The sequence below is a fragment of the Leptodactylus fuscus genome, chromosome 11 (genome assembly GCF_031893055.1).
Source record: "Leptodactylus fuscus isolate aLepFus1 chromosome 11, aLepFus1.hap2, whole genome shotgun sequence".
Lineage (NCBI taxonomy): Eukaryota > Metazoa > Chordata > Amphibia > Anura > Leptodactylidae > Leptodactylus > Leptodactylus fuscus.
Genome location: NC_134275.1, coordinates 63,278,596 through 63,350,684, shown reverse-complemented (window position 1 = coordinate 63,350,684; position 72,089 = coordinate 63,278,596). Strand labels below are relative to the sequence as shown.

At 44.3% G+C, this 72,089-nt stretch overlaps 1 protein-coding gene across 1 annotated transcript; it reads right to left on the bottom strand.

Annotated features, from left to right (window-relative positions):
* Positions 1-57,433: 57,433 nt before the first annotated feature.
* Positions 57,434-67,481, bottom strand: LOC142184641 (protein FAM162B-like). The gene is made up of 4 exons (XM_075259654.1): positions 67,242-67,481; positions 64,981-65,086; positions 63,437-63,545; positions 57,434-58,351 (listed from the first exon to the last, which is right to left on the bottom strand). The coding sequence occupies exons 1-4, from the start codon at positions 67,384-67,386 to the stop codon at positions 58,247-58,249; spliced, it is 465 nt and encodes a 154-aa protein (XP_075115755.1). The 5' UTR covers positions 67,387-67,481; the 3' UTR covers positions 57,434-58,246.
* Positions 67,482-72,089: the final 4,608 nt, after the last annotated feature.

The window sequence follows — 72,089 nt, the reverse complement described above, 5'->3', positions numbered from 1 at the left end:
CATAAGTATGGATACACCCAGGTGGGTCATAAGAATGGATACATCCAGATATGGATACACCCAAGATCTCTGGATCTCATTCCCTTGGACTTCTATCTCTGGAGACATTTGAAGGATATTGTGTACTCTGTGAAGATCCAGGATGTGGGGCCCCTGAAACATCCTTTAGGGGGTTACTGTCGTCACTCCATGTGACAAACGTGTCAATAACTCAATAACGTATAAAGCTACGTTAAATAATGAGCACACCTTTCTTTTCTTGTGCAATTCTCCATGTCTTTGATGTGTCACATGACCCCCTTTCCATTGAAAAAAGTAAAGTTGAATCCAAAATGGTGGCTTTGCAGATGGCTGCCATGGGCCATGGGCCTCAAAAGCCACAAAACGAATTGAAACAAAGTACAAGTTAAGAAGAGGAATCACTCTGTCAACCCAACCCATACTCGTATCCAACCTTACTAGCCTGAAACTATACATATTATACAGTATATCAACCGATCCACAATAAATAATGATCCCATTATAACCTATTCAGTGTTAATTAACAAAATTAAAAAAAATACATAAAATTTTTGTATAATTTATCCTTAATAAAATGAGCAAAGAAAGTCATTATCACATAAACATAATATACTAAACACATCTATGGTCACCTGATCATTTAGGATAAAATCTTGTTATAGGGTTAATAATGAAGTGTCCATATTTAATCATTAAGATGGTTCCTACAGGTTGTACAAACTTGGAGCAAAATAATTGTGATCCGCTAAAATGCAAAAAGGGCATTTGCAAAATTGTAACGTTCTAGTAAGGAATCGGTAAAGTGGTGCGATCATTTGCATAAGCATTAGGGCTACGGTAGTCTGAATCTAACATATAAATGCGGTCAAGGATCAAAGATTTTACATAAGTTAGGACAAGACGCAAGCAGCGGAACTGTCTGCATAATCCACTTTATGCCTTGACTTGATGGGTTTATGTATCGCTGTTTAATTACTCAGACCCAAGTGATTACATCCGAAATATTTATGTGCGGCATAGTCGTCTAATCCCTTATTAACAGCTGGCTCGCCATCATAGCAAACAGGGAGGAGCGGCTGCGCAACCCCGCTCTATACTAATAGAAACCAAGCATCACAAATCTTACTGCAACCCTTGATTCATAACCAGGCAAGGGAAAATGGCGCCAAATAATTCATAATATGAAAGGGTTATCTTTTACTTAGCCCCTAAAGAGTTTATACAGTCCTATGAAAAAGTTTGGGCACCCCTATTAATCTTAATCATTTTTGTTCTAAATATTTTGGTGTTTGCAACAGCCATTTCAGTTTGATATATCTAATAACTGATGGACACAGTAATATTTCAGGATTGAAATGAGGTTTATTGTACTAACAGAAAATGCGCAATATGCATTAAACCAAAATTTGATCGGTGCGAAAGTATGGGCACCCTTATCATTTTATTGATTTGAATTCCCCTAACTACTTTTTACTGACTTACTGAAGCACAAAATTGGTTTTGTAACCTCAGTGAGCTTTGAACTTCATAGCCAGATGTATCCAATCATAAGAAAAGGTATTTAAGGTGGCCAATTGCAAGTTGATCTCCTATTTGAATCTCCTCTGAAGAGTGGCATCATGGGCTACTCAAAACAACTCTCAAATGATCTGAAAACAAAGATTGTTCAACATAGTTGTTCAGGGGAAGGATACAAAATGTTGTCTCAGAGATTTAACCTGTCAGTTTCCACTGTGAGGAACATAGTAAGGAAATGGAAGAGCACAGGGACAGTTCTTGTTAAGCCCAGAAGTGGCAGGCCAAGAAAAATATCAGAAAGGCAGAGAAGAAGAATGGTGAGAACAGTCAAGGACAATCCACAGACCACCTCCAAAGAGCTGCAGCATCATCTTGCTGCAGATGGTGTCACTGTGCATCGGTCAACTATACAGCGCACTTTGCACAAATAGAAGCTGTATGGGAGAGTGATGAGAAAGAAGCCGTTTCTGCACGTACGCCACAAATAGAGTTGCCTGAGGTATGAAAAAGCACATTTGGACAAGGCAGCTTCATTTTGGAAACAAAAATTGAGTTGTTTGGTTATAAAAAAAAGGCGTTATGCATGGCGTCCAAAAAGAAACAGCATTCCAAGAAAAACACTTGCTACCCACTGTAAAATTTGGTGGAGGTTCCATCATGCTTTGGGGCTGTGTGGCCAATGCCGGCATCGGGAATCTTGTTAAAGTTGAGGGTCGCATGGATTCCACTCAGTATCAGCAGATTCTTGAGAATAATGTTCAAGAATCAGTGACGAAGTTGAAGTTACGCCGGGGATGGATATTTCAGCAAGACAATGATCCAAAACACCGCTCCAATCCTCAGGCATTCATGCAGAGGAACAATTACAATGTTCTGGAATGGCCATCCCAGTCCCCAGACCTGAATATCATTGAACATCTGTGGGATGATTTGAAGCGGGCTGTCCATGCTCGGCGACCATCTAACTTAACTGAACTTGAATTGTTTGTCCAAAATACCTTTATCCAGGATCCAGGAACTGATTAAAAGCTACAGGAAGCGACTAGAGGCTGTTATCTTTGCAAAAGGAGGATGTACTAAATATTAATGTCACTTTTCTGTTGAGGTGCCCATACTTTTGCACCGGTCAAATTTTGGTTTAATGCATATTGCGCATTTTCTGTTAGTACAATAAACCTCATTTCAATCCTGAAATATTACTGTGTCCATCAGTTATTAGATATATCAAACTGAAATGGCTGTTGCAAATACCAAAATATTTAGAACTAAAAATGATTAAGATTAATAGGGGTGCCCAAACTTTTTCATAGGACTGTATGTGAAGCCCATCTTGCAATACATAGAGTATATGTAAGCACCCAGTTTTACTGACTTATATGGTATACTGTACGTTATAACACAATTTCATTGACCCAATAAATACTAGGTTGTTGGGATTTTGACCTTCAGGACCCGCAGCTATGATGAGGACAACGGTCCTTTGGGTCTTTAGTGAATGAAGCATCAGGTCACCCATAGATTCTAGGACTCCATTCTTATCTATAATGGTTTGGTATTTTGACTCACCTCCCTTGGGTCTCCACTTATTATACTCGGGTTTGGGGAGACCAAGAGTAAAATAGTGTTTTATGGGTGTTGAATTCCCAAAATTTGGGTTTGGTTGAACCTAAAATTTTCGGAAAATTTGGGTTGAATGCAGTTCTAACTGAATTGGTTTGCTCACCCCTAGTTCTGGTATATGAGTTGTTGGACCCCGCAGACCTAGCCTAGTCTTACACTTGTCTTCATCTGTAAATTCTTCCATATTCTGTATTACATCGTCCTATTTTACATGATGTCATTATTTATTTTTACTTCCATCGTCCAATGCAATTTCATTGTAATTTTATTTTGGCTACAAATTCTTCCCATCATCTAATGCGGGTCAGTTAATCACATTTTCCTTTGGCTAGAAGTTGCTTTATCTTTATCGTTAATTTTTAATAGAGTTTTTAATTTGCTGTTTGCTTTTAATAGGATCTGTCACTACATAGAAAAATGTCTGTGCGATCCCCTAATAGTGCTAGGCTGCCTCCAAGTGCCCATGTAACATTGGCAATGTGACCGTCTCACAGACTAGCTGAGAAGGATGATATGACCAAGACTACGTGTCTCAGGCAATGTCTCTAGTACACTCCAAAGCCAACAGATAAAATAAATGTTATCTTATTTCACCTGACTGTATGGTGGGAAGTCACTCACCGCTTCCCTAATTTTCTGGGGGCAGAGCTAGATGGTGAGTGGAGGCCAAAATAGGCTCGGGATGTCTCGAACCAACAAGCTTACAATAACTCATGCTAGAAACCTGGCATACGTTATACCTGAAATCTATGAGGACAAGGGTCCCTTGTGTCTCTAATGAATGAAGCACCAGGTCACCCATGGATTCTAGTACTCCTTTCCTATCCATAGGATTACCAAAAATACCCACATCCTTCTTCCAGGAGTCTGAGAAGTGAATAGAGTGACGGCTTACATGTGCAACCTGTCTCTCTGTTTGCACGGGGCACATGGATTCCCCATTTTGAGGACCATGGGTATCCCAATAGTTTGACCCTTACCAATTAGATAGTTATCCCCTATCCACATGACTTGTATTAAAAGCAAGTAGTTTCTCCTTCTTCCTCTCCTAATGTGTCCCTCTAGTACTTACCTACTCATACGTTATTACTGTGCTGTTTAACCTCTTCAGGACTGACTTATTTTCCATAGTTCAGGACCGGCCACATTTTTGGGTTTTTCCATACATACAGTTTTGAGGGCTATAACTTATTGAAAAAATCTTACCCATGGTGCTAAGTCTAGAGCACGGTCAAGGGGGATGGTATATGACACAGATACTGTGATGTTCTTGTAATCTCAGTGTCAGCCATTGACTTCTCAGGCTACACAGAAGGAAAACAGTGTATCAGTCTATTACAAAACTAGAATTTTCCCAATATTTTCCATTCAGGTGAACCCGAAATTTTTGTAGTTTCCCACTCATGAAATGCTATAATACTTCAGGTATACTTACTTGGACTAGGACTTGTTGGGTGCACAATTCCAAGGAAGACTGGACGGACACCTCCAAATATAGTAGCTGTATGTGATGGATGGATGATGGATAGATGGATGGATGGATGGATGGATGGATGGATGGATAGATGGATGGATGATGGGTGGATGGATGATGGGTGGATGGATGGATGGATGGATGGATAGATAGATGGATGGATAGATGGATGGTTAGATGGATGGATGGATGGATAGATAGATAGATAGATAGATAGATAGATAGATAGATAGATAGATAGATAGATAGATAGATAGATGGATGGATGGATGGATGGATGGATAGATGGATGGATGGATGGATGGATGGATGGATAGATGGATGGATGGATGATGAATAGATGGATGGATGGATGGATGGACAGCACTACAGATAATTTCAAAATTGAGCTTGCTTATTTAATTATTACAAAAATGATATAATTCATAATAGCTTTGGAGAATACATCAACAAACAGTAGGAAAAGTCATAGATGAATAGGTGCAACTTTCAGGCAACACCTTTACCCTTCATCAGGCTGTAGAATGAAGCAAAAAATAATAATCACCCATAATAAATGACATACAAAATAATAGATCAATGACATATGGTGTCAAAGATAAGGCATAGTCACATTAGAGTATAGACATGGTATAAAAGAAATAGAAGAGAGGCATAGAACAGCGGAAGTCAAGACTTAAGGAGGGGGGGAGGAAAGAGAGGAGAAGGTAGAAAGGGGAGAGAGGGAAGGGGAAGAGGAGGGGAGAAGAAATGGATGGAGGAAAGGAAAGAAGGGAGAGGGTGGAGAGGGAAGTGATGAGGGGGATGGAAGGAAGGAGAAAGGGCGGGTTGGGCATTGGTATAAGGGTGGGTACTGGGGTACAATTATACCAAAATGTAGTAATAGATAGAACTTCAAGTGGGCAACATATATGAAGCCAGACCTTAAACATTACAGTATTGCACAACATTTAAACTCAGCAAGGGGCAACACGGTGGTTTAGTGTTTAGCCTTGCAGCGCTGGCGTCCTGGGTTCAAATCCCGCCCAGAACAACTCCTGCAAGAAGTTTGTATGTTCTTCCTGTGCTTGAGTGGATTTCCTCCCATTCTACAAAGACATACTGATGGCGGAGGGGGAGTACATTGTGATCGCTATATGGGGCTCAGAATCCACATTTTAAAAAAAATAAAAATTTAAAGACACCATAGAATTCCTATGATGTACTGTACATTATAGATATCTACATATACAGTAGAATGTTGCATACAGTAATAGACGGCAATCAATATGCAAGCAGAATAATTAGATCTCATTAAGCTTGAATAAATCATTACCGTCATATAATTAAATGTACGCCGCGCATATCTATAAGTAAGCAAGGTAACAAGCAGTATATAGCTATTCACATACAAGGACAATTCCATATACACCTAATGTCATAAAGGCGATCTCAGCTAGTTAGTGCAATAGAGGATAGTCAGACTAGTAGTAAGAACCTCGCTGAGGTTATGGACATCATTCAGGAGACCAGAAGAAGATGAGGACCTACACTGGACACCACAATGGAGCCCAACTTTGGCGAGCACTAGTTGAATTGGAACGTATATCCGTTTCCATCTTAATTTTAGATGTTGGAAATTTGCCATTGCCTTTAAATGTGCTAGAAACAAGAGGAACGATCTTGTACCTAGAAGAGTTTTACAAGAAAAACCTGAACATTTAATGACCTTTTGAGATAAACCTTAATCCGGTAGTTATTCCAAGCGCATAAGCAAAGTGAAATGAAAGCTCTTCCTCGCTTTGAACTCTCGCTCGCGCCTTTTTGGCCTCACAATAATGGATGGAACATTTTTTTCTTCCCCTCCTTTGACTTTATTTTTGATCCGGACAGACGGGGTAGGTCAATTGTATTCTATCGGTTCTGTCTGCCGCTTTCACCTGACGGATTTCACAAAGTCTTTATGCCGCCGCCGCCCGGTTCACGGTTATATGTCAAAACTACTAAGCTTAAGCAGCTGTTAAACCCTTATGATGGATTTATATGGAATGGAAATGAGGGAAGTTAATTAGGCTCCACTTCTCAGATTTAGTAAAATAAAGTACGCCGGGCTCTTTCATGTGTCACGTACACCTTGAAAGGATAACTGGTATCTTGGATGATTGTTAGTCATTTGCCGTCAACTCTTTAATGAGTAAAGCCATACCAACCTGAATACGTTCATACACTCGCTATACTGGTCTGTTATTAAAAAATCTTACACGTAGGAGTCGACATGAAATGTTCTGTACATTGACAAGTCATTGACTCTATACTAATTTTACTCTGCGCTATTGTTAGCAGTATTGCCGGCATATTTTATATCACGGATAGGTTTTAGAATCAACACACTTAATAGGATTTTTCCATTTTATACAGCAGCGATAGGAAGTGAAAGGTTACACAGATTGCAATATACTTTGAGTCTTGTTCCATAGCCTATTGAAATTCTTTACAATTTACACATTAACAGTACACTGCTTCAGTGGCGTAACTAGGAATGGCGAGGCCCCGTAGCGAACTTTTGACATGCACGCCCTCCGACCGACACCGACGCCGAAGACCTCGATCGACCCCCTCCTACGCATTCCTGCGCATTCTATTATGCTCCATAGTGGCCCCCTGCACACAGTATTATCCCCCATAGTGGCCCCTGCACACAGTATTATCCCCCATAGTGGCCCCTTTACACACTATTATCCCCCATAGTGGCCCCTGCACACAGTATTATGCCCCATAGTGGCCCCTGCACACAGTATTATCCCCCATAGTGGCCCCTGCACACAGTATGATACCCCATAGTGGCCCCCGCACACAGTATTATCCCCCATAGTGGCTCTTGCACACAGTATTATCCCCCATAGTGGCCCCTGCACACAGTATTATGCCCCATAGTGGCCCCTGCACACAGTATTATCCCCCATAGTGGCCCCTGCACACAGTATGATACCCCATAGTGGCCCCCGCACACAGTATTATTCCCCATAGTGGCACCTTTACACAGTATTATCCCCCATAGTTACCCCTGCACACAGTATTATGCCCCATAGTGGCCCCTGCACACAGTATTATCCCCCATAGTTACCCCTGCACACAGTATTATGCCCCATAGTGGCCCCGGCACACAGTATTATACCCCATAGTGGCCCCTGCACACAGTATTATGTCCCATAGTGCCCCTGCACACAGTATTATGCCCCATAGTGGCCCCTGCACACAGTATTATATCCCACTGTGGACACCCATGAACAATTATTATACTATGGGGTCTTTTCAGACCCCAGAGTATAATAATCGGAGACCCGGGGGAATAAAAACATAAAAAATTATTGTTTCTTACCTGTCCCCCGGCTCCTACGCTGTCTTCTCCACTGCCGTCCTTCTTCAATGACGTCAGACGTCACATGACCCGGGACGCAGGTCGGGTTCATGTGACGTCAGAGACGTCAGAAAGGACGTCAGGAAGGAGGCCTGGCAGGATCGTGGAGAGGTAAGTAACAGTGTTTTTTATGTTTCTTACCTCTCCCAGTACCCCAATCATTATACTTGGGGGGTCTGAAAAGACCCCCGAGTATAATGATAGCAGCGGTAGCGGCTGTCACCGGGCCCCTAATGTTCCGAGCCCTGTGGCAGCTGCCTCTGCTGCTATGGCGGTAGTTACGCCACTGCACTACATGAAACACTACAGTTCAGGTGGGCTTGTGCACATATACAGCAGCCAAACTGAACAAGCAGAGCTGCAATTACGGATGATTATAATAGGCAAAGATGTGTGAACCCCCTAACATTTGTTTCATCTTTTCTTCAGATGAAGGGAACCCTAGGCTCGGTTTGGTCAGAGCTTATTGGGATAGAATCGCAAGGAAAATTATAAGAGGTCAAGGGATGTTGACAAAAAAAATAAAAAAACTTCTATACTCACCTTCTGTTATCTCGTTTAGGCCCCCTTGCATTGTCTGGTGCATTGAGTCTTTCTCCTTGAGGCATCTGGCGCTCTTCTCTGACATCATGATGCTTAGCGTGCCCATGTCATCACTGAGGTCCAATCACAGGCCTTATGGTGACCCCAAAATTCATGTCATCACAGAAGAGTGCCAGTCGTGACCAAGGATGCAGAGATTTTTTGTTTTTTTACACTTCTCCTGGGCCTCCGCCTATTATACTGTGAGGTCTGAATAGACACCAGAGTGTAATAATTCACCAGTGGTGGCCATTTGAGTCCATCCGAGGCAAATGACCAATTGCTTGGTTTAGTTAAAAACTGAACAATTTGGAATATTCATAACTAGCTGGTACCCGCGACTTCGTCTGCGGTGATTGTAGCAGTGGGTATATACAGGCGCGGGTAAGGTTTTTGTACTGTGTATAAGGGATGGGATATGAAATGTAACTTTGTATCTTGTTGTTGCTGTAATTCTGAGAATACGTGAGACTTTTGTGTTGAAGTTAATTTGTATTAGAGCTGCTATATATACGGTGTTGTGAGAAACTTTACATAGTGACTTTGGGACAGAAGTATTTGAAGTTTGTACTTTGTAGTTCTACCATTTTCGGGGAATGTTATTGCTTTGATCACTTTTTATTCAAATTTTTATCAGTATCAAAACAGTGAAAAAATGGCGGTTTGGCACTTTTGACCATTTTTCCCGCTACGGCGTTTACCAAACAGGAAAAATATTTGTGTAGCTTTGTAGAGCGGGCGATTTCAGACGTGGGGATACCTATTATGTATGTGTTTCACAGTTTTTAACTACTTTTATATGTGTTCTAGGGAAAGGGGGTGATTTGAATTTTTAATCCTTTTTATTTATTTTTTTATATTTTTTTTACTTTTTGTAAACTTTTTTTTTTGCATTTATTAGACCGCCTAGGGGTATTGACATGGGTGGGCGGTGTCGCGGATTGTCAGAGCGGTGGGGATCGGCAAACATGGCTGCTCTGGAGCGTTAAAGAGAGCCTCCTGGAGTATCATTAAGGTGAGGGACAAAGTGGTAAAGTATATGTATATGAGATTGTGTGGGGTTAGGGGCTAGGCTGCAGAGGGCAATATGAATTTTGCGGATTTCTATGGTCCAAAGTGTGTGAGATTGCAGAGATAGTGATGTGAGTTTGGGTTTTGTGGGGGTCCTGGCACAAACGTATGTGCAATATTGTGACGAAAAGTAGCCTATTGCGCAATCGGGTGTATTAGCTATGTTTGTGGAAAATTTCAGCCAAATCGGTGGAGCGGTTTTTCCGTGATTGAGGAACAAACATCCGAACATGCAAACATCCAAACACACAAACCCACAAACTCACAAACTTTCACATTTATAATATTAATAGGATTTATGAAAAGTTGGCTGGTTCATGTACTAAACAAGCCCTCTGACCTCTAATTGCCTCTGAGATTGTAAGCTCATGTGAGCAGGGACGACACTCCTATTGTTTGATATGCTAATGATATCTGTAATGTTATATTGTCTGTTCCTGTACCCTTTGACTTGTAAAGTGCTACAGACTAATTTGAGAGCTGACCTATGTTGGAGAGGGCCTCCCCAAATCCCATTCGGCATCACCCAATCCCACTAACAGTTAATTTGTATTTGAGCTGCTATACGGTGTTGGTATAAACTGTACATAGTGGCTTTGGGACAGAGGTATTTGAAGTTAATATACCTCGATATACGACATTGTATGATTTGTTATTTTCTGCCAGTAGTGTGTTGACATTTTTTTGTTTGTAAAGGTTGCCATATTCTGACAGCAGTCACTTTTTTATTTGTCTGTGTCGGGGGATGTCTTTTTTTGCGGGACCGGGTGTAGTTTGTAGTTGTTGCATTTTCGGGAAATGCTATTGGTTTGATCACTTTTGACTGATATTTGTATGATAATGAAAATAGTGAAAAAACTGCGGTTTTGGACTTTTCAGTATGTTTGCCGCTACGGCGTTAAGCGTCCAGGCAAAATATTTGTCTAGCTTTGTAGAGCGGGCGATTTCGGACACAGGGATACCTAACAGGTATCTGTTTCACAGTATTTAACTACTTTTATATGTGTTCTAGGGAAATGGAGGGATTTGAATTTGTAATACTTTTTATTTTTTATTTGATTTTTTTTCCCTTGTTTTTTGTTTTTGTTTTTGCATTTATTAGACCGCCTAGGGGTATTGACATGGGTGGGCGGTGTCGCGGATTGTCAGAGCGGTGGGGGTCGGCAAACATGGCTGCTCCGGAGCGTTAAAGAGAGCCTCCTGGAGTATCGTTAAGGTGAGGGGCAAAGTGGTAAAGTATATGTATATGAGATTGTGTGGGGTTAGGGGCGAGGCTGTAGAGGGCAATATGAATTTTGTGGCTTGCTATGGTCCAAAGTGTGTGAGATTGCAGAGATGGTGGTGTGAATTTGGGTTTTGTGGGGGTCCTGGCACAAACGTATGTGTGCTATTGTGACAAAAAGTAGCCTATTGCGCAATGGGGTGTATTAACTATGTTTGTGGAAACTTTCAGCCAAATCGGTCAAGCGGGTTTTGCGTGATTGAGGAACAAACATCCAAACACACAAACTCACAAAATTAATAGGATGAATCTGGTTTGTTGTGAAATGAATTGCCCTTCTTATTCAGCAGTGAGGCTCATCTACCAGGCTAGATGCTACAGTGATGCCTCTGGTCTGTGTCAGTCACTACATTGGCTGCCTATTCATTATAGAATAAAATATAAAGTTATCCCCCCTCATCCACAAGGCTCTCCATAATGCCGCACCTCCCTACATTTCCTCCCTCATCTCTGTCTACCGCCCAACCCGTGTTCTCCGCTCACTCAATGATCTAACACTTACATCCTCTATTATCAGAACCTCCCACGCTCGTATACAAGACTTCTCCCGAGCTGCACCACTTCTCTGGAATGCTCTACCCCGGACAATCAGATTAACTCCCAATTTCTACAGCTTCAAGCGCAAATTAAAGACACATCAGATAAGCCTATAATTAGAATCCCCAAAATGAATCCTCCTCTGTTCCCGTTCCCACATTACCCCACATGATATGATGCCATCTCAGGATAACTTTATATGTCAAGCTCCATCTACATGTTAAAGGACATGACTGGTGATGGCTCATACAGCTTTATGTTTGTGTAATGACAGTCACCTCTATTACAAAAGTGTCTGACCTCTGCATAAGCAATGCCGCCCCTGCTACCTCTTGTGTCACCCCTTCTACCTCATAGATTGTAAGCTCAGTCCCATTGTGTGAAGTGACTATTTCTTTGTAACATATCTTTTTTGTCTGTACTTGAACCCTACAAATTGTATTATTAACCCTACAAAATGTATTATTATCTAATAATACTGTAGCACTTGTGTCAGATCAAATGCAATACATGGACAAACCTTGTATATATTCACAATACAAATTTCATGAGGTTCGCCTATCGCTAGCTGTGATGTATTATACAGAACGTAGAAGGAATAGAGCGGTTGCCTGAACATCAGATAAAACACAAATAGGGTCTAATACTGACCATAGCATAAGATACAGGAGCTGCTGGCTGAATCCTTGTATGGCTGACATTTAGCTCATCCAATCCTCCCATACATGTGGATTTTGTCACAGATTGAGGCTTGGATTTCACTCAATGAATGAAATTCACAGCATTTCCTGCAAGAGGACCGGCAAAAGATTTAAAAATTCTCAGCATACCAAGAATCCACTGCAGATTTTATACTGTCAGAGTGACGTTTGCCTGAAAAATGGTCTGAAAAAATAAGGTCTGGTCTGAGACACCCAATGGTGTCCCTCACTGTCTTTATGAGCATTTTAGTATTATGTTTATTCAAATCCATTCAGCCATTCCAAAAATATAATGCCTTTTATTTGTTGCAAATTACCGTAGGTTCTATTGGCCAAGTGGGGGGTAACACTTTGGTTACTCTGGGGTGGGGTCTCTTTGTGCTGTATTAGTGTTACCGCCCACTTGGCTAATATACTCAAGTTGCATCAACACGAAAAAGAGCTTATAACTTTGGAATGGCTGATTGGATTTGACATACTGTATAAAGATAAAATAGGAGAGACACCGAGCGCCAATATAGTGTAGTGAATACAAACACTCTGGGTGATGATATGTGATTGGTCGCTTACCTATTGATGTTGTGAAATAGTCACAACATCATATGAGCATATAAAAGGTGTTATAGCAGCAGCTCTTTCCTTTACGCTGTGGAACAGTGCGATGCAATTACGTATTAGTATAATTGACTTGCCCCAGCCTTAAGGAGGTTCTGTCTCCATGTCTGACATACAGTATGTCAATGATAGGTGATTCCTCCGGCAAGCCCGACAGGAGTGGAGGGGTAGGGATTAAGCACGCACACCAAAGTATGGTCTCGAACAGTTTATTAAACACAACGCGTTTCGAGAACCTGCCCTTTCTGTGAAATGCGATACGAGAAAAACCATGATTCACTGCTGCCGCGGTTTCTTCTACTGCCCTTTTTTGCTGCGACCCGCTCCGTCAGGCCTTAGCCTACAAGTCATTCACTAATATCGTACCATTCTTTGCTGTGAAATTCCAGGGCACTTTCTACAGCTGAGATTCCAGAACTCTTTATTGGCCCCCTCACCCCTCACAGGAACATACCCTTAAACTCGATATCTGTTTCCAGCTAAGGCAGAACAGAAATTCACCAAATCCATCACAATACGTCAACTTTTATTGCTCTACAGTAGTTTAGCACAATGGTTAGAACGTGCAACAGGACCAACATGAAGCAATATAAGACCGCACACGAGGCACAGCTTAAGTTCCACCTGTGATTCTAGCAAGTAAATAATGAGGCTAACCCCGACTTTCATATCTTTGTGACAATGACTTTCTGGATAGATTTTCCTGCAGGCTGTTTAGTATAGCTTCTTCTGATCTTCGTGCAACCAGCAGGATCTTTACAAGTGCTCACAGGCAATTATTTCTCTCTCTTTCTTGCTCTTTTTTCGTTCACTGTAATGTACAACTACACACAACTCATCATATTCGGTCTTAACAATAACCTTTCACAACCAGCTCCATCTAGTTTCATCCTCTAATAGGCACCGTGAATTCCAGCACAGCTGGAAAGCGTTCTCTAGCCCTGAGTGTTCCTGAACAATCAATGCTGTTAATGTCTAATATGCTAAGTAGACTCTCTACTGTCAAGTGGGTGATAAAAGACAAATCAGGCAAGGGGGCGTGATTCTAAACTCTCTAAGAGGGTGTTCACAGTCCTGCATCTTCGACTTTATGTCCGGCCAAAAATAACGGTTTCCGCGCGGAGAGGCCGCAAACGGTCATCAGCGGTTTGCTTTTAAAATCCATTCAAATGAACGAGTTTTAAAACTGACCGTCGGGAAACTGTCCCCTATGCAGTTTCCATGGGGAATAGGACGTAAACCTGGCGGGAGGGCGGGAACGGGCACAACTGAACGCCCCCTGACAATGTCCACCTCTGAATGGACAGTGTCAGATCTCCTTGCCTGTTCCTGAATGAGACCACCTCCTTGATCTAGAGAACCTAATTAGAATATCAAGCACCAAAACTGCTTGCCCTGATTGCTCAGGAATGGTGGGGGCTAAAGAGAAAATTTCAAATGTGCCCGAATGATTGGAGTGCTGCCTATTAAAAAATGTGAAGAATGTGATGGCAGAGGCGGTGAAAAGCTAAGGGAACATAAATTTAAAAAAAAGTTGAACAGAAAATCCTATGAAAACACACTCCATGAACCATGCTGCACACTCAGCTCTGCTGCATCTCTGTGTGTGCTGAGCTCTGCCGCTTCTCCGTGTAGCAGAGCTGTGTCAGCACTGCTATATCTGATCTTAGACTCCGCCTCCTCCAGCAGAACCAGCATTGATTGGCCAAATGCTGTACACTGGCCAATCAACGCTGGTCAATGCATTCCTATGGGAAAAAGTCAGCTTGCGCATATTGCAAGCTGACAGGGATCCCGACTAGATAGAGCCCTAAAGAGCTAGTTGAGCGACATTCCCACCTGAATAAAGGTAATCCCTAGCTAACCCTGCCTGTAGATCTGTCCTGTCTCACAGTCACATAGTTCACAGTCCCAAATTAATCGAATGTTAAATTCACCATTTGTCTAAAGTGGAGGTCACCTGATTTCAGCCGCCAATTCCTTGTTCCGATTTTTTTTCGATGCCTCCGTTGTCGTAGTTCCTGTCCCACCTCCCCTGCGCAGTTATTGGTGCAAAAAACGCGTCTGGGAAGGTGGGAGGGGATATGAATTTTTACTGCGTTTCCCCCGTGGTATTCGATTGTATTGTCGTATTTATTTGCATATTGTCTAAGGGAGCCTTTACACGGAGTAAACACGCGTGTATTTTTGCAAAATACACGTGTAAAAATAATACTCCCATTAACTTCAAAGATATTTTTTACACGTGTAAAAATACGCCTGTAAGATGTCATTGAAGTCAATGGGAGTCCTTTTTTTTACACGTGTATTTTGCAAAAATACACGCGCGTTGCGTTTACTCTGTGTGAAGGCTCCCTTAAAAAACAACCACATCTCGCCAATAGAGTCACCAATTCACATGAGAAAAACACTAGTTGATTTGGATCAACCTATCTATCTGGGTTGGTATGATGTGCTGGGTTCTGGTGACAAAAAATAACAAAAACACCGGTATCTAGAAAAGAAAAGGCAGTGGGGTAAATGCTTGATATTTTCTGGTGGTGGGGTACTATGTGGAATTACTAGAGAAGGCGAGTTCTTTAGTCAAGGGACTTCCACCTTTGTCTTCTCTCTAGAATTGTTGGTCCTTTACTTGCTGGAATCAGGGAATGACCAACCTACTCCAGTGGGGATCCAGACATCACTAGGTCTCAGATGGTGATCACTAGGCTTCAACTCAATAGTCCAACCAGCAGCACAATTCTTGGATTGTCCCTTTCATACTTAACAGATACCCCAATACAGTAGTGTACTCAGTGGCGTAACTAAAGTCTTGTGGGCCCCAGTGCAATCTTTTGTCTGGCCCCTACCTCATCGCTATAGTGAATTCTTGATAGTGATGGTTATGGGTGCTAAGGACTATAATCCACCTTAGTGTGGTTAGGGTAATCTGAGGCTCTCCTTGGTTTATGGGCCAGATGGAAGCTGCAATCTCAATACTGATGCCAGTGCTTATGGGCCCCCTAAGGCTCCATGGCCCAGGTGCACCCTCTGCACTCCCTCAAGTTACACCCCTGAGTGTACTACTTCAATGTAGTAGCCTGTCTCAGCTGTTGGTGGCCAACAGCTATGCATTACCAAAAATCAAGGCTGTATCTTCCTGCACAACTAACCCACAGGTCATGCCAGGTATTATATAGGAGAAGAAACCTCCGATCAAAGACCTTTATTCCAGTTTCTTGATGTATTCTCCAAACATGTGGAAGAAATGAGGTCTAAGAAGAGACTTCCGTAGCCAAGGCTTCTATACCTCCATTTTATTTTCAGTAATAAACTGCTTGCGATAGTGTAGACCAACAATGGGACGAAAGAGTCTAAATACTACGATCCTAAAGCCAATGAAATCCACATAGACGTATTATTCCAGTATTGCGCTTTTACAGCTGAGACACATGTTAAAATTTTAAGCAATCAGATTTATTTAACGTGTCGATAGAAAGTATGGTCGGATTTCCCTGGGGGTTCCAGAGACGCAGCATTTTAATTAATAATCAATGCGGTATGATTGCTTCTGGGTTTACGAAACCACTTTTGCATCCAACCGACTGGTATATAAATGAAAATAATGAGCCATTTATCACAAATTCATTAATTCCTATCAGATGATAGCTGAAGGTACAATTAGGTGGTTGGAGGATAATGAACAATATTATTTTAGTGACTTTTATTCTTGCATACAAAGAACAATTATGTGCAACATATTTCTTTCTTTATGAGTAACTGTGTCTTTTTCAGGCGTAAACACCGAGCAATTACTTGTAAAAATTTTTCATTGTGATTGTAATAATTGATAGAAATGTTTCAAATCTCCGAGTTCAATTAGGAAAAGTCTGACATGAACATAACTGAGGTTCACATCTCCAGATGTTCCGATACTGAGATTGCGACTGAAATCTTATTTTATATATATATTTTTTTTAATTGTACACTTATGGATAAAAATAACCCACCAAGACTGAGCTGCTTGAATGGAATGAAACTTTCTATGTGGGAATGTAATGATGATATATGGAAGAGATTACAATATTAGAGTGAAAATTGTGCAATTGAAAGGGAGCTCGGGTACCATGATGGACCACCTCTATCCTGGTGACAACATGAGATATGGTTGGGCATGGTGGTATACAGGTTGTGTATGGTATCCTGCATTACATTGACCCCCAGATGTTCTGCTAACCACCTGGTAATGTGCTGGACAGAGACATGAGTATGTAATGAAGGTGCCTCTTGTGTCTGGATGGTGGACAAGGGATCTAATGATCCTCTCTACTGGTGGTCTGTCATGGCCATCCAGAGCCTGTTGACCATATACTGCCTACCAATAAGTATTTGGACACCCAGTAAAGATCTGTGTAGATGGAAAAGTATTTGGACATCCAGTAAAGTTCTGTGTAGAAGGAATTATGGTCTGGGGGTGTTTGTCTTGACATGAAGTGGGACCCTTGGTCCCAGTGCATGGTAAACTCAACGCCGACACCTATTGCACTAGTTTAGATAACAGTGTGCTTTCTACATTATGGCGGTTCTATGGGTTGGACCAATGTTACTTCCAGGATGACAACGCCAGCTGCCATGTAGCGAGGTCTACCATGGCTTGGTACAGTGACAATCAGGTTAACTAACTAGACTGGCCTGCCTAGAGCCCAGACTTGAACCCTATTGAGCACCTCTGGTGAATTGGAACTAAGGGGTGCAGCAGCCAACCAAAATCAGTGAAAGAACTTACCTGTCTTCTCCAAGTCGAATGGAATAAAATACCACTAGCCGTCATTCAAGGATTTGTGGAAAGCATGCCACGGAGGGTTGTGGCTGTAATTGATGCTCGTGCCGCTCGGACCACAGGTGTCCAAATACTTATTGGTAGACAGTGTATATGCATGACCTCACATAACCAATGCTTCCAATATCTCCTAATAGCTAGATCAGAACAGCCTCGATAACAATTCATCAGAACGACCATCCTGCTTCTCTCAGCCCAATAATATTTCTGGACTCAAAAGTTAGTCAACTTTATGTGCAATTCAGAGCCTTGTCTGGCTATTTCATCAAAAGGTACACTGCCCAATAGTAGCCTCTGAGAGCTTTTTTATAGGACAGTGGGGGAAGTACTTTCATGCCCTCTTGTGACAAATTCCAGTGTCCAACAGACCACACCTATATTCATTTACATATATGTCAGAGACATAAGTATATGCCAAGGTTTATAGCGATCTGACGTATCTATCTAGGTGCAGTTATTTATTTGCAGAGATGGGTGTTTTGGTTACATTGAGCTCATCATTCTTATATGGTTGCACCAAGAGTCCACCAGTGTCACCATCTCCTCAAAGAGTATCATATACTGTAGTGCCCAATCATACAGTCACATGGTCCTCAAATAACATTGCAAATTGGTTGGTGTGCCTTGTCAATACATTGGAAAATGTTGCTGCAGTTCCATACTGTAACTTTGAGCTGTGTACGATTGATGCAAGCTATAGCACGTATCAAGGCCATAAGGACCATCCAATGTGGGGCCGAGTTTGCAGCAGAATATGGTCGATGACACTCGGAGAAGTGTAGCAGGATAGAGGTAGGTTCTATCCCACTCTGTGTCATTGACGCGGATCAGAAGTCCTTACAAACACAGAATTCACTATGATGTCACTTGAGTGTCATCTGACTTCACTGCACTGCAAAGTCGGCCCCACGTTGGATGCTCGGACGTGTGCATGTGGTCTAAGACTTTTGCAGCAACTTGTAGTCTTACAAGGGAGGGAGAGCACTGCTGAATGAGCTGAGAGACTGAGATGATATGGCAATAGATACTGAACTTCTGGGCATGAAAGAATAATAGCTGAGCTTACAAAATACTGCTTAAGGGACATAGAAGTATATTACGAAGTCATTAGCTTTTGTATGAGAAATTGATTCAGAAACAATTTTCCATGCCAAAAAAACCCTTAGGGTAATAATAACAATAAGATTTGTACTGATATAAGCCCTTATGCATATGTCATACTATGTAACCATGTGAAACTGGTAGGGTTCTGTGCATACAGAGCAGCACAGCATCAATGCATCAGTGCACACACTTTTGTTGTTTCAATAACCCTCTGTTTTCCAAACATCCCAGTCCCATCTCTAAGACTTTTCTCGAGCTGCACCGGTGCTCTGGAACGCTCTACCCTTGAGAATCAGATTAAAGCCCAACTACAACAGCTTCAAATATGCCCTAAAAACACATCTTTTTAGGCAGGCTTATCACATGACCTGATCACTCTATTTTTTCTCACACTAAGCTAAGGCTTCTTACTCTAAGCTATCCTTCCTATTCTATTCCTTTGACTTGTAAAGTGCTACAGACTAATTTGAGAGCTGACCTATGTTGGAAAGAGCATCCCCAAATCCCATTCGGCATCACCCAATCCCACTAACAGCTAGAGCATGCCAGCGTTGGTCAGAATTACGGAAACAGTTGAAATTCACTGAGCTATGTTGTTTCCGTATCCCATCCTATGTATGAGACCGTGACAGCATTGGGCAGTACTGTCAGTGACCGACTGCTTCACCTCAAGTCTGAGAAGGAGCGCTATCAAAGGTCCTTCATCCTAGCCACAGTCAGGCTGTATAATCAACATTAGGCTAAGTGAAGATCACTCCGCACAGAGAACTAAATGATCTGGAAGTCTTTCTTCTTTCTTATTTGTAATAACTCCTAGTATCTTTTTTATCTTTTATTCTGAGCCTTCTCTTGTACTTTTACTGTATTATCTATGCTGTTGTAACACACTGAATTACCCCATGGTGCGGCTATTAAAGGATTATCTTATCTTTTCTTATCTCTTACAGAAGTAAATGGGAGTTTCAGAAACAGTCTAGAACAATGAGCTACTCTATTTCCGCATCTCACAAGTTACGTTTCAGCATATTTCCCTGTTCTACCTTGCTCATGTAACACCCATATACGTTTATGGGAGATACGGAACCAGCGTAGTTCAGTGTTGCTCGGTTATTTCTGTAACCAATAGGGTTGAGCGATCGGAAAAGATCGGATCCCAATCAGCGATCGAGTAAATTTCATGATCATGATCGGGTTCCGATCCCACCTAAAAAAGATCGGGAACGGAATCCCGATCCCAATCGCTCAACTTACCTGCACAGATCCACTGCCGCTGCTGCTTCCCGTTCTTTTCGCTCCTCTTCTCTCTCATTAACATGACTTCAGAGTGCCGTTCTCGCCCCCGCCTCCCTAGGCTAGTGTTAGAGATGCTGTGAGAAGGCGGGGCTTGTGGCTTAGGAGGGTGTCGGTGGGTACTGGGAGGGGAGATGTGAGTGATGCACTCATGTCTCCCCACCCTGTACCCGCCTACAGTCTCCTAAGCCACTACAAGCCCCGCCTACTCCCAGCATCTTTAACACTAGTCTAGGGAGGAGGGGGCCAGCACGGCGTTCTGAAGGCATGTAAATGAGAGAGAAGAGAAGCAAGAAGAACAGGGAGCGGCAGCGGTTCTGTGCAGGTAAGCGGACACCAGGGGGGACTAAATAGCCGGCGGATTTTTTTTTAATCACTACACAGCGTGGAGTCCAAAAATTAAAGCTTTTCCATTTTTGGACTCCATGCTGTGTAGTGAATAGGATCGTTTTTAAAATCCGATCTTCGATTATTAAAAAAAATCCCATTAACTTGCATTAGGATGGGAATTGGGATCAGGTTCGAATGTAAAATGATCGGAAATAGAATTTTAAAAACGATCCTGAAATCTCAAGATCGGCTCAACCCTATTAACCAAGCTCCCAGCTAACTCAACCTCTAATAACAAGGTGTCAAAATTCCAGAGAAGCAAATTGTTCTTGAAAAAGTTGCATCCCTGCTGTTTGCAACATTGTCATGCCATAAATCTGCCCCGATATGTCTTGTCAAGCCCGTAACTTTCCTATTTACCTTATTTACCCTCTCTAGGATTTTAAGCATGTCTATCAAGACTGAAGAATATTCGACGCTCAGAATGTTAAGAGAACGGCGCTGAATTAATGCAGTTATAGGCTTCGAGAAATTGGAATCAGTTAATTAACTTCTCCTACAAGGCATAATTTAGACCCAGGGATTTGCCCCTTCTAATTTACAATGTCGATAGGCTCCAGTGTGTATAATACTGGGAAATTAACACTAAATTGAATATGGGAATAATGCAAGTTTATATTGTTACTCATTTTCAGTGGAAATACTCTGCTGAGGATAATTCTGAAAAATGGCTAAGGTCATACGTATTATTTAAAGAAGGTCATCATATTGTATGTTATGAGCTGATTAAATTTAGCTGAATTCAGAAAGCTCCGACAAGGAAAAGCTATTACCAGTCACCCGATGACCTTAGCATCCAAATTTTCTCCCATTCCTAGCAGCAGAATTTGAGATTTATTATTTTCCAAGTGATTTGCAAAAATCTCCATCTTTCCATCCATTTACACTATGTAAGCCAGGCATTCCCAGGCGATCCCTCTAAGTGCATGAGCCGCAGTATTCTTTACTGCCAGGTTTCTATGAAATTTTTGATAGGGCTGCAGCCAAACATCCTTCATCTGTTGTCACCCTACACTCCGATATTTTTACATGATGGTTTCAGCTATGCAGAAATACTGAAGCAGGAAAGGTTCAGATGAAGCATCAGCATTGCTGATGTACTATTCATATAAGCTGGAAGTCTGTGTTAGGACTGGTGGCCGTAGTAATTGTCATTGTGGCTATCACCTCTCCTGACATATCTGTTTTACTAAACTCTTGCAATCCCCATGAAATACTGTATCTTTTGACCATAACTCTGCTATTCCCATGGTATTCCTCCTAAGTATTTTTCTCTAGTCCCCACCATTCCTGAGCAATTGTTGCTGTTAGTTTTGGTCCCTGATATACTATTTAGGCTAGGTACTGTCAGAAGGGAGATGTCAGGCGGAAGAAGGCAGGGAGTATGATTCTGACACTGCCTGCCTCCAATTGTAATTTTGAATCACACCTCAGCTGACAGTACAGAATTTAAATAGCACATCAGGCACCAAAGCTAATTGCGTTTGTTACTCAGGAAGGGTGTTGACAAATTCCTACTCTTCTGGAAACAGTGGAGCAGCGACTATTAGCAGATGAGAACTGGAATTGGTGAAAGGTCCTCTTTACCAATAAGATGTTGCTGTTCTCCAAAGCAGTATTTCTATGCACAGTCTGACACTGTCAGCAATGTTTGGATAGTTTCAGATTTTGCAGGGTCACATCCCTAATTTGGCAACAACCAGTTTACGAAACTAGACTTGTCAGGAGTGGTGGCACATCCTCTTTAAAGAGGACCTTTAATGTCCTTGACACACGTGGTTTTATATACCGATAGAAAGCCGACAGCACATGCGGCTTTCCCGTTATGTGCCACGGGGCAAGAGATATCAGTGCAGTTGCTGATATCTCTTCACTGTCAGAAGGATGTTTCAGACAGTATAGCGGGCTGTAAGGAACACCCCTCCTGACAGTACTGTTCATAGCCCTGTACTGACAGAGGGGGCGTTCCTTACCACGCAACCTATGAGGGAAGCTCCACCCCTCCTGATTGTTCTCATTCTTAGATTAGTACTAGGGTGGGTTCTTCACAGTTCACCATCATGGCTGGGAGGTAAGGAACGCCCCTTCTGACAGTACAAGGATATGGACTGTTGGTAACGTCCTTCTGACAGTGAAGAGATATCGGTAACTGCACTGATATCTATTGCCCTAGGGCACATAATGGGAAAGCCAACAGTGCTCTGAATTCAGCACACTGTCGGCCTCCTAGCGGTATATAAAACTGTGTGTGCCCAAGGACATGAAAGGTCCTCTTTAATCCCTTCTTGACATTTGACACATACATCAGACATAGGGAGAGGCGTCAAGAGCAGAGCCCCCTCCATACATGTCCAGCTCTAACAGTACATATTCCAATGCCCCTGCCTGAGAAGAAGTGGAGCTCTCTCTAATCCTGGAAAACCCTTTCGACTCCCTATATCAGTAGTTACACAGAGGGAGCTGACAACCTCAGTCCTCCAAATGGCCACTAAGAGATTGTCAGGGCAGCCACAGGTGTCGATAAAAGCTCCCATCCTTACAATATTTCCGATAACCTCTTAAAGTGACACTGCTCATTTTTTGGCCTTCTATATTGCCCGTAGACCCATCACTCAGTGGTAATAGCTATCCGCTCTCAGTGTCTTTCCTTATCCTTCTTTCATTGTCTTCAATAAGTCACATGTTCATGTGTGACCTTTATTTTTCTAGCAAGGATTACTATGTAATGTATAGAAGATATTATAAGTTATTGTTGCTGAAATATGGCGATGCAAAGCAATTTTAAATTGTATTAAAAAAAAAAAAGAAAGGTTATTTTTGTAAGTATTAAAACATAACATAACCTTTGGTATAGTAATTGTACTGACCTACAGAATAAGGGTAATAGGTCAATGCTGTAAAAATCAATGGCACACTTAATAAGTAACATAACATAAGTAACACAAATACGTCACAAATAATTAGAGATGATGAATCTCCTGCTGCATTTCCTCCATGGCCAAAATGTTGAGTTTTTGCAACGTGGGACCTCGATCTTACTGAGTCAGCATTACTGATGTCGTAGTGACAACAACATACCAATAGTCCCTAATGATTCGCTGTTCTAGAAGGAGAGCTGCTTGTAAGATATTAGGGCATATTCACATTTTCTCATCTATTTAGCAGATTTGTTTAACAGATGCAACATAGATATCAATGTTAAAAGGAATTGACCCATTTCTGTCAATTGGGTCTAAAAAAAAAAAAAAAAAAAAATCATCTTTTTTGTAAATGGATGACCATCCTTATGTTTGTTTGTTTTTTGCACCATTTTAAGCGATTTGTGACAGACAAATTAAAAAAAAAGTTGAACTTCCCAAGACCCAAAAACTTCTGGGGATTCAGTCTTTATTACTGTTTTGTAATACATTGTGTGGAATGTTAAATAGTGACATTAAAAAATAGGATTAGTCCCTCAGAAAACAAGGAATAAACAAGGAATAAAATGTTATGACTTTGGAAAGGTGAAAAAGGAAAAACTAAAACTGAAAAGTTGCTGCAGTGGTAAGGACTAAAGGCACATGACCGAGTTTCACCCATTTCGGTCCATGTGTTTGCCAGATTTACCGGCTTGAACTTCATGCTGGGAACAGGGCTCCTAGCAGTATAGTTACCTTCTGTAGTATAGGTGTAGTTAGTGACATACTGTCCCATGCTGTAATTGGCATATGACAGTATGCTGCAGGGAGGCAGGGACTCCAACCGTCGAAGATAATTAGGATGCTAGTAGAGATGAGCGAGTAGTATTCGATCAAGTAGGTACTACTAGATAGGTAGCTATTCACAGTAAATATTCAATTCAGAGCCAGCATTGATTGGCCGAATGCTATACAGTGTATAGCATTCGGCAAATCAACGCTGGTTCTGCAGCAGGCTCGTCCTTGCTAGTCAGGAGAGCTGGCAGCTTGCTGTTACGAGGGAGCTGAATTTTTATCAGCGCAACTGCAATCATTGTGCAGTTAAAGCGCACGAACCCCACAGACTATAATGGGGTCCGTGCTCTTTAACCCCTTCCCAACATGCGCCGTAATAGTACGGCGCATGTCGGGTCTGTAACTATGGTGACCGCCCGGGAGCCGGGCGGCCGCCATAGCCGCCGGGTGTCTACTGCTTTAAGCAGTAGACAACCGGCTCTAATGCCTCCGATCGGTCCCCGGACCGATCGGAGGCATTATAACCCCTCCGCGCCGCGGTCAAAGGCGCCAGAGGCGCCATTTTCCCGGCGGCGCATGGGCGCTGCCATTTTGCCCGGGGTCGCCGGCTCCTGGAGCATGCTCCAGGGCCGACGTCATGTTGCCATGACAGCCGGGAGCCTGTACAAGGCTCCCAGGCTTGTCTGCAAATTGTCTCTTTTGCAGGCTGGTCTATGCAGCCTGCAAAAGAGAGGATGATTTTTTGCAATGCATTGCAATGCATTAGCATTGTAATGCATTGCATTAGTGATCAGACCCCCTGGGGTTCAACACCCCTAGGGGGTCTAATAAATGCAAAAAAAAAATAAATAATTTTTTTAAAAAAAAAAAATATAAAAAAAATATAAAAAGTATTAAAAATTCAAATCACCCCCCTTTCCCTAGAACACATACAGTATAAAAGTAGTTAATTTTTTTCCTGCTTCCCAGTACATTATATAGAATAATTAATGGTGGCATCATGAAGAAAAATTTGTCCCGCAAAAATTAAGACCTCATATAGCTCTGGGAGCGGAGAAATAAAAAAGCTATGGGGTTTAGAAGGAGGGGAGTCAAAAACGAAAAATGAAAATAAAAAAATGCCATCGGTGGGAAGGGGTTAACTGCACAGCGCTCCTCCTAAACACTCTCCTTCTGCTACTCGTGGACTTGGTGACTCTCCTTTAGTCTAATAGTGGTTTCCCCTGAAACAAGCATTTTTTCCCATAGACTATAATGGGATTCAATATTCGATTGAGTAGTCGAATATTGAAGCTCTACTCGAAACGAATACCGAATCTCGAATATTTCACTGTTTGCTCATCTCTAGATGCTAGGAGTTCCTCTCTCAGCATGAAGTTCAAGGAGATAAATCTAGCACTTACAGTGTGTTCAGGGATTCTGTTCCCCACTCTGCATGAAAAATGTGGAGAGTCAATTATAGTCTATGGGGTTTCCTAAGGTAACCACTTTATTATGTGGATTAGGTTTCTGCTCAAGGTGTCCCTAAGCTCCAAACCCGAATGCAGATGTTAACCTAGTCTGACACACAGACCGAGTTTCACGGGTGTGTACAACTAGCCTTAGAGGGGTTTCTCATCTCAGGATTTCACCTGCCCTCCTGTCTCCTCTTTCTTCCACTTCCTGGTTTTTAGCTCATTCCAGCTCCTGCTTGCCCTTAATGGCACACAGATATCAGAGAAACTGCAAAAATAACTTATCTAGCCCTTATCAGTGCTCAAAAACTGAATGCCATATCCAGAGAGAAGAAGAGAAGGGACTATAGACGGCCAGGAGTCATCATCCCAACCTGTGAACAGGACGGTAACCTAAACAAACAGCTGAATAGAGAAACTTAACTGTATCTGGAAGACTGGCCAAGATACATAAAGCAATGTATTGGGTAAAACACGTCCGTTTTCTTCAACTACAAGTCTGAATATGATCCTTGAGATGGGAATAACACCCCTTTAAGACATTGAGAAATCTCAGGATCCAGATTTACTAGCAGGCTATAGCGTGTACACTTGTTATTTTGTGTTTGTGCTCATTAATTATTACCAGCATGGGGATTCACCTTCCTCTAATCCACAGTAATAAGGAGACCGTGTGTTGAATCTCCATGGATTCCTTCTAATTTTAGCCGTCTCATCCAGTGACAGAAAACCCATTTACAAACAAGCAGGCTGTTCTAAAAAAAAAAAAAAAGATAAAAACCCGTAAAAAAAAGGAATCATTGAAATGTTCTCTTCCAGGTCATTAGATGAAGGTGCCATATAATAATTAGCGGCATATAATTATACGCCTGCTATGTGCCGCTATGTCGCACATCCCCCAGTCTGTTTGTGCTGCTCCATTAATAAGCAATGTATCCGTTCACTTTCAACAGTTTTTCATTGACAAGTTGACATGACATTTTTCATTCTTGTTTATGCTTCTGCGGCACTGACAGAATTCCTGATTTTATTGCTTTAGACTTGTAGCTGTCTTTGCAGGCCGATATGGCGAATGTTTCAAGATAATATTTTACCATTTAGTGCTTTTATTAATACCCTAACCTAAGTTCCCTCTAAGCCTCTGTAGCTAAGTAGAGAGGCAGACGCTGTTACCCCCGGGCCAGGTAATGTGAACCACATCGAACAAACACAAATATGGAGCACTATAAATTCCTTTCTATAAAGCAGACAGAAATTCAAGGCCACATAGAATCCAGGCAAATACGATTAGCTGGCATCCAGGTCTAGGGCAGTGAAGGTTACCACTTACATACCTAATGGGGGGAGACAGTAAGAGGTGATAATATCTATATCCCTGGTGATCTAGGGCCATGAAGGGGTTAATGTCTATATTTCTGCTGTCCAGGGGCGGTGGAAAGATTTATGTCAGACTCCCTATAGATCTAAGACCCGGTTCACTTTTGCATTCGGGGATTCCGCTTTATTATGTGGATTAGGTTTCAACTCAGGGGGTCCCCAAGCGGACCCCCTGAACAGAAACCCGAACGCAGATGTGAACCTAGCCTGACACGAGGACCGAGTTTCATGGGGGTGTACAACTAGCCTTAGAGGGCTCAGGATTTCATCTCAGGATTTCAGCTGCCCTCTTGTCTCCTCTCTCTTACACTTCCTGGTTTTTACCTCATTCTAGCTCGGAGCTCCTGTACCCATTACCCAGTACCCATTACCTGAAACCTGTACCCATTAAAAAGTGGTTACCTAAAGGAAACCCGTGGACACCGTAGACTATAGTCAGATCCATGTGGTCTCTGCTCGGTTACTGCACGAAACATCTGGAGAGAAAAGTGCTGCTTGCAGGACTGTTCTATGTGCATGTTTCAAGAGGAAACTGAGCGGAAACCACATGGACCCCATTATAGTTTATGGGGTTTGGGGGTTCCCAAGGTAATCGCTTTTTAATGGGTATAGGTTTTTGTTCGGGTGGTCGCCAAGTGGATTTCCTGAATGGAACCTCAAACGTAGATGTGAATCGGTCTTGAGATACTAAGGCTGAGACCCCATGTTGCAGAAAAGCTGCTTTTTTTCTTGCAGATTTTTTTAACGCTAAACTCTGGAGTGGATTGAGCAGAAAGGAGAGATATAAGAGCGTCCTATGTATTTCTCATCTTGTCTGTAGCTACTGAGCCACTTGGTTCAAAAACACAGCAGTAAAATCTGTAGCAAAAAAGCAGCTTTTCTGCAACGTGAAGTCTGTGCCTGAGGGGGTCAATGTCAGTATGCATGTCAGTTTAAGGCTGTGAAGGGGTTAAATCAGTATCCTTAGTGAGCTAGGACAGTCAGAGGCTTAATCCCAGTGTTTTTGGTGATCCTTGGCAGTAAAGACTTAAGTTATTGAGTCTTGGGCGGTGAATGAGTTAATACCAGCTTAGGGCTCAATGCTTCCTTTTGGCGAAGTGCTAGGCTTCATGCTTACAACCGAGTGTGCACGCCAAGGGTGAGGTCCGTTCTAATAATTATAGAGCATGTCCTATCCAGATCTGCGAAAACTGATCAGAATCGGCCATTGAAATCAATGTAGGACCGACAGCACTCGAGTGTCATCTGAGTGTTATCTATTACAAATTGGAATACCGTCGGCAAGTGGAGTTGGTCATGTACATCAGGCTTTATATTGAATATTGAGGTTCAATGAATATTCACTAGGGTTGAGCGATTGGGATAGGGAAGGATCGGATACCGATCGGCGATCAAGCAAATTTCACAATCGCGATTGGGATCTACTGGAAAATGATCGGAAATCGGATTTGGAAATCTCAAAATCGGCTCAACCCTAAAAGTGACTTTTCCCATAGAGAAGCAATAACTAGGGCTGAGACTACTAATTGGTCTTACTGTTTATGTGGGCTGCTCCAGCCTGGTAGGTCCCTGCATGGGAGGGAATGAGGACCGGGGCAATAGAACAGAGCTGAGGCTAGGAATAACTTGATAACATAAAAATACATCTGCTGGAGAAGTCATTATGTACCGTATCAGATGAATGGAGAGTGGGGATCTGACACCCAGCACCCCTACTGACAAGCTGATATGTGGACAATGTATAGAGTCAGAAGCAGATTGATTATCTTATGGCAATGGCACCTGACAAGAGGTGGAATATATAAGGGCCTGTTCCCAAGATTTAACGCAGTGCTCATTCTGACACGTAAACACTAGAGATGAGCGAACACTGTTTGGATCAGCTGATCTGAACAGCACGCTCCCATAGAAATGAATGGAAGCACCTGTGACGCCGGCCGGCCGCCGGTAAATTCAGCGTCACAGGTGCTTCCATTCATTTCTATGGGAGCGTGCTGTTCGGATCAGCTGATCCGAACAGTGTTCGCTCATCTCTAGTAAACACGTGTCAGAGTGAGCGCTTCGAAACAGAATCCCATTGACTTCAATGGGTTTCGTCTTATGCGCACTACACATTGAAATCAAGGAGGCTTTTTAACCCATTGATTTCAATGTGTTACGCGCATTAAACGAAACCCATTGAAGTCAAGGGGATTCTGTTTCGAAGCGCTGACTCTGACACGTGTTCACGTGTCAGAATGAGCGCCACGTTACATCGTGGAAACGGGCCCTAAGACAGTAAGTGAATAGTCAGTTCTTGAACTTTTGGAAAAGGGTTCACTGGAAGAATCTGATTTTGACAAGGACCACATTTTGATGCTGAGATGGCTGAATCAGATCAGACTATGTCTCCAGATACCCCAAATCTCAATCCGATCGAGGATCTGTATTGGAGCAAACTGTTGGATCCATGAAGATCCCATTTTGCAAATACTGATGCAAATTACTGACCAAAGCACCGACATGTAAATAAGGTCTTAACAATAAGCTCCCCTAGTAGTGGCATCAAGCAGAAAAATGTATTATAATATACCTATTTGGCTATATAGAGACATAGCAGGAAGCGCCAACTCCTATAAGGATATACTATAATAAGAATTGTCCTCTTTACGCATTGCCAAAGTGCAAGTAGCAGAAGGTCTTAGTCATAAGAGATGCAAGCCATTCTTAGCTTTATGTATTGAGTGGCTTGATTCATAAGACCTGATTTGTTTTGCACACAGCGCCCTGATGACTCAATACTATGTAGGTGGAGGTACTTGATTTGTCCCAGTATGGTGTCTTTGCATGGTATTGTATTAAAGCAGATGTAGTATAACACTATATTTCTCTGTTTAAGGTGAATGTAGTATTATTAACCTAACCAACAGAAAAAAATATTGTAGCCTTTAGCTAATAGGAGCAATGAAAGCATAAAGTGAACTCCTAGGTCAGTCCATTGCATGTATAATTGATAGTAGACCGGAGCCATCCCTATTAGAGATGAGCGAACAGTGTTCTATCAAACTCATGTTCGATCGGATATTAGGCTGTTCGGCATGTTCGAATCGAATCGAACACCGCGTGGTAAAGTGCGCCATTACTCGATTCCCCTCCCACCTTCCCTGGCGCCTTTTTTGCTCCAATAACAGCGCAGGGTAGGTGGGACAGGAACTACGACACCGGTGACGTTGAAAAAAGTAGGCAAAACCCATTGGCTGCCGAAAACATGTGACCTCTAATTTAAAAGAACAGCGACGCCCAGCTTCGCGTCATTCTGAGCTTGCAATTCACCGGGGACGGAGGTTTCCGTCCAGTTAGCTAGGGGTTAGATTCTGGGTAGGCAGGGACAGGCTAGGATAGGAAGGAGAAGACAACCAACAGCTCTTATAAGAGCTAAATTCCAGGGAGAAGCTTGTCAGTGTAACGTGGCACTGACAGGCTCAATCGCCGCAACCCAGCTTTCCCCGGATCCTGAATGTAATACACTGACAGTGTATTCCCGTATACCCCATATATACACCCCAAATCCCCGTTTCAACGGTGTGCCCCCCCACCTTCACCCCAGAAATACCCTGCAAGTCCCCTAGCAATAGAATTGGGGCTATATACACCCACAATTTTTGCTACTGGTATATAGTGCCATTGTCTGACTGGGAATTCAAAGAATATATTGGGGTTACAAATACCCTCATTTCTTGGTACTGGTATATAGTGCCATTGTCTGACTGGGAATTCAAAGAATATATTGGGGTTACAAATACCCTCATTTCTTGCTACTGCCATATAGTGCCAGTTTCTGACTGGTAATTCAAAGAATATATTGGGGTTACGTGCACCCACAATTTTTGCTACTGGTATATAGTGCCATTGTCTGACTGGCAATTCAAAGAATATATTGGGGTTACAAATACCCTCATTTATTACTACTGGTATATAGTGCCATTGTCTGACTGGGAATTCAAAGAATATATTGGGGTTACAAATACCCTCATTTCTTGCTACTGGTATATAGTGCCATTGTCTGACTGGGAATTCAAAGAATATATTGGGGTTACAAATACCCTCATTTCTTGCTACTGCCACATAGTGCCAGTTTCTGACTGGTAATTCAAAGAATATATTGGGGTTACGTGCACCCACAATGTTTGCTACTGGTATATAGTGCCATTGTCTCACTGGGAATTCAAAGAATATATTGGGGTTACAAATACCCTCATTTCTTGCTACTGGTATATAGTGCCATTGTCTGACTGGGAATTCAAAGAATATATTGGGGTTACAAATACCCTCATTTCTTGCTACTGGTATATAGTGCCATTGTCTGACTGGGAATTCAAAGAATATATTGGGGTTACAAATATCCTCATTTCTTGCTACTGGTATATAGTGCCATTGTCTGACTGGGAATTCAAAGAATATATTGGGGTTATAAATACCCTCATTTCTTGCTACTGGTATATAGTGCCATTGTCTGACTGGGAATTCAAAGAATATATTGGGGTTATAAATACCCTCATTTCTTGCTACTGGTATATAGTGCCATTGTCTGACTGGGAATTCAAAGAATATATTGGGGTTACAAATACCCTCATTTCTTGCTACTGGTATACAGTGCCATTGTCTGACTGGGAATTCAAAGAATATATTGGGGTTACAAATACCCTCATTTCTTGCTACTGGTATATAGTGCCATTGTCTGACTGGGAATTCAAAGAATATATTGGGGTTATAAATACCCTCATTTCTTGCTACTGGTATATAGTGCCATTGTCTGACTGGGAATTCAAAGAATATATTGGGGTTACAAATACCCTCATTTCTTGCTACTGGTATATAGTGCCATTGTCTGACTGGGAATTCAAAGAATATATTGGGGTTATAAATACCCTCATTTCTTGCTACTGGTATATAGTGCCATTGTCTGACTGGGAATTCAAAGAATATATTGGGGTTACAAATACCCTCATTTCTTGCTACTGGTATATAGTGCCATTGTCTGACTGGGAATTCAAAGAATATATTGGGGTTACAAATACCCTCATTTCTTGCTACTGGTATATAGTGCCATTGTCTGACTGGGAATTCAAAGAATATATTGGGGTTATAAATACCCTCATTTCTTGCTACTGCCATATAGTGCCAGTTTCTGACTGGTAATTCAAAGAATATATTGGGGTTACGTGCACCCACAATTTTTGCTACTGGTATATAGTGCCAATTTCTAACTGGGAATTCAAAATGCACAAGGCTCCCGGAAAGGGACGTGGACGAGGCCGTGGGCGAGGTTGGGGGAATGGTTCTGGGGAGCAAGGTAGCAGTGAAGCCACAGGGCGTTCCGTGCCTACTCCTGTGGGGCAGCAAGCATTGCGCCACTCCACAGTGCCAGGGTTGCTTGCCACATTAACTAAACTGCAGGGTACAAACCTTAGTAGGCCCGAGAACCAGGAACAGGTCTTGCAATGGCTGTCAGAGAACGCTTACAGCACATTGTCCAGCAGCCAGTCAGACTCTGCCTCCTCTCCTCCTATTACCCAACAGTCTTGTCCTCCTTCCTCCCAAAATTCCCAAGCTTCACAGAACAATAACCCCAACTGCCCCTGCTCCCCAGAGTTGTTCTCCGCTCCTTTCATTGTCCCTCAACCTGCCCCTCCACGTCACGATTCCACGAACCTAACAGAGGAGCATCTGTGTCCAGATGCTCAAACACTAGAGTCTCCTCCATCTCCGTTCGATTTGGTGGTGGATGACCAGCAACCCACCCTCATCGACGATGATGTGACGCAGTTGCCGTCAGGGCATCCAGTTGACCGGCGCATTGTGCGGGAGGAGGAGATGAGACAGGAGTTGGAAGAGGAAGTGGTGGATGATGAGGACACTGACCTGACCTGGACAGGGGGGATGTCAAGCGGGGAAAGTAGTGTGGATGTTGAGGCAGGTGCAGCACCAAAAAGGGTAGCTAGAGGCAGAGGCAGAGGTCAGCAGCTTAGGCGAAGCCAGGCCACACCCGGAATCTCCCAAGATGTTCCAGTTCGTACCCAGCCCCGAAAAACTCCCACCTCGAGGGCACGTTTCTCGAAGGTGTGGAGTTTTTTCAAGGAATGCGCCGAGGACAGATATAGTGTTCTCTGCACAATTTGCCTCTCGAAATTGATTAGGGGCCGTCATTTGGAATCCAAGCACTGGAATCAGTGGCAGGCAGCAACGGCAGGACAAAGGCCGCCTGCCGTTCACGCCCCTGCCACTGCCTCTGCCTCTGCCACTGCCACTGCTGACTGTGCTGGCGATGCACTCCAGAGGACGAGCCAGGACACCACTTCATCTGCCTCCGCCACTTTGTTGACTTCTTCCTCATCCTCCTCTGTTCCTGTCTTATCTCCTTCTCCTGCACCATCAAAGGCACCATCAGGCGCTTCTTTACAACAACCCACCATCTCTCAGACATTGGAGCGGCGGCAGAAATACACTGCTAACCACCCACACGCGCAAGCCTTGAACGCCAACATCGCTAAACTGCTGGCCCAGGAGATGTTGGCGTTCCGGCTTGTTGAAACTCCCGCCTTCCTGGACCTGATGGCAACTGCGGCACCTCGCTATGCCGTCCCTAGCCATCACTACTTCTCCCGGTGTGCCGTCCCCGCCTTGCACCAGCACGTGTCACTCAACATCAGGCGGGCCCTTAGTTCCGCGCTTTGCACAAAGGTCCACTTGACCACCGACGCGTGGACAAGTGCATGCGGACAGGGACGCTACATTTCACTGACGGCACACTTGGTGAATGTAGTTGAGGCTGGGACTGCTTCCCAAACTGGCCCGGTGTACCTCGTCTCCCCGCCTAACATTTCTGGCAGGGACACGAGAAAAACACCCCCCTCCTCCTCCTCCTCCACTGCCTCCTCCTCCGCCACCGCCTCCTCCTCCGCTGTTAGATTGACCCCAGCTACGAGTTGGAAACGTTGCAGCACTGGCGTTGGTAGATGTCAGCAGGCAGTGCTGAAGCTGATCAGCTTGGGGGACAGACAGCACACTGCCTCCGAGGTGAGGGATGCCCTCCTCGATGAGACGGCAATATGGTTTGAGCCGCTGCACCTGGGCCCAGGCATGGTCGTTTGTGATAACGGCCGGAACCTGGTAGCAGCTCTGGAGCTTGCCGGACTCCAACATGTTCCATGCCTGGCCCACGTCTTCAACCTAGTGGTGCAACGTTTCCTAAAGAGCTACCCCAATGTTCCAGAGCTACTGGTGAAAGTGCGGCGCATGTGCGCCCACTTTCGCAAGTCGACAGTAGCCGATGCTAGCTTAAAATCTCTCCAGTAACGCCTGCATGTGCCACAACACTGGCTTTTGTGCGACGTCCCCACACGCTGGAACTCAACGTTTCAGATGTTGAATAGAGTGGTTGAGCAGCAGAGACCTTTGATGGAATACCAGCTACAAAACCCTAGGGTGCCACAAAGTCAGCTGCCTCAGTTTCACATCCATGAGTGGCCATGGATGAGAGACCTTTGTGACATCCTACGGGTCTTTGAGGAGTCCACAAGGAGGGTGAGCTCTGAGGATGCGATGGTGAGCCTTACAATCCCGCTCTTGTGTGTTCTGAGAGAATCCCTGATTGACATCAGGGATAACTCAGATCACACAGAGGAGTCAGGGATAGCATCCGATCCGTCACAGCTGGAGAGTAGGTCCACACATCTGTCCGCTTCATCGCGTTTAATGGAGGAGGAGGAGGAGGGGGAGGAGGAAGAAGAGTTGTCCGATGATGTGATGGTGATACAGGAGGCTTCCGGGCAACTTCGAATCGTCCCATTGTTGCAGCGCGGATGGGTAGACATGGAGGATGAGGAGGAAATGGAGATTGAACTTTCCGGTGGGGCCAGAGGAGTCATGCCAACTAACACTGTGGCAGACATGGCTGAGTTCATGTTGGGGTGCTTTACAACCGACAAGCGTATTGTCAAAATCATGGAGGACAACCAGTACTGGATCTTTGCTATCCTTGACCCCCGGTATAAAAACAACATCTCGTCTTTTATTCCGGTAGAGGGGAGGGTAAATCGCATCAATGCTTGCCACAGGCAATTGGTGCAGAAAATGATGGAGATGTTTCCAGCATGTGACGTTGGCGGCCGGGAGGGCAGTTCCTCCAGTAGGCGACCAAGTTCTCACCGGTCCACACAAACAAGGGGCACACTGTCTAAGGTCTGGGACACCTTGATGGCACCCCCTCGCCAAAGTGCCGCCACGGAGGGTCCTAGTGTCACCAGGCGTGAGAAGTATAGGCGCATGTTGCGGGAATACCTTTCCGACCACAGCCCTGTCCTCTCCGACCCCTCTGCGCCCTACACGTATTGGGTATCGAAGTTGGACCTGTGGCTTGAACTTGCCCTATATGCCTTGGAGGTGCTGTCCTGTCCTGCCGCCAGCGTCCTATCTGAGAGGGTGTTCAGTGCAGCCGGTGGCATCATCACTGACAAGCGCACCCGTCTGTCAGCTGAGAGTGCCGACCGGCTCACTTTGATAAAAATGAACCACCACTGGATAGAGCCTTCATTTTTGTGCCCACCTGTGTAAAGCACCCCAACATGAAACTCCATGTCTGTACTCAACCTCTCCTCTTCCTCCGCATCCTCATACTCATCCACCATAAGCGTTGCACAATTCTGCTAATACTAGGCTCCCTCCACCCTGATTTCCCCTAACTCTGCTGGTTAGAGGCTCCCTCCACCCTGCTTTCCCACAACTCTGCTGGTTAGAGGCTCCCTCCACCCTGATTTCCACCAACTCTGCTGGTTAGAGGCTCCCTCCACCCTGCTTTCCCACAACTCTGCTGGTTAGAGGCTCCCTCCACCCTGCTTTCCCACAACTCTGCTGGTTAGAGGCTCCCTCCACCCTGATTTCCACCAACTCTGCTGGTTAGAGGCTCCCTCCACCCTGCTTTCCCACAACTCTGCTGGTTAGAGGCTCCCTCCACCCTGATTTCCACCAACTCTGCTGGTTAGAGGCTCCCTCCACCCTGCTTTCCCACAACTCTGCTGGTTAGAGGCTCCCTCCACCCTGCTTTCCCACAACTCTGCTGGTTAGAGGCTCCCTCCACCCTGATTTCCACCAACTCTGCTGGTTAGAGGCTCCCTCCACCCTGCTTTCCCACAACTCTGCTGGTTAGAAGCTCCCTCCACCCTGCTTTCCCACAACTCTGCTGGTTAGAGGCTCCCTCCACCCTGATTTCCACCAACTCTGCTGGTTAGAGGCTCCCTCCACCCTGCTTTCCCACAACTCTGCTGGTTAGAGGCTCCCTCCACCCTGATTTCCACCAACTCTGCTGGTTAGAGGCTCCCTCCACCCTGCTTTCCCACAACTCTGCTGGTTAGAGGCTCCCTCCACCCTGATTTCCACCAACTCTGCTGGTTAGAGGCTCCCTCCACCCTGCTTTCCCAAAACTGGGCTGGTTAGAGGCTCCCTCCACCATGAATTTGCCCAAACTGGGCTGGTTAGAGGCTCCCTCCACCATGAATTGGTCCAAACTGGGTTTTTTAGAGGCTCCCTCCACCATGAATTGGTCCAAACAGGGGTTTTTAGAGGCTCCCTCCACCATGAATTTGCCCAAACTGGGCTGTTTAGAGGCTCCCTCCATCATGAATTGGTCCAAACTGGGGTTTTAGAGGCTCCCTCCACCATGAATTGGTCCAAAATGGGTTTTTTAGAGACTCCCTCCACCATGAATTTGCCCAAACTGGGCTGGTTAGAGGCTCCCTCCACCATTAATTGGTCCAAACTGGGCTGGTTAGAGGCTCCCTCCACCATGAATTTGCCCAAACTGGGCTGTTTAGAGGCTCCCTCCAGCATGAATTGGTCCAAACTGGGCTGGTTAGAGGCTCCCTCCACCATGATTTGGTCCAAACTGGGTTTTTTAGAGGCTCCCTCCACCATGAATTGGTCCAAACTGGGGTTTTTAGAGGCTCCCTCCACCATGAATTGGTCCAAACTGGGCTGGTTAGAGGCTCCCTCCACCATGAATTTGCCCAAACTCTGCTTGTTAGAGGCTCAATCCACCCTGATTTTCAAAACAAATGTTGGTGCCAACCTCAACTTACTACAAGGGCCAAATTCACTGCTGGTGACAAGCTCTCCTCACTGCAAGTGCAAAATACACATTTCAATGTGTTTTCCTACTGTCAGAGAGGTGGTATTGAGTGTGTAAAGTGTGTAGTTGTTAGGCTGTGATGTTGGGGTAATAGAGGGTCTTTGGTGTGTTAGATGCCCCCAGACATGCTTCCCCTGCTGTCCCAGTGTCATTCCAGAGGTGTTGGCATCATTTCCTGGGGTGTCATAGTGGACTTGGTGACCCTCCAGACACGGATTTGGGTTTCCCCCTTAACGAGTATCTGTTCCCCATAGACTATAATGGGGTTCGAAACCCATTCGAACACACGAACATTGAGCGGCTGTTCGAATCGAATTTCGAACCTCGAACATTTTAGTGTTCGCTCATCTCTAATCCCTATACTATACTGGACATAATAGAGCAAAGAATAGAATTATAATGTACTGTCTAACACAGTATGACGTGTCGGTTTTCTCTCTTCAATTGATATAAAATGAGAGTGATAAAATTTCCATATGATTCTATGAGAAGAAAACCCTCTGAATTATGTGTAGACTATTGCCCTCTGTCGTCATGCGGTGATCGTTTTGGTCATGTCCAGGAACAAGTGTATTAAATACAATTATAAGGAATATATTAGCATTTTTTTTTTCGATTTTTTTATTCTTTGTTCTGTAAATGATTATGGGGTCTGCCATCTTGCCTGAGCTTCTCCTCTGTTCTGTTGGCAGCATTTAGTGATTTGCGTTACAGTAGTCTCATAGCCATAGGCAGCAATAGTCTGCAGCTGACTTACACTGAGGCCCCATGTTGTGGAAATGCAGCTTTTTTGTTGTAGATTTTGCTGCGTTTTTTTTAGCCAAAGCCAAGAATGGCTACAAAGGTAATGGGAAATATCTAGGAAGTTCTTATACTTCTCCTTTCTGCTCAATCTACTTCTGGCTTTGGCTCAAAATCTACAGCAAAATAGCTGTGTTTCCGCAACGCGGGGTCTCAGCCTAATTGAGGTTTATGGGTGAGTTTTTTTAGATATGGTCTGTGGAGGGAGGGGGCAGATAAGCTGTGACATCATCTATTGTAGTGGATGTAATAAGCCACAAGTGATATCTTCTATTGTGGTGGATGTACTGATAGGCCACCAGTGTTATCTTCTGTTGTAATCTAGTCTAAGTAATTGCAAAATGCAATCCTTTTTTATTTATAATATAGACAGTGACATGGAAATCTTTTTAAAACTCATCAAAAAATATGTTTAACACGGTGTAGAAAATACCATATATACTCGAGTATAAGCCGACCCGAATATAAGCCGAGGCCCCTAATTTTACCACAAAAAACTGGGAAAACTTATTGATTCGAGTATAAGCCGAGGGGGGAAATGTAGCAGCTACTGGTAATTTCTCAAAAATTAAAATGGTCGGAGTTTTTGGGTGCAGTAGGTGCTGGGGAAGGGGAAGGGGTGTTTTGGTTGTCTGCCCCTTCCCTGAGCTTGAGGACTGTTTTTTTTTTTTTTCCCACACTTGGAATTCAGCCTGGCTGACTATAGGGTATCTGCAGAGCTCCTATTAACCCCTTCCCGACAGAACAGGAGCACTGCAGATCCCCTATATTCAGTAAACCGGGCACTATCAGACACAGGGATACCTATGTGTTTGTGTTTCACAGTCATTTCCTACTTTTATATGTATTCTAGGGAAAGGAGGGATTTAGAACTTTATTTTATTTTTTATTATATTTTTTTAAGGCTTCTTTTTTATCACTATATTATGGGAGATTCTATACATTACTATTGCGGCTAGTCATAGAGCACCCCCAACTCCAAAAAAATAAAATAAAATTTTCTGCTTGACTCGAGTATAAGCCGAGGGGGGCTTTTTCAGCACAAAAACTGAAATAATTTGGCTTATACTCGAGTATATACGGTAGGTAATTTTTTGGTGACACGTTCCCTTTGTTGTGTATGACTATGTTGTATTGGTTCTCTGATGTATTCCCTTCATTTGTTCCCCATCAACAATGTACTAAAGAACGCCAATCCCAGAAAACCACAATTGATGAGGTTGAAGAAAATGGATTTGTCCCAGGATGGTGTCTTCACATGCTACTGTATTAAAGCAGATCTAGTAGCACACTATGGGGCCTTGTTGGGTCTATGAAGGAATGAGCGGTATATGGACATCATCCATGTTCCATACGAGCTGTTATACTACAGACCCGGGCCATGCAGAAATTCTTGTGCATAGCCAAATATCTAGACTCTACAGAGGTCATCACTCATCACACAAGGCATATCAGTGCAAGAGAGAAGACATCTAGAAGGATATACGTCTGCCTCCACTATCAGAGTCCTACCATCAGTCAATGATATATGCTAAGCATCTCTTAGCCAAGAAATATGCTGAATTGACTATTATGCTGCCAGAAAAATCAGACTTTTTCAGATTAATAAAAAATAAAATTATTTAGGAATTTTTTGATAATTGTTTTTTCTATTTCCCATTTGACTTTTTTCCACTAATATTTTCTATATCTACATATTAAAAAAGTATTATATCCTCCAATTTTCACTAAGCCTTATAACAAACTGACACTTACTAATACTGTGGGAGTTTCCTTTATAGCAGACACTTTGTTTACATTGCGAATGAGACAGACATAACTACAATAGAAGATAACACCACCAGTGACATAGCTAGGAATGGCCGGGCCCCTTTGCAAACTTTTGTCATGTACCCCCACCGACCCCCTCTGCATTCCTGCGCACAGTATTATGCCCCATAGTGGCCCCTGTACACAGTATTATGCCCCATAGTAGCCCCTGCACACACAGTATTATGCCCTATACTGGCCCCTGTACACAGTATTATGCCCCATAGTGGCCCCCGCACACAGTATTATGTCCCATAGTGGCCCCTGCACACAGTATTATGCCCCATACTGGCCCCTGCACACAGTATTATGTCCCATACTGGCCCATGTACACAGTATTATACCCCATAGTGGCCCCTGCACACACAGTATGATGCCCCATAGTGGCCCTTGTACACAGTATTATGCCCCATAGTGGACCCTGTACACAGTATTATGCCCCATAGTGGCCCTTGTACACAGTATTATGCCCCATAGTGGCCCCTGCACACACAGTATGATGCCCCATAGTGGCCCTTGTACACAGTATTATGCCCCATAATGGCCCATGTACACACAGTATTATGTCTTTTCAGACCCCGAAGTATAATAATCGGAGACCTGGGGAGGGGATACAAAGATAAAAAACACTATTACTTGGCTCTGCTGCACTACCCACTGATGTTGGCCATCTTCAATGACGTATGGGACGTTATGTGACTGGGGGCCTGTGTCGCGACATATAAGGACACAGGCCACTGTCATGTGATATCAGGGACATCACACAAGTAGGCCCGAATCCTGCCAGGAGAGGTAAGTAAATAGGGCCTGTTACCAGTTGGAGTTACTTTCGCCGGGCCCCCTAATGTCCCGGGCCCTGTGGCACCCACTACTGCTGCTACCTTGGTAGTTTCACCACTGAACACCACTATTCCATTATTCCATCCACCACTAATAATATATAATGTATAATACTCCCTGGAGGCACTAAACCCCATCCCACCAGGGCCTTTCTCAACACCAAATCTGAAATGATTGAATATTACTTGCTAGTGTCATGCAGGAGGACTCCTTAAAGGGGTCGTACTGACCAATCTGTCCATTCCCTTTAAGCATGAGGCATATATCTGTTTTGTTTCCTAATAACTCCTCTTTGTAGCAAACAATACATTGTGTCCCCATTTATTACCATCGCGATGTAATATGCCGTAAATAATAATTATTTGCTAATCGCATTCATCAGTAATTAATAAAGCATGCATTGCGGCGTGCAGGTGTTTTTAGCATATGTTGCACAGAAAGATGGATGCCGCTACAGTGTTATTCACACATAAACTGGAATTATGCCTAACTTCCAAAAACTGAATTTATTTTTAGTGCCATTCCTGATTCAACCCAATAATTAGCAATGATACTGATGGCCTTATGAATATGCAACATTTGGCATGATCACTGCTATTCATCAGCAAGAGCCATTGCAATCCAGCCTACAGAAAACTGAATGTCACTAAACTCCATTAAGATTCCAGAACACAATGTACAATGCTGTGCTTTCAGATCGCAGGTAAAGACAAGCATCTTTCAGGGTAGGTCAGAAAGGGCATTTTTCTCTGGAACCATAGCTCAGCTACCAGGATCGAATATTTCCCTTGGGTTCGGAACAAATGTCACTAAATGTATAATCAATAGAGATGAGCGAACAGTGTTCTATCGAACTCATGTTCGATCGGATATTAGGCTGTTCGGCATGTTCGAATCGAATCGAACACCGCGTGGTAAAGTGCGCCATTACTCGATTCCCCTCCCACCTTCCCTGGCGCCTTTTTTGCTCCAATAACAGCGCAGGGTAGGTGGGACAGGAACTACGACACCGGTGACGTTGAAAAAAGTAGGCAAAACCCATTGGCTGCCGAATACATGTGACCTCTAATTTAAAAGAACAGCGCCGCCCAGGTTCGCGTCATTCTGAGCTTGCAATTCACCGAGGACGGAGGTTTCCGTCCAGCTAGCTAGGGCTTAGATTCTGGGTAGGCAGGGACAGGCTAGGATAGGAAGGAGAAGACAACCAACAGCTCTTGTAAGAGCTAAATTCCAGGGAGAAGCTTGTCAGTGTAACGTGGCACTGACGGGCTCAATCGCCGCAACCCAGCTTTCCCAGGATCCTGAATGGAATACACTGTCAGTGTATTCCCGTATACCCGATATATACCCCGATACCCGTTCCAACGGTGTGCCCCCCCACCTTCACCCCAGAAATACCCTGCAAGTCCCCTAGCAATAGAATTGGGGCTATATACACCCACAATTTTTACTACTGGTATACAGTGCCATTGTCTGACTGGGAATTCAAAGAATATATTGGGAATACAAATACCCTCATTTCTTGCTAGTGCCATATAGTGCCAGTGTCTGACTGGGAATTCAAAGAATATATTGGGGTTACGTGCACCCACAATTTTTACTACTGGTATACAGTGCCATTGTCTGACTGGGAATTCAAAGAATATATTGGGAATACAAATACCCTCATTTCTTGCTACTGCCATATAGTGCCAGTTTCTGACTGGTAATTCAAAGAATATATTGGGGTTACGTGCACCCACAATTTTTACTACTGGTATACAGTGCCATTGTCTGACTGGGAATTCAAAGAATATATTGGGAATACAAATACCCTCATTTCTTGCTACTGCCATATAGTGCCAGTGTCTGACTGGGAATTCAAAGAATATATTGGGGTTACGTGCACCCACAATTTTTACTACTGGTATACAGTGCCATTGTCTGACTGGGAATTCAAAGAATATATTGGGAATACAAATACCCTCATTTCTTGCTACTGCCATATAGTGCCAGTGTCTGACTGGGAATTCAAAGAATATATTGGGGTTACGTGCACCCACAATTTTTACTACTGGTATACAGTGCCATTGTCTGACTGGGAATTCAAAGAATATATTGGGGTTATAAATACCCTCATTTCTTGCTACTGCCATATAGTGCCAGTTTCTGACTGGTAATTCAAAGAATATATTGGGGTTACGTGCACCCACAATTTTTACTACTGGTATACAGTGCCATTGTCTGACTGGGAATTCAAAGAGTATATTGGGAATACAAATACCCTCATTTCTTGCTACTGCCATATAGTGCCAGTTTCTGACTGGGAATTCAAAGAATATATTGGGGTTACGTGCACCCACAATTTTTACTACTGGTATACAGTGCCATTGTCTGACTGGGAATTTAAAGAGTATATTGGGAATACAAATACCCTCATTTCTTGCTACTGCCATATAGTGCCAGTGTCTGACTGGGAATTCAAAGAATATATTGGGGTTACGTGCACCCACAATTTTTACTACTGGTATACAGTGCCAATTTCTAACTAGGAATTCAAAATGCGCAAGGCTCCCGGAAAGGGACGTGGACGAGGCCGTGGGCGAGGTCGGGGGAATGGTTCTGGGGAGCAAGGTAGCAGTGAAGCCACAGGGCGTCCCGTGCCTACTCCTGTGGGGCAGCAAGCATTGCGCCACTCCACAGTGCCAGGGTTGCTTGCCACATTAACTAAACTGCAGGGTACAAACCTTAGTAGGCCCGAGAACCAGGAACAGGTCTTGCAATGGCTGTCAGAGAACGCTTACAGCACATTGTCCAGCAGCCAGTCAGACTCTGCCTCCTCTCCTCCTATTACCCAACAGTCTTGTCTTCCTTCCTCCCAAAATTCCGAAGCTTTACAGAACAATAACCCAAACTGTCCCTGCTCCCCAGAGCTGTTCTCCGCTCCTTTCATTGTCCCTCAACCTGCCTCTCCACGTCACGATTCCACGAACCTAACAGAGGAGCATCTGTGTCCAGATGCTCAAACACTAGAGTCTCCTCCATCTCCGTTCGATTTGGTGGTGGATGACCAGCAACCCACCCTCATCGACGATGATGTGACGCAGTTGCCGTCAGGGCATCCAGTTGACCGGCGCATTGTGCGGGAGGAGGAGATGAGACAGGAGTTGGAAGAGGAAGTGGTGGATGATGAGGACACTGACCCGACCTGGACAGGGGGGATGTCAAGCGGGGAAAGTAGTGTGGATGTTGAGGCAGGTGCAGCACCAAAAAGGGTAGCTAGAGGCAGAGGCAGAGGTCAGCAGCTTAGGCGAAGCCAGGCCACACCCGGAATCTCCCAAGATGTTCCAGTTCGTACCCAGCCCCGAAAAACTCCCACCTCGAGGGCACATTTCTCGAAGGTGTGGAGTTTTTTCAAGGAATGCGCCGAGGACAGATATAGTGTTGTCTGCACAATTTGCCTCTCGAAATTGATTAGGGGCTCTGAGAAGAGCAACCTGTCCACCACTTCAATGCGCCGTCATTTGGAATCCAAGCACTGGAATCAGTGGCAGGCAGCAACGGCAGGACAAAGGCCGCCTGCCGTTCACGCCACTGCCACTGCCTCTGCCACTGCCTCTGCCTCTGCCACTGCCACTGCTGACTGTGCTGGCGATGCACTCCAGAGGACGAGCCAGGACACCACTTCATCTGCCTCCGCCACTTTGTTGACTTCTACCTCATCCTCCCCTGGTCCTGTCTTATCTCCTTCTCCTGCACCATCAAAGGCACCATCAGGCGTTTCTTTACAACAACCCACCATCTCTCAGACATTGGAGCGGCGGCAGAAATACACTGCTAACCACCCACACGCGCAAGCCTTGAACGCCAACATCGCTAAACTGCTGGCCCAGGAGATGTTGGCGTTCCGGCTTGTTGAAACTCCCGCCTTCCTGGACCTGATGGCAACTGCGGCACCTCGCTATGCCGTCCCTAGCCGTCACTACTTCTCCCGGTGTGCCGTCCCCGCCTTGCACCAGCACGTGTCACTCAACATCAGGCGGGCCCTTAGTTCCGCGCTTTGCACAAAGGTCCACTTGACCACCGACGCGTGGACAAGTGCATGCGGACAGGGACGCTACATTTCACTGACGGCACACTGGGTGAATGTAGTTGAGGCTGGGACTGCTTCCCAAACTGGCCCGGTGTACCTCGTCTCCCCGCCTAACATTCCTGGCAGGGACACGAGAAGAACACCCCCCTCCTCCTCCTCCTCTACCGCCTCCTCCTCCGCCACCGCCTCCTCCTCCGCCACCGCCTCCTCCTCCGCTGTTAGATTGACCCCAGCTACGAGTTGGAAACGTTGCAGCACTGGCGTTGGTAGACGTCAGCAGGCTGTGCTGAAGCTGATCAGCTTGGGGGACAGACAGCACACTGCCTCCGAGGTGAGGGATGCCCTCCTCGATGAGACGGCAATATGGTTTGAGCCGCTGCACCTGGGCCCAGGCATGGTCGTTTGTGATAACGGCCGGAACCTGGTAGCAGCTCTGGAGCTTGCCGGACTCCAACATGTTCCATGCCTGGCCCACGTCTTCAACCTAGTGGTGCAACGTTTCCTAAAGAGCTACCCCAATGTTCCAGAGCTACTGGTGAAAGTGCGGCGCATGTGCGCCCACTTTCGCAAGTCGACAGTAGCCGCTGCTAGCTTAAAATCTCTCCAGCAACGCCTGCATGTGCCACAACACCGGCTTTTGTGCGACGTCCCCACACGCTGGAACTCAACGTTTCAGATGTTGAATAGAGTGGTTGAGCAGCAGAGACCTTTGATGGAATACCAGCTACAAAACCCTAGGGTGCCACAAAGTCAGCTGCCTCAGTTTCACATCCATGAGTGGCCATGGATGAGAGACCTTTGTGACATCCTACGGGTCTTTGAGGAGTCCACAAGGAGGGTGAGCTCTGAGGATGCGATGGTGAGCCTTACAATCCCGCTCTTGTGTGTTCTGAGAGAATCCCTGATTGACATCAGGGATAACTCAGATCACACAGAGGAGTTAGGGATAGCATCCGATCCGTCACAGCTGGAGAGTAGGTCCACACATCTGTCCGCTTCACTGCGTTTAATGGAGGAGGAGGAGGAGGAGGAGGAGGAAGAAGAGTTGTCCGATGATGTGATGGTGATACAGGAGGCTTCCGGGCAACTTCGAATCGTCCCATTGTTGCAGCGCGGATGGGTAGACATGGAGGATGAGGAGGAAATGGAGATTGAACTTTCCGGTGGGGCCAGAGGAGTCATGCCAACTAACACTGTGGCAGACATGGCTGAGTTCATGTTGGGGTGCTTTACAACCGACAAGCGTATTGTCAAAATCATGGAGGACAACCAGTACTGGATCTTTGCTATCCTTGACCCCCGGTATAAAAACAACATCTCGTCTTTTATTCCGGTAGAGGGGAGGGCCAATCGCATCAATGCTTGCCACAGGCAATTGGTGCAGAATATGATGGAGATGTTTCCAGCATGTGACGTTGGCGGCAGGGAGGGCAGTTCCTCCAGTAGGCAACCAAGTTCTCACCGGTCCACACAAACGAGGGGCACACTGTCTAAGGTCTGGGACACCTTGATGGCACCCCCTCGCCAAAGTGCCGCCACGGAGGGTCCTAGTGTCACCAGGCGTGAGAAGTATAGGCGCATGTTGCGGGAATACCTTTCCGACCACAGCCCTGTCCTCTCCGACCCCTCTGCGCCCTACACGTATTGGGTGTCGAAGTTGGACCTGTGGCTTGAACTTGCCCTATATGCCTTGGAGGTGCTGTCCTGTCCTGCCGCCAGCGTCCTATCTGAGAGGGTGTTCAGTGCAGCCGGTGGCATCATCACTGACAAGCGCACCCGTCTGTCAGCTGAGAGTGCCGACCGGCTCACTTTGATAAAAATGAACCACCACTGGATAGAGCCTTCATTTTTGTGCCCACCTGTGTAAAGCACCCCAACATGAAACTCCATGTCTGTACTCAACCTCTCCAATTCCTCCGCATCCTCATACTCATCCACCATAAGCGTTGCACAATTCTGCTAATACTAGGCTCCCTCCAACATGATTTCCCCCAACTCTGCTGGTTAGAGGCTCCCTCCACCCTGATTTCCACCAACTCTGCTGGTTAGAGGCTCCCTCCACCCTGCTTTCCCACAACTCTGCTGGTTAGAGGCTCCTTCCACCATGAATTTGCCAAAACTGGGCTGTTTAGAGGCTCCCTCCACCATGAATTGGTCCAAACTGGGCTGGTTAGAGGCTCCCTCCACCATTAATTGGTCCAAACTGGGCTGGTTAGAGGCTCCCTCCACCATGAATTTGCCCAAACTGGGCTGTTTAGAGGCTCCCTCCACCATGAATTTGCCCAAACTGGGCTGTTTAGAGGCTCCCTCCACCATGAATTGGTCCAAACTGGGTTTTTTAGAGGCTCCCTCCACCATGAATTGGTCCAAACTGGGCTGGTTAGAGGCTCCCTCCACCATGAATTGGTCCAAACTGGGGTGGTTAGAGGCTCCCTCCACCATTAATTGGTCCAAACTGGGCTGGTTAGAGGCTCCCTCCACCATTAATTGGTCCAAACTGGGCTGGTTAGAGGCTCCCTCCACCATGAATTGGTCCAAACTGGGGTTTTTAGAGGCTCCCTCCACCATGAATTGGTCCAAACTGGGGTGGTTAGAGGCTCCCTCCACCATTAATTGGTCCAAACTGGGCTGGTTAGAGGCTCCCTCCACCATTAATTGGTCCAAACTGGGCTGGTTAGAGGCTCCCTCCACCATGAATTTGCCCAAACTGGGCTGTTTAGAGGCTCCCTCCACCATGAATTTGCCCAAACTGGGCTGGTTAGAGGCTCCCTCCACCATGAATTGGTCCAAACTGGGGTTTTTAGAGGCTCCCTCCACCATGAATTGGTCCAAACTTGGCTGTTTAGAGGCTCCCTCCACCATTAATTGGTCCAAACTGGGCTGGTTAGAGGCTCCCTCCACCATGAATTGGTCCAAACTGGGTTTTTTAGAGGCTCCCTCCACCATGAATTTGCCCAAACTGGGCTGTTTAGAGGCTCCCTCCACCATGAATTGGTCCAAACTGGGGTGGTTAGAGGCTCCCTCCACCATTAATTGGTCCAAACTGGGCTGGTTAGAGGCTCCCTCCACCATTAATTGGTCCAAACTGGGCTGGTTAGAGGCTCCCTCCACCATGAATTTGCCCAAACTGGGCTGGTTAGAGGCTCCCTCCACCATGAATTGGTCCAAACTGGGTTTTTTAGAGGCTCCCTCCACCATGAATTTGCCCAAACTGGGCTGGTTAGAGGCTCCCTCCACCATGAATTGGTCCAAACTGGGGTTTTTAGAGGCTCCCTCTACCATGAATTTGCCCAAACTCTGCTGGTTAGAGGCTCAATCCACCCTGATTTTCAAAACAAATGTTGGTGCCAACCTCAACTTACTACAAGGGCCAAATTCACTGCTGGTGACAAGCTCTCCTCACTGCAAGTGCCAAATACACATGTTTCAAGGTGTTTTCCTACTGTCAGAGAGGTGGTATTGAGTGTGTAAAGTGTGTAGTTGTTAGGCTGTGATGTTGGGGTAATAGAGGGTCTTTGGTGTGTTAGATGCCCCCAGACATGCTTCCCCTGCTGTCCCAGTGTCATTCCAGAGGTGTTGGCATCATTTCCTGGGGTGTCATAGTGGACTTGGTGACCCTCCAGACACGGATTTGGGTTTCCCCCTTAACGAGTATCTGTTCCCCATAGACTATAATGGGGTTCGAAACCCGTTCGAACACACGAACATTGAGCGGCTGTTCGAATCGAATTTCGAACCTCGAACATTTTAGTGTTCGCTCATCTCTAATAATCAATGCAGAGGTTTTAGACCAATTATTCTAACTAATGCCAAATATAGAGCCCTTAGGGCCCGTATTGATGAGTGAACCTTTCAAGATTTGCTTTGTCACGGATTCACCAGTTTGGCCAAAGTTTGATTCGTTCCAAATCAATTAGTTCCACACCAGAATTGCAAATAGACTTAACTGGTCACTAACTTTTCAGAAAACATTGTCTGATTTCAAGTAGGTGATTCTGGACCCAAAACAGGGTTGAACATAGTCTGTGTGCCGCCTGAGGCAGACGTCAGAAAGCCGCCCCCCCCCCCAAGGAGGGGGTGGAGCCAAGTGTAGGGGGCGGAGCGGAAGGGGCGGAGCAGGCGGCGTTAGCAGGCAGAGAGCAGGCAGGAAGAGGACCTGCTCTCTGCTAAGCGTGAGGGGCGGCCACTGGAGCAGCACTGCATCCACAGGGCCGCCCCAATCCACCACTCGGTGATGGTGATGCTAAGCCAGTCCAGGACAACTTGTCCTGGACTGGCTTAGGACAGCAAAAATGCCGCCCCCTCCGGAGCCCCGACCCAAAGGTACAATTATACAGAACCAGGCGTGGACTAAGGGTAGTAAAACATTCATGATACTGTACAGAAATCTCTCCAACCCCATATAATCATAGGGGACCCCAACTCTTCCTCAACGCCATAGTGACCTACGTGTTTTCCAGTTGAAGATGGCCTCACAATTGTCGGTCCCTAACATCTTTCTAAATATTGGTGCCCGGCATGGCTTTTCTCTTGTTAATACTCACCAGCAGTCCCTCCACCCTCACCTCATTCCTGGTCCCCAATACAGTATCCCTTTAAATCATGGTCTTTAGCACGGTTTAAATCTCATTCCTCTCTCCTTGCACTGTGCACCTTTAACTATTGGTTCTATAAAAGGTTCTCCTCCTGGAACCGAGCATGGCTCCCCTCTCAGTCCTAGACCTGCTCCTTCCATATCCCGCTTTCACTACTATCCCTGCTGACATTTCATAGACCAAAATCTAAAATTTTAAGCCCAAAAATTATTATTTTGGGGTACGGTTTACATAAAAATTTTCTCATTTGTAGCCCAGTTCCTGGGATTGTTCCGGTATAATTTAGACTACTGGCATGTATTCTTGGCATGTCATGGGGTCTCCAGTGTGATGTTGGCGACTTTTCTCCACTATATCCCTGGCAAGTCTCTTGCTCTTGCTTACTTTAGTCCAGTTATGCCCAGCGCCGCACCTCTCATGAGGCGACCTGAAGTGACCGCTTCAGGTGGCGCTATGTCAGGGCCCAGAGGGAGGTGTCATTTTTACTGACCTAAGCCAGTCCAGGACAAGCTGTTGGGATTGGGGGTGCGGCTTTCTGTCGTCCGCCTCAGGCAGCAAAAAGGCTAGGTTCACCCCTGGTTATGCGATACAGCCCAGAGCTCAGTCCATATTGGTTTCCCAATAGATGTAAGTCCATTGTGTCGTCTTTTCAAAAGGGGTTCCCTCTGGAAAATTAGCTAAAAGAAAGTGGTCTTTGGTTGGACAAAGGGTCTATGTAACTTCCATAGACTCTAATGGTAGAACAATCGGTCATTGAAAAAAATCACTCTTTAAGAGGAGGTCTCTTCAATGGGGTGGTCTTATATGGAGCTTTCACTGTATCTACATTTACAGCATATTATATCCCTTTATGATTCATAGAGAACAAATGTTCCGGACACAACACCCATAGCGGCCATAAATTCCGTGTCCGTAAGTCGTGAGCCAGTTTTAAAGATATAGTAGTGTGTTCATATACTTTATTTTACCATCCTTAAATGTCATGGGGGGCATAATGCTTTCAGAAATGGGAAGCTGGATTGATACAGTAAGTATGCATTTACTTTTAGGACATCACTTCATATCTTCCAGCTTTGAACATGATATAAGTGTCTTCCCCCGGCTCAATGTAATGCAATGAACGCCATAAAAAGAGAAATAATCAGAGAAATAGTGACATCATGTGGCCATTACTAAGTAATAAGGACGCCATTTATATGGATAATACTTAAAATAAGAGCTGAATTGTATTGTCTTATGTAACGGTCTGCACCTTCAACGCACTGTAGAAAGACATAGAAGTATCATTAGATGATATAATACTACTATAAATCCATAAACAGGCAATAACTAGAGTACGGATACGATGTTGATGGACCAATAGGCTACTGAAATATGAATGTGCCTACATGGACTAGATGAATAAGGATAACTGTATGCATGTTGTTTTATTCTCTTACAGTGCACTGTATAATACCGTATACTCCTCTTCATTGTCTCCAGGGGATCCAGATCCTCTACATTACCCTATACGGAGCCTATGTACATATCTCCCTATGTCAGCATAGTCCTCACTAATGTCTTTCTAACAGTGGTTTATTGCATACAGTATATAAGACTTTTCAGTCTTCTTTCCCTTCTTTTTCCGCCCTCTTAAATTCTACACTCACTCTACAATGACTGCTCAATCCATCATGATACTAAAGTATCAAATACAAGCGGAGAGAGAATAAGAGACACAAAAAACGACATGTTGCTGCAGTTAATAGTAAGTTTCTATCTCACCCCAAGTACTTTATACATGTTAATACTGGTCAGAACTTCACATGATATCATATATGTGTCAGGATACGGAGTCGCCGCGGTCTCCTTGCTGCGCGGCGACTCCCCGGGAGACGTGTTAGGAGTTCTATTGGTTGTGCTTAGGTGATTAAGGGTTAATCTTTTCCTTGCTCTCAGTTCTCCATGCCATTAGCCATCACAGGTGTTGTGGGTTGTCTCTGCTGCTATTTAAACCCCACCCAGGCATGGATCCTTGCCAGCCATTCGCTTAGTGTTTCCTGGTCTCCTCCAGATATCCAGTCTGTGTGTCTTTCTGTCTGTTTATTGGTTACTGTATACCCGGCTTGTATTTGACTATTCCTTGTCTTCTGATTTGGTACTTTATTCTTATCTCCTGGCTTGACCTCTTGCTCATCCGACCTCGCCTTCTCTACTGTGTTTTTGCTGGGACTTGTTGTCCTCCCTTGTTCCATGCTATTTTTGTCTTTGGTTTTGCATTGCATTTTACACTGTGTTTTCTGCTTAGGTGTCACCCGTGTTACTCCAGCCCCTAGCACTTTCAGGGCCTCCTCTTCCCTGACCCTAGCCGCCTGGACAGTAGCGTAGGAGTCGTGGCAGGCGCACTTTAATTAGGAAGTGCATTGGTCTTCCTCATCTCAGATCTACAGCATAGTTCTAGCTGCAGGGCCTGCGACCCCTTTTGTCATTAGTTGCACAGTGTTGCTTTCCCAGCTGTGTCACTCTGCACTGCCTGACCCTGACTCCAATCCTTACAATATGGTGCTGCTGCTTCTCAGTGAGTGAGAGAGAACGTCATGGAGCAGAATCTCCTGTTGTCCTGTCTATGGAAAACCTCATAGTGGCTAGTTTCTGACCAATAGCTCAGGGAAAACTGAGAAACAGAGATAAATCTTGGTAAAACTGAAGTCATTGCCAAGAAATTGTGTTATTCCTTATGTATATACATATCAAAAGTGTATCCTTAAAAAGCCATCTGAAAAGTTAAATACTTATTAAGGCTAAATTCATATCTGCGTCCTAATTGAGTATCGGTCAATGCTGCATGCACAACTTTTTCACCCGCCCAATTCAGTTTAAAAGCAACAGATTACAGTTAATGCCATCTGTTTGCTGTTTTAACTGTCTGCCTGTCTGTTGTTCTGGCCCACCAACAGAAAATTTCTTGGAGTCGTCTTATTCTCTCACCTGTAACTTTTTAAGATTTCTGTATACAGGACTGAATGCAGGGGCATAACTTGAGGGAGCGCAGAGGGTGCGGTCGCATCAGGGCCCAGGAACCTTAGGGGGCCCATAAGCACTAGGCACCAGTATTGGGAGTGCAGCTTCCATATATCCAATGGATAAGTTACAACTTTGATATTGCATGGGGTTTGAGCCCCAGCCATAAGACAATGGACTTGGAAGAGCCAAGAGTCAGAGTCAGCCATCTCCTTCAGTCTTATAGAGGTTGAACATAGTAAAGGAACACATGCTTAACCAACACTCTACTCAACTTCTGGCCATGTTCTTGCGGCTGGGGTGAACCGAAGACATGGGAGTCCAACGACTTACAATTGGTTGGACCACCACTGATTTCTCTAGGGAATAGGTGGTAACGTCTTTGCTACCAGATTGCCCTTTTAATGAGAGAACCTAGAAAACTATGTGTTAGATATTGTCTGATGTCCCTGGTATATAACAGTGGACAACTCATGGCTGGCCATACATTTTGCCTGTATTGGGAAGTGACCAAACATGCAATTCATATATGGGTCAAGTCCACACTTTATTAGTGGCTGCGCACTTGGGCTAGTAGAGGGTGGATACCGCTACGATATCTACAATCCGCTCTAATAGAGTATATGTGAGCACAAGAAGAAAAGTTGACTTTTTGAGACAGTCCCTTAAAACTTCTAGTTTCTTCCATTTGCATTGAACCATATTTGTCATGATAAAACAAGTAAATGTCTTCCTAAGTGAGAACATTAGTCCCCGTTGGTGCTGTTGGAGTTTGATTGATCTAGTTTCTATATTTCACGTTGTTGACCGTGTACTTGGTATGCATAAATCTTCTGTCACCTGAAATCCCTCTTATTTTTCCCTTTGCACTTCCCATGCTTCATTTTGAACACATCTTGAACATTGCTAGTGATTTCCAAAGGAGATGTCCCCAAGGGTCTGTCAAGGGACTGTTCCTTCTTCTTATACACTCCCTTTCTGGGTGACCTAATTTCATCTTTCTGAATTCAATTACCACTTACATTCAGATAACACACAAATCTACTTACCAGTGACCTCGAAACGGCGGTTCAGACAGTATCTGTCCTGACATCAGGTTTCATTGATTTATCTGACTAGCGTCAATACATCTGCAAAACTTCCCGGAGCCATACATATACTATATAGCTCAATAAATACAAATATAAACAAGTCACGAAGGAAACGTCAGAATATATCACTTTAGTCAAGTAATTCACAAAAAATATCTTTGTAAGACTCATTGGTACTGGCCCTGATGTTTGTTCTGCTGTTTTATATGTATGGTAATGTATAGTAAATGCCCTATCACAATGAGAATATAGGGGAACCTGCGTAAAGAGTGAATGCACATGACTGTAGATTGACGTCATATATTGTTGATCAGCGCATCGTTGCATCACACTTATGCAAAAATTGGTTAACCAGAATTGGTAGAATCAGGGGACAACCAGAACCTTTGCAATAGTCTACAGGGGTTGCTGGTGTCCTCCTGGCACCAGAACATGGGCTTCTGGGGTCAGAGGGTCAGGTGGCGAACCGAAGTCTATTTAAGTTTGACTCTGGCTCCGGCTTGCGTCTGTTTATTCAGTTCCCTGGTATCAGCTCCTCTGTGCTATTCTGTTTGCCCCTGACATTGGTTCCTGCCCCCTATTGTGTCTCTGTCATTTGCCTCCAGTGTATGACCCTGCTTGCCTTCTGGACCACCTCTCCTTGACCTGCGACTTTGTACCACGTGACCTCCAGTGTATGATCCGGCTTACCTGACTACGCATTTGCTTCATCCTCCTGTACCACGTGACCTCCAGTGTATAGCTTGGCTTGTCTGACTACGTCTTGTCTCATCCCTGGAAACTGCGTGACCTCCTTATTACCGACCCAGCTACTTTGACTACTCTGCGGTGCTTCCGCCATTTGCTGGTGAACTCTGAATACTGCACTCAACTCCGCTGACCAGCTTCATCTGCTTCTACGTCCGCCTAGGTGAGTGATTTTCAGGTTTCTGTGTCCTGCTGTGACTTTGGGTGCGCTGTGTGTGTGATGCCCTCTGGACAGCTGTGGTTCTGGGTCCCAGAATTTACCAGTCCATCTCCACCATCAGGAGCTCTGGTGAAGACCTCTGGGGCCTGGTTCTGCTCCGGTCTGGAGGGTGTTGAATACTCAGTGCTGTTTTGCCTCAGTGTGCAGGGGAGCCCGGGAATAATTGCCTGTTCTATACTGTATTTGGTTCCTAACACCTCTATATATAGATCTTGAACTTGACCCTGTGTATGGACCCCAGCAGTGTTAGACTGAGGTTCCTTAGACCTAGCAGATAAAAAGATCCTGGGGGGCCCATCCTTGCCAACAACCCTAAGGAAATAGACCATGGTACCCTTCAAATATTAGTGCCTTTTCCTGGTCCGTTATTGTGCTAGAGCCTGGGTCTCCTGGAGGATCTTCTGGTCATCTAGTGGGCCAGTCCAACGCTGGATCCTTGACAAGACATCTTGTGTATAGCCTCCAGACCACCCCTCCATATACTGCATAGACCACAGACCAGACACCCTAATATAAACACAGTGTTTTCAGAAAGTCTGCAGATTGTTCCTCTGCAGACTTTCTGCCTCTATTATACCTATAGGGAAAAAAACAAAGTTTCCATAGGTCCATCCACATGCTGCAATTTACAAAAATGCAACAATTTTTGAAAACGCGCAGATGTTTTTCTGCAATGTGTAAATGGGATTAGCCAGAATGAACACAGCGTTTTTGCAACATGGGGCCCCGGCCACAAAAGCAGGGTAAGAACTGACTGAATGGCTATAACTACAATGATACTGAGGAATCTGAATACAAGGACGGCTCAGTAACTACCGGTGATGGCTGAGTAGGCTTGGCACGCACAAGGGCGGTTATAGGTATTGTGACGGAGACCGTCCTCACTAGAGACAGCCTGTCTCACATTGTAAAGATGTACTACATCAGAAAGCCAACACATCGGGGGTAGGGAATACTGTGTATTGTGGAAAGCCCAATGGCTAATAAAATATTCACAGATATATGAGTGTGACAGGAGATTCACGCCCCGCACCTTGCTGCATTGTCATGAACCTTCACATAGTAGCTCTTTAAAATACAATAATTCAGGTATCAGTACTGTATGATGCCTGCCAGTCTCTAAGATACACAGATCAGCCATAACATTGTATAGGTTTCCTTGAGATCATAAGTGTTATGGACATGGTGTAGCTAAGAGCGCTACTAGACCCTGTCTCTATAGCTCACATCCACCTCTATGGGCATTACGGATACCATGTAGAGAAGCACAGTTTGGTAAATGGTGCAGTCTCTTCAAGCCGCTGATCTGTGTGGGTACCACGTGTCAGATACCTACCAATATGATATTGATAACCTATTCTAAGGATAGATCATTGATATTTAACTCTCGAAAATCATCTCAAAAGGATGTGCTGCTAACAACTTGGCGCCTGACAACACAAGACACTTTCACTGTACTACATGAAGGTTCCTGGGTTTCTGCACAAGGTAGCAAGATGTGGGGACTTGGGTGTCTGGAGCTGTCCTTCTAAGATAAGCGTTACTTTATCTTTTGTGAATATTTTTAGATTGTTGTCAGCAGGGGCAAAACTACCCCCATAGAGGTGATAAATGACTCTAGAAGGTATTCACCTAACTATCCCCACTTCTGTCTATGACCATCACATATGTTGGTGATGTCCAGGGCGTAATATGCAAAATCCCCTAGAGGCCTAAGCGGAGGCGGCCACAGATAAATGGAAGTAATGGGATAATTCATTGAAAATTGGCAGTTACCTGTTCCAATAAGTAGCGACCTAAAGTATCTCTGTGGGGACTTGTATGGGGTGGAGGGCACAATATTTTGTGGGGGCCTATAAAGGGGGCACTTACATTATTGTAACATGGGCCCTTACTGTATGTGGGACTATAATGTGGCCCATTACTATATGGGGACCTATATCGAAGGCACTTGCTGTATGGGGGCCTGTAAAAGGAACTGTATACTGTATGGTGGTCATCAGCCAGTCTACCAATAAAGCAGGCAATATGCTGTGTGGAGACCAGTAAAAGGTGCACAGCAGACTACACTATAGCACAATTTTAAAGATTGAGCAAAAATCTCATTTAACCCTAAACCGCCTTTCATCCTGCAAAAAACAAGTCCTTGCACAAAATATGGAAAAAAAAAAAGGTATGGCTCTCAGCACATGGCAACACTAAAACATGAATTTTGGCAAATATGTGATTTTATTGTCCAAAAATAGCACAACATTAAAAAAAAAAAAAATCACCATACCGATCCTGTAGAATAATGGTAACAAATTATTAATGTTGCAAAGTGCACCGCTCCAAAGTTAGGACGTAAAAAGAGTGAAAAACCTTGTCCATGTCCTTACGGGGTTAAGTGGATCTGTCACTGTTTGGGAGAGGTCAAAATCATGTATCATATGCTAATAACTAGAGATGAGCGAGTAGTACTTGATCGAGTAGGTATTACATCGAATACTACAGTATACGAAATACTCGTACTCGATTGAGTACCACTCGCTATTCGAATGTAAAAGTTTGATGCAGAACCAGCATTGACTGGCCGAATGCTATACAGTCGGCCAATCAATGCTGGTTCTTCTCCTACCTTTAGAAGTCTTCTCCGTGCAGCTTCCCCGTGGCGTCTTCCGGCTCTGAATTCACTCTGCCAGGCATCAGGCCTGGGCAGAGTCGACTGCGCATGTCCACTTGTAGCGCGGGCATGCGCAGTCGGCTCTGTCCAGGCCCGATGCCTGGCAGAGTGAATTCAGAGCCGGAAGATGCCGCAGGGACGCTGAACAGAGAAGACTTCTCGGAGGATCCAGCCCGACCCTCACTCGTGGACTTGGTAAGTATGATTTGATCGAACGTTGGCTACCCCTGAAACGAGCATTTCCCCCCCATAGACTATAATAGGGTTCGATATTCGATTCGAGTAGTCGAAATATTGAGGGGCTACTTGAAACGAATATCAAACCTCGGACATTTTACTGTTCGCTCATCTCTACTAATAACCAAACACCCCAGATGGATTGTCTGACATGACAAGGTGTCGTCTTGACCATAGCAATGGCTGCCATGTGGTTCTTCCCTTCCAATTAAACATAAGGCTCGGTAAACCATATACGTCTGCGAAAAATTTCAAACGATCTCGGCAAATGAAGCGTTAACCTTATTGCAAATCTAACATTGATTCATCTCATTTTTATACAGTTTGGCAAAAATATTTTATTTAAATTCGAAAAAAGTCTAAAAATGTCTAAGGCTTGAGAATACATTCCGTAGCTCAGAGGTAGCCTTGAGGTATCACTGTTTGCTTGAAAGGAGCATAAGAAGCTGAAGACGTGCGGACTTTTCAACATTTATCTGTGCGCTGCCAAGTAACAATTTTTGACATCTTAAAAAATACAGCAGAGAACAGAGAGGTCAACACTGACGTCCCCCCTGACCTTTACATGAAGAGATGAGAAGAGAAGCTGGACCTGGGATATTTATTTAGACTCGCTAGGAAATCTCAGACATAAAATAAATGTTGTAGTCTTACTACGAAATATATTAAAGGGGTTCTAGAGTCAAAACGTATCACCCATTCAGTTGATAGGCGGTAAGTGTTTGATCCTTAGGTTCACTGGGAACACCATTGACCACATGAACTGGAGTCCCATGTACGCTGTTGGAATGGGGTGGTGGTCAAGAATTTTGCACTTCTGTTCCAATCAATGTCTATGGGGCTGTTGAAGATGCCAAGGACATGGACTATCTCCAGCAGTCCCAGTGACATTGCATTGGTTACCGGACTCCTGCTCTTGCGATCGTATGGCCAAAGTGGGCAGACCCCACAGTGATCAAACTCTTACCTCCAATGATATGGATGGGTTATAAGTTTTATAGATATTTAGAATTGTAGATAAATCTGGACCTTTTTAGAAAATTCTCTAATAAATGATGACTTCTGGTTAGTGACTCTTGAGGGAAGAAGATTGCTCTTGTGCTGACTCTTCTCTCCATTTTGCTTTCTTCTCTATATTCCTTTGGAGGAGTGTATTTTCTTCCTTGAGAGCCTTGAGAAAGAAAACAATGAGTGAGTGACAAGGGCTCAGGGGTTAATGCCCTTAGTTATGGGGGTCAGTTATATATCACAATAGCATCTGAATGGGTTACGGAAGGAGGAGGCTTCCTTTGTCGTCCCAACGCTCCTCATAGTGTAGTCCTAAAGTGCAGAAAGTTGAGGGTTCTAACAAAGACCCCCATAGCTGTCATTTACATAACCATTTTGAAGGGTTTTTAAGATGTCAGAAGTATTTTGCACATACAAACCCTCAACACCTCCAATACAAGAACATCCATCGAATCCGCTCCTTCTTCACTCCTGAAACTACAAAGATGATAGTCCATGCCCTCAAAATCTCCCACTTAGATTACTGTAACACCCCTCTCCATGGCCTCCCAGTGAATACTCTCGCCCCCCTCCAGTCCACCTTAAACTGTGCTGCTCGCTTAATATGTGCTGCTTGTATGTACAGTCCTATGAAAAAAGTTTGGGCACCCCTATTAATCTTAATCATTTTTTGTTCTAAATATTTTGGTGTTTGCAGCAGCCATTTCAGTTTGATATATCTAATAACTGATGGACACAGTAATATTTCAGGATTGAAATGAGGTTTATTGTACTAACAGAAAATGTGCAATATGCATTAAACCAAAATTTGACCGGTGCAAAAGTATGGGCACCCTTATCATTTTATTGATTTGAATTCCCCTAACTACTTTTTACTGACTTACTGAAGCACAAAATTGGTTTTGTAACCTCAGTGAGCTTTGAACTTCATAGCCAGATGTATCCAATCATAAGAAAAGGTATTTAAGGTGGCCAATTGCAAGTTGTTCTACTATTTGAATCTCCTCTGAAGAGTGGCATCATGGGCTACTCAAAACAACTCTCAAATGATCTGAAAACAAAGATTGTTCAACATAGTTGTTCAGGGGAAGGATACAAAAAGTTGTCTCAGAGATTTAACCTGTCAGTTTCCACTGTGAGGAACATAGTAAGGAAATGGAAGACCACAGGGACAGTTCTTGTTAAGCCCAGAAGTGGCAGGCCAAGAAAAATATCAGCAAGGCAGAGAAGAAGAATGGTGAGAACAGTCAAGGACAATCCACAGACCACCTCCAAAGAGCTGCAGCATCATCTTGCTGCAGATGGTGTCACTGTGCATCGGTCAACTATACAGCGCACTTTGCACAAATAGAAGCTGTATGGGAGAGTGATGAGAAAGAAGCCGTTTCTGCACGTACGCCACAAATAGAGTTGCCTGAGGTATGAAAAAGCACATTTGGACAAGGCAGCTTCATTTTGGAAACAAAAATTGAGTTGTTTGGTTATAAAAAAAGGCGTTATGCATGGCGTCCAAAAAGAAACAGCATTCCAAGAAAAACACTTGCTACCCACTGTAAAATTTGGTGGAGGTTCCATCATGCTTTGGGGCTGTGTGGCCAATGCCGGCACCGGGAATCTTGTTAAAGTTGAGGGTCGCATGGATTCCACTCAGTATCAGCAGATTCTTGAGAATAATGTTCAAGAATCAGTGACGAAGTTGAAGTTACGCCGGGGATGGATATTTCAGCAAGACAATGATCCAAAACACCGCTCCAATCCTCAGGCATTCATGCAGAGGAACAATTACAATGTTCTGGAATGGCCATCCCAGTCCCCAGACCTGAATATCATTGAACATCTGTGGGATGATTTGAAGCGGGCTGTCCATGCTCGGCGACCATCTAACTTAACTGAACTTGAATTGTTTGTCCAAAATACCTTTATCCAGGAACTGATTAAAAGCTACAGGAAGCGACTAGAGGCTGTTATCTTTGCAAAAGGAGGATGTACTAAATATTAATGTCACTTTTCTGTTGAGGTGCCCATACTTTTGCACCGGTCAAATTTTGGTTTAATGCATATTGCGCATTTTCTGTTAGTACAATAAACCTCATTTCAATCCTGAAATATTACTGTGTCCATCAGTTATTAGATATATCAAACTGACATGGCTGCTGCAAATACCAAAATATTTAGAACTAAAAATGATTAAGATTAATAGGGGTGCCCAAACTTTTTCATAGGACTGTACATCTTCTATCCTCCTCCATTTTTAGGCTGGCCGCTAGGTTCGCACTAGCATCGCCTGTCTGTTGTTCTGGTCCGTTAGAGAACCAGAACAATGGACAGGTGGTCCACCGTAGTACACACAGTTCCTAACTATAATGGAGTCCTTCAAGTCTTTTCATAATGGAAACCAAAGGAAGAAAAAGTCCTCAATTTCAGGCAATGGAAACTCTGGCACAGATATGAACTGAGCCTAACTTGTAGAACTCTCGATGGTAGGACCTTCCATCCTTCTGCACCATTTATGATTATTGTTTTTGCATTTTTTATATTTTTAAGCCTTTATCAGAACAAAAATGTTCATGAACAAACTTGAAACACTGTAAAGTGTTTGAATGAGACAACCCAGATACAAAGGCAACAAAAACAGTGAAAAAACAATCTGTCAGCACTTAGATCCCAAAACTATTTCAGAAGACTCGCCGTGGACTGGAAATGGTTCCAACAAAATAACACATTGCTAGGATATCAAACACTCAACACGGAAGAAAAATATACAACTGCTGCAAAACTCCCTCACCGCAGAATAGTGGGCGCTGTCGTAAGAAACCAATTGTATCATTTGTAAGCACTTTCTTTATGGGAGGTAGCGAGGGGGAGTGTTGTATTTATGTTACTTGTATTTCATATGTAGAAGACCCTAGAATGAATGGTGTCGTAAAATAAGGAATAATACTAATAAGGATTGCAAGTTCTTCTTCCCCGACTCCCTCTCCGCTGTCAAAAAGAGGTTGTATACGAGATTTAAAGATGTGAGATACAGATGCATTTTCTTTTAATATATTTGATACTAGCATCTGCCCGCGACTTCGTCTGCGGGTTGGTGTTGGCGCTGAGCCGCTTATATTTAGCCAATTGCTGTTTGGGATGATCCGCCTGCTCCCACGTCTCGGCTCTGCTACATCGCTGCATATGCGCAGCATACTCAGTTGTATGTATATCTCTGCATATAGAGAGCATACTCAGCTGTGCTACAGCGCGGCTTGAGCTCTGCTACATCTGGCCATTTGGATTCTAGGGGTGTTCTTATGTCAGTGTGTGAGCAGCTTCTGTGTTGGAAACGGCTGAATGGATGTTGCAGAAATTTGCCATAGTTCGATCAACCTGCTCCCGCATCTTGGCTCTGCTACATCGCTGTATATGCGTAGGATACCCAGCTGTATGTACATGTTTGCATATGGAGAGCCTACCGAGCTGTGCTACAGCGCTGCCTAAACTCTGCTACATCTGGCAATTGTGATTACAGGGGTTTAGTTATGTGACTATCTGAGCAGCTTCTGTGTTAGAAACGGCTGAACGGATGTTGCTGAAATGTGCCAAAGTTCTCCCCCCTCCCCCATCAGAGGCAGAACAACACATTCCCTGTCGTACTCACTGAAACTCTACATCCAATATACTCCTCTTGCCCACACACAGCCTGCATGTTCTGTAGTACCCTGATCTTCCATGAGACTCCATTTTCTTCAGCTTTCACAGTCCAGCTTCATCCTATATAGCTCCGCCCACAAAATTGTGTGTAGCTCCGCCCACTGCCTAGCATGATCCTATCCTAGAATGGCTCAAGGACCTGTGATGATGTCATCACAGGTCCTTTAGTGTTGTGTGAACCTAAATTCCTTCACTGCGGTCATGTAGTGATGTTTTTTACTGGGATAAAAAGTAGCATATGTTTTAATCGGGGTTCCTATCTATGTATGTGGCAAATTGCATGCAAATCCGTTCAGCTGTTTTTGCGTGATTGAGGAACAAACATCCAAACACACAAACTTTCACATTTATAATATTATTAGTAGGATATATCCAAGAAGTATGAGCAGAAGGAAGGAAATAAGTCCACATTGCCTGGCTCCCCTCTGCAGAGTCTCTCCTGTCCAGTGACAAATATTTGTAATGCACAAGGGATTCACAGTGCAGGAATCATTATGGAGTAGGGGAGTAGGTGGCTGCTATACAGGCGCTAATCCCCAACGCCCATAGGAGTCAGCTGTTTTTTTAGGGGTAGCCAATTTATCTATCAGTATATTTTTGGCATGTGGGAGGAAATTCACACAAACACGGGGTAAACATACAAACTCCATGCAGTTTTTGCCCTTGGTTGATTGAAATTCAGGATCGCAGTACTGCAAGTCATGAGCCCTTTTATCGTCCAAACTATCCAAAACCAGCAGCCACTGTATTTGCCCTGTGCCAGTCACTGCACTTGTTGTCAATTCCCTCTTAGAATTCAATTTAACATTACCGTCTACCCCTACCTGGGCTTTAAATTCTACCAATGATGTTAAATTAACCAGCTAGATAATCTGAACCCGTCACGCAAAGACTTCTCTCATGCTGCACCTATTATCTGTAAAGCACTATGTTTGGACAGTTAGATTGTCATACTTTTCGGACAATTAGAGACAATTTTTCTTCTCCAGGCTATGCTGAAATCTTCAGGCAGGCTGCAATGCTGATGAGAAGTAGACTTTGAACGGATTACCAAATGCAGATGTGAACCAAGGGTGAGACCATGAGGACCCTGGCAGTGCAGTTATGTGGCAATCTCATGTACTATGCTGTGTGAACATATGGCCTGTGCATCTGCTTACTGAGCAGCCTTATGTTACAAACACATATTTGCACCCAGGAAATCTGCAGTGCGTGTGCTACCAGGACTGTCTAGTCATGTCCTCATTCACAATGTCTTCCTCTATACAGTATACTGAGCTATCCATCTTCCCTGCCCCCTCTATACACAGCCTGCCCATTGCACCTCCGATGTCTTTCTGCCCATTTATCCCTATTATACACTTAGTGCTCTTATACGCAGGGTTCTCACTTCTCTTGTAGGAATTGTAGATTAATTTATTATGATATAATGTTGACTTATAAATTATTATTATTGTTTATTTACATAGCACCATTAATTCCATGGTGCTTTACAAATTATTGTAGAATCTTCTGGCACTAGATATATATTACTATTATTTTGTCACGTGCTAACCTTCTTTCCAGATCGCACCATCAAGATACATCCAATCACTGTGCCAAGTATCATCGCCATGCAGGTCTTTATCCGGAAATTGCTTCTGGCAGCTGAAATTGCTTCCCATCTATAAGGAAACATAGAAGTGTAAGGACTAAGTCTATAGAGCAATCAAAACTCTATGGGGGAATCCATTATGTGTTTTTTGCCACTTTTATGGTGTTCAAAGACATATGCACATTTTCACTATCATTTGCAACTTTTCCCAGGGCGCAGTTAGGCTGTATTCACACTAAGTAACGCTGGCGTTTTTTGTGCTTATTTTTGCACATAGCGCGGCGTATACGCCGCGTTAACGCCGGGCAACGCCACCGCAAAATAGCGCGGCGTTAACGCGGCGTAGACGCAGCGTTAACGCGGCACTATGTGTAAAAATAAGCCAGCGTTACTCAGTGTGAATACAGCCTTAAACAGCAAGGCGGAGGTCGACAAGTTTTGGATATAAGTATCATTAGTAAAGAAAGAGACAATGTCCCAAATGCATCCTGAGATGGGATACATAGTTTATATTTTATGCTTTCAGGACAATAAACCTCCTCCTATGTCTCCCCTATGTTGAGGAAATGACACTCCAGATGTATGAAAATTTACACCTAAAAAATAATGTTATCGGCTCTCTCCTGCTTGCTAAACTGCTCAATTCACAGTCAGATCCATCTTCATTGAAGACAGGCCTCAGGCCATAGAAGTGTATGGAGAGAGGAGAGGGAAGAGGAGTGTGAAGCAGAGAGACACAGACCAGATTGTAGTAAGATATAGATCTAACAGATTCATTGCTACCAATGCTGCTCAGTCTACTATTAAAACCTGCTAGAAATCTAAACACAAAGCAGCACATTATGTCTATATCTCACTTACTGGACTCCTCCTTCTCATTCCCCCTACTCTCTCTGTAGACTTCTTTGTAATCTGATCTGTCTGTGAGATCAAAGACAACTGATCAGTCAGTGAACTGTGCAGTTTAGCAGGAAGGAGAGGGCTGATAATAGGACATAGGAACACTTTCCTCTGTAATATATATTACAAAGTTTCTTATATCCATTCCAAAAAAAAATAAAAAAATTAATGACAGTTACTCTTTAAATCTACCCTATAGAATAGCAGGTGCACTCGGCCAACCACCATTCACTTCTATAGGACTGTTGGGAAGTTTATCTCAAACAGAACCACTCAGGGAAATAGCAGTCGACTCTCTAGATGGGTTGGGGTTCTAGCATCCGGACCACTAGCGATCACGCAGCCTCCTTTGGAAACAGGATATTTGAATATTGTGGGAAAAAAACCTTTAACTCTTCGTGTCACAGGTGTTTTTGTTCAGACTTAAGTCCACCATTGTTTTTTCAACGCAGAGTTTTAGGTTGGGAAACCCTAAACTACACAAATCTCTGGGCAGTCAATACCTTCATCTATAGCTCTGAAGTCTCCTGTTTAAGACCGGGAATATCAGATATACAGCTGAAGCTTTCTGTGTTGGTTTCTTAGCAATACTACCCAATACTCACGAGACATATTCTGGAATTTCTTCCCGTTTCTTGTACCGTCCTGCCCACACTAGCACTCTCTTGTCAAATTCTGTTGGCTTTTTCTCATTTCTGTACAGATGGTGACCTGCATGAAAATCAAAAAAAATCATAATTCACCCTCGCAAGCATTGAAAATACAGCATTTCTGCGATGGAGTCGACTCCGACAAAGATACGACCCCAGCCTCCATTGAAATAAAAATATCAAGGGTTTCTGAATTTGGTGACACAAGAAACTGTGTCTGTTGTGAACAAGTAGAAAAACTCTGTAAGGCTGCGGCCCAGTGGCGTAACTACCTTGGTAGCAGTGGTAACAACTGCCACAGGGCCCGGGACATTAGGGCCCGGTGACAGCCGCTACCGCTGCTATCATTATACTCAGGGGTCTTTTCGGACCCCCCCGATTATAATGATCGGCAGCCCGGGAGAGGTAAGCAGGGCCGGCGTTAGTGGGGGGGGGGGTATGACTTGGCTATTGCCCAGGGCTCAAGCACTTGCAGGGGCCCCCTGTTGGTGGAATACTTTCTCTATTAATATAGGGAAAGTATATGTCTGAAGCTGCAGCAACGACTGATACACAGGAGCCGTAGCAGGAGCTGCAGGTCTGGCACCACTCAGCGCTCTAAGGACCCCCACCCATCTGGCTGTCCTCTGCCCACCAATGAGAGGGCTGAGGAGAGCCCAGGAGGACATACTGGGGTTACTATGCTTATTAATATCAGGCATTTGGGGTGATTAATTTTGTTTTACTAACTCCATGTGCCTCATATTAATGGCAGTTAACCCCATCATGTCCCTCACATTAACCCCTGTGTGCCTCACCATAAGAGTTACTGATATGTGAGACATATGGGGGTAATAATAATGAAGATACTTTATTAATACCTCCATGTCTCTCACATATCAGTAACTCTTATGTGAGGTACACAAGGCTTAATGTGAGGGACATGATGGGGTTAACTGCTATTAATATGAGGCACATGGAGTTACTAAATTGTAATGCACAGGGCCAGATTTTTTATCCACAATTGTCCTGGTATTGCAGTCAGCGGGTGACGTGACAGTATTTAGTCCTGTAGGGGCCACTGAGGGACATAATAGTGTGTGCAGGGGCCAATATGGGGCATAATAGAATGCGTAGGAGGGGCTCAGTCGAGATCTTCGGTGTCAGTGTCGAGGGGGGCCCCACCATTCCTAGTTACGCCACTGCTGCGGCCCCATGGGCCGGAAACTCCATGGGAAAAATCGCAATATTTTACAGTATCTGCAAAGTGGATGGGATTCATGCGGCTCCCATGCCCACTTTGCGATTAAAACCGCAGCGCAGACACGGTGCGGTTTTGGAAATTGCAGCATGTCAATTATATCACCGGCGGCTTCCCCATTGATATAATGGTAACAGAAAGTCCACAGAGGGTAACTCTGTGAACTTTCTGTTCATAGCGCTGCGGGAAGAACCGCAATGTGTTCCCACCGCGGTTGTTCTAACAGTGCTTTGGGGCTGCAAATTGTCCCGTGGTACCTTAACCTAAATTTGGTATTGCTATAATTGTACTGAACCTGTAATGTTAGGTTCACACAAGTGTCCCCCATTCCGCTTAAAATCGGTGAAGAAAAAAGTACTGCAAGGAGGACTCTATTCTCTACCAGTTTCAGTATAAAATTGGTGGCACCCAACGGACCCCATTATAGTCCTTAGGTTTCCGCATGTAACTGCTTTTTAAGAGAATAGGGTTTCCATCTTTCAGATCCCCAAAGGACGGAATTTAGCTACAAAGTAAACACGGTAAAAGCAAAATCCAATAAGCAACATCCAAACTGCCAAAAAAGTTAATAAAATTGTGCATTTATAAAAAAAAAAAAAAAATGCCCTGCAATAAATACTAATACAACTACGTCCATGGAAAATGTTAGAAAGTATGTGACATAAAAGTCGAATCACTGTGTCCAGAAGAGGTCGTAATAGGGATTTGCTGCAGATTTTTGTTGCAGATTTTAGGGCAGAATTCCAAATCTATGAAGAAACCTCCAACCAAAATTTGCAACACGTATAAACCATGTAGCAGAAAACATGTGCAGCTGAATATACTCCATGTATGACCTTTATTGTCTACATAGGATAACATGGAGTAAATTTCCACATTCGCAATTTCGTAAAAGTAAAAGTGCAGGTTATGACAGTACACGAAAATATCGGCAGACAGATTCACAGGTAGGTTACCTTGCATGTGCCGTACTTACCAGTATAGCCTTCATTTTTAGTTACACTGGGTTTGGCCGGATTTTGGCTGTATGTCCTGGCTTGTAGGGCACTTCTTGCATTAGTCCTAGGTGTGAAGACGCCTCTCACTAGGGATCTTAAAGAGACAGACGCCAGTCTTGACATTGTGTTTGTTGGCAGTATATCAGGCTCCTCTAGGCCTCAGTACACAGCTGAGCTCCTGGCGAGTTTCTGTGCACACTCCTGTCCTCTCTGCTCAGTGTGAGTGCAGTGTGTGTGACGTCACTACAGGAAGTGTGCAAGCAGCCCTCTGATTGGCTGCACAATACTCCTTAGTCACAGTGACAGCTCCATCTGTCTGACATCTGTGTAGACTCACTTACATGCGACACTTTATGGACTGCTTAAGACAAATCGCACGTACACATCTTGTCACCTGCCAGACAGTAAACAGAAGCACCTTGTGAGGAAGACTCCTGAGGACTCAGCAGAGTATACACTGTCTGTATACTGCTCAGCAAATGACGCATTTATTTCAGGCTTCTTTTACACAGTTTTTGCAAAGCGCCCAATGCATGTCTCAAATGTATCCGTAGACCGCCATTGATGAGACCACAGACAAGGAGTTATTTAAGTCAGGATCAGATGCTGCTACACTTTTACTGTAAAACAAGTACAGAAGACTGAAAAGAAAGACACAGTATTGTGCGGTGTATAGAGGAGACCTGAAGTGCTACTGTGCAGTGTATAGAGGACACCTGAAGTGCTACTGTGCAGTGTATAGAGGACACCTGAAGTGCTACTGTGCAGTGTATAGAGGGCACCTGAAGTGCTACTGTGCAGTGTATAGAGGACACCTGAAGTGCTACTGTGCAGTGTATAGAGGATACCGGAAGTGTTACTGTGCAGTGTATAGACTAGAGGATACCGGAAGTGTTACTGTGCAGTGTATAGACTAGAGGATACCGGAAGTGCTACTGTGCAGTGTATAGAGGACACCTGAAGTGCTACTGTGCAGTGTATAGAGGGCACCTGAAGTGCTACTGTGCAGTGTATAGAGGACACCTGAAGTGCTACTGTGCAGTGTATAGAGGATACCGGAAGTGCTACTGTGCAGTGTATAGAGGACACCTGAAGTGCTACTGTGCAGTGTATAGAGGATACCTGAAGTGCTACTGTGCAGTGTATAGAGGGCACCTGAAGTGCTACTGTGCAGTGTATAGAGGACACCTGAAGTGCTACTGTGCAGTGTATAGAGGGCACCTGAAGTGCTACTGTGCAGTGTATAGAGGACACCTGAAGTGCTACTGTGCAGTGTATAGAGGATACCGGAAGTGCTACTGTGCAGTGTATAGAGGACACCTGAAGTGCTACTGTGCAGTGTATAGAGGATACCTGAAGTGCTACTGTGCAGTGTATAGAGGGCACCTGAAGTGCTACTGTGCAGTGTATAGAGGACACCTGAAGTGCTACTGTGCAGTGTATAGAGGGCACCTGAAGTGCTACTGTGCAGTGTATAGAGGACACCTGAAGTGCTACTGTGCAGTGTATAGAGGATACCTGAAGTGCTACTGTGCAGTGTATAGAGGGCACCTGAAGTGCTACTGTGCAGTGTATAGAGGACACCTGAAGTGCTACTGTGCAGTGTATAGAGGACACCTGAAGTGTTACTGTGCAGTGTATAGAGGATACCGGAAGTGCTACTGTGCAGTGTATAGAGGATACCTGAAGTGCTACTGTGCAGTGTATAGAGGATACCGGAAGTGCTACTGTGCAGTGTATAGAGGACACCTGAAGTGTTACTGTGCAGTGTATAGAGGATACCTGAAGTGCTAGTGTGCAGTGTATAGAGGATACCTGAAGTGTTACTGTGCAGTGTATAGAGGATACCTGAAGTGCTACTGTGCAGTGTCCATATACAGAATAAGAGAAGTGCTAGTGTGCAGTGTATAGAGGATACCTGAAGTGTTACTGTGCAGTGTATAGAGGATACCTGAAGTGTTACTGTGCAGTGTATAGAGGATACCTGAAGTGCTACTGTGCAGTGTCCATATACAGAATAAGAGAAGTGCTAGTGTGCAGTGTCCGTATACAGAATAAGAGAAGTGCTCGTGTGCAGTGTCCGTATACAGAATAAGAGAAGTGTTACTGTGCAGTGGTCGTATACAGAATGAGAGAAGTGCTACTGTACAGTGTCCGTATACAGAATAAGAGAAGTGATACTGTGCAGTGTCCGTATACAGAATACCCACCACCCACCCAACCCAACGCCCCCCCCCCCCCCCCGCCCACTTTACTAGCTTTGGCAATGCCAAATAACTATTCAGACGTGCCAATAAAGCATTTTTGATTTGATTTGATTTGAATAAGAGGAAGTGTTACTGTGCAGTGTCCGTATACAGAATAAGAGAAGTGCTCGTGTGCAGTGTCCGTATACAGAATAAGAGAAGTGCTCGTGTGCAGTGTCCGTATACAGAATAAGAGAAGTGCTCGTGTGCAGTGTCCATATACAGAATAAGAGAAGTGCTACTGTGCAGTGTCCATATACAGAATAAGAGAAGTGCTACTGTGCAGTGTCCGTATACAGAATAAGAGAAGTAGTACTGTGCATTGTCCGTATACAGAATAAGAGAAGTAGTACTGTGCAGTGTCCGTATACAGAATAAGAGAAGTGCTACTGTGCAGTGTCCGTATACAGAATGAGAGAAGTGTTACTGTGCAGTGTCCATATACAGAATAAGAGAAGTGCTACTGTGCAGTGTCCGTATACAGAATAAGAGAAGTGCTACTGTGCAGTGTCCGTATACAGAATAAGAGAAGTGCTACTGTGCAGTGTCCGTATACAGAATAAGAGAAGTGCTACTGTGCAGTGTCCGTATACAGAATAAGAGAAGTGCTACTGTGCAGTGTCCGTATACGGAGTAAGAGAAGTGCTACTGTGCAGTGTCCGTATACGGAGTAAGAGAAGTGCTACTGTGCAGTGTCCGTATACAGAATAAGAGAAGTGCTACTGTGCAGTGTCCGTATACAGAATGAGAGAAGTGTTACTGTGCAGTGTCCATATACAGAATAAGAGAAGTGTTACTGTGCAGTGTCCAGATACAGATTAAGAGAAGTGCTACTGTGCAGTGTCCGTATACAGAATAAGAGAAGTGCTACTGTGCAGTGTCCGTATACAGAATAAGAGAAGTGCTACTGTGCAGTGTCTATGGGGTCCGTGTGAACTCCATGAACTACTTTCCTCTCCGCATGACTCATGGTGACAGCGCACAGAAAACACACGGACTCTATTATAGTCTATGGGGTTCCTGTGCTTTCATTGCTCACCGCTTGTCAATGGATTCAGGATTCCGTTCGAGGGGGGGGGGACTCCCGAACGAAAAACCGAACGTAGATGTGAAGCGAGCCTAATTTAAATCTGACTTCCTGAAACACTTATTTGTAAATAGCAACAAAAATAAAATAAAAGACATCCGCACAAGCCAAAATTGTTGCAAATCACTATTATAAAATTAATCAGTTTGTGCTTAACCAGAAAAATTAGTGCAGAGACAGGCAAGTACTAACAATAAGAATGCGGATGATTATAGGCTCAGCAACACTACTTCTAGTCTCAACAGCCCTGTAAGTAGCCATGGTGTTCTTCCATGGTGTCCAACGCCCACCTGGTGTTACAAATCTTTCATATTTCTGTCTAGCTTTTGCCCCTCAAATTAGTCCCCCTGGTCCAAATGGACCTGAGCAAGACATCCAAATGGAAGTGTGAAATGTTTCCAAAAGGTCACCATTTCAGCCATCTGGACTGACTGACACATTTCGACACATGATGTGTCTTAGTCGTAGCCTAAGACACATCATGTAGCCTTAGGCTACGACTAAGACACATCATGTGTCGAAACGCGTCAGTCAGTGTCTGCTAGCGCTTGCTAGCTATTCAATGTAGCTCACTGCACAGTATATCCTGTTTTTTCAGGGGTTGCTTAAGAGACACTTGTGGTTTTTTAACTTATTTTTTCATTAAAAGTTATTTTTTATAAAAAAAAGGACGTTTATGCTGGAGTTTTATATCTTAAGAAGTTCCTATTACAAGTTTCTTGGGCCGCAAGAACTCTCCGTGCATTACCCTTTCAAGAACGTGAGTTATACCATTTTTCTATATATTTTGCAAGTTGAACCAGAATTTTTCCTCCCCCCCCTTGTTTCCCTTCGACATGGTATAGTGAATAGGATTGTTTTTAAAATCCGATCTCCGATTAGTAAAAAAATCCCATTGACTTGCATTGGGATCGGAATTGGGATCGAGATCAGGTTCGAATGAAAAAGGATCGGAAATCGGATTTCAAAATCGATCCTGAAAAGTCAAGATCGGCTCAACCCTAGTCCCAATACTTTGACTGTCTACACCAGAGGTCAGCAACCTTGGGCACTCCAGCTGCTGTGAAACTACAATTCCCAACATGCTCCACTCACTTCCATGGGAGTTCTAAGAACAGCAGAGCAAGTATGCATGCTGGGAGTTGTAGTGAAGAACAGCTGGAGAGCCGAAGGTTGCCTATCCCTGGTCTACACCAATATGTAATGCAGCTTCCGAGGTCGGGTGTACTGTGGGTGCCTAGGAGCTCTCGTACTATAGTTCTAATACAAAATCCAGTATATTCAGGTATTTCTAAGGACATTATAGCTGGAAATGTTTTGTGTTTTTCCTATTCTTCATTGCTCCATGAATCTCCTGCAAATGACTTCTGTTTACTGTCTTCTGCCTCCACGGCTCTCCGCAGCTTGTCATATAAGATCACAGCATAGATCATTCCAAAACAATTAAAAACTAGTCATAAAGCAAATGAAATGATACCAGGAGATCAGTAACA

Bases quoted from the DNA above. Each gene is read 5' to 3' on its own strand.
- LOC142184641 (XM_075259654.1), bottom strand. From the start codon at position 67,386: ATGTCAAGACTGGCGTCTGTCTCTTTAAGATCCCTAGTGAGAGGCGTC. The intron at 63,546-64,980 runs GTGAGTATTGGG...GTTTCCTTATAG, and splicing joins GAAATTCCAGAATATGTCTC to ATGGGAAGCAATTTCAGCTG. The intron at 58,352-63,436 runs GTTAGCACGTGA...TTCTTTCTCAAG, and splicing joins TGGTGCGATCTGGAAAGAAG to GCTCTCAAGGAAGAAAATAC.